Source organism: Delphinapterus leucas, chromosome 5 (genome assembly GCF_059928025.1).
Source record: "Delphinapterus leucas isolate spDelLeu-1000000601 "Yukka" chromosome 5, BTC_Dleu_Yukka2, whole genome shotgun sequence".
NCBI classification, from domain to species: Eukaryota; Metazoa; Chordata; class Mammalia; order Artiodactyla; family Monodontidae; genus Delphinapterus; species Delphinapterus leucas.
In genome coordinates, this window is record NC_143133.1 from 78,562,227 (window position 1) to 78,634,315 (window position 72,089).

At 34.7% G+C, this 72,089-nt stretch overlaps 1 pseudogene; it reads left to right on the top strand.

The window, feature by feature from the left end:
- Nucleotides 1–23,291: 23,291 nt before the first annotated feature.
- On the top strand, nucleotides 23,292–55,814 carry LOC111171585 (E3 ubiquitin-protein ligase ZFP91 pseudogene; annotated as a pseudogene).
- The last annotated feature ends 16,275 nt before the right edge of the window (nucleotides 55,815–72,089 follow it).

The following is a 72,089-nucleotide window of genomic DNA, read 5'->3' on the forward strand; positions in this document are numbered from 1 at the left end:
GTTCCCTGGTTAAAAGAGAGAGTCAAGTGTGATGTGGGGTGAAGAGAATGATTCTCCGGGGAAAAAGTGAGAAGTTAATTTCCCTCAAATATAACAGGCAGAGACAAAGCAAATGAGATCAATTGATACGGAAGCAAAATAAATTACTTCAAAAGAAAAAGTAAATCTAAAGATTGAGGAAGTAGCCCTTTATATGAAATATTTATTGAATACAAAGAGTTAGAGATAAAACTGTAGAATGACAGATTCTACTTTTATTTTACAATAGGTTTACTTTTGCTTGTATTTTGAAATCTGTTTTGTTTTATTTTTGTATTTTTATTTATTTTTTGCGGTACGTGGGCCTCTCACTGTTGCGGCCTCTCCCGTTGCGGAGCACAGGCTCCAGACGTGCAGGCTCAGCGGTCATGGCTCACGGGCCTAGCCGCTCCGCGGCATGTGGGATCTTCCCGGACCGGGGCATGAACCCGTGTCCCCTGCATCGGCAGGCGGACTCTCAACCACTGCACCACCAGGGAAGCCCTATTTTTGTATTTTTAATATTTAGGCACTCACATTGATATAAACCCTATACTTTTATAAGATGTAAAGTGGATAGTATGGAAATATACCTAACAAACTTCTTAGTATACAGGCATTTGGTTAAGATGAGGATTTGGCTAGATTCTTCTTTAGGGTGAATTAAAGCTGAATTTTTACCTTAAATACTTATAACTCACACCTCTTCTCTTGCGTACTTAATGTCATTTTAATAAATGTATTAATACTTTTGTCATTTTCTTTTTACTTATAAGGACTTCATATAATTTTAAATTTATTACTTGACACTATATGCTTATAATTTCTCAGAAGCTCCAGACTTACAAATATTTCTCTACAAAAATATCTATAATATGGAAATGAGACGAGCAAGAAATACATGAAAATACTTTTTGAATTTTTATTTCACCACCTGAGGACTCATAAAGATAATATTTTCTAACATTTCATACATGCATTCCTCTAATTTTCTTGACTTCATTGTCTGGTTCCAAAAAAAAAAAAAAGACTAGAGTATTACGTGATTACATAAAGACAGCACATACAAATCTGGATCAAAAGAACCAAATCAGTCATTTTTCACAAGACTGCTCTAACAATTGTTTGAGCAATTGTTGAAACTATTATAATTTTTTTAATATGATAGAAGTACGTTTCTACTTCACTATGACATTTTCATTTTGGCAGCTATCAAAAATTTATATGAAATGGATATATATTTTCAATGTAAGTATACAAATTACATTAACCTGACAAGTTTTAAAGATCTTAAGAAAAAATTCTGACATTAAATATGATTATAGATTTAAAGCCCAGAAGATGGAAGCATTCATATTTCAGGGAGTATATTTAAATTTAAGGTTCAAGTTGGAAAATACACTTATTCTTTTTTATTTTTTCCACAACTAAACATTGAATACTGGGAAATCATGTCAGCCAGGACTAAAATTTCATGTAATATATCTGAAAATAAAATAAAATCTATTTTCTCAATATATGAGGATGAATATATATGAAGTATGGATGAATATGAAGCCAACTATTAAATTTTTGCCTTTGCCTGTTTGACTCTATGGCACATGGAGCCAATTTAGCCTGTTTTTGTAAATAAAGTTTTATTGAAAGACAGCCATATTCGTTCATTGACATATTGTCAATGGCTTTTTTTCACTATCAACAGGAGAGTTTAGTAGTTACTCTATATAGTTACAGATTGTATGGCCTGCAAAGTCAAATTTACTATCTGTCTCTTAAGGGAAAGTATGTAGACTGAATAGGTCTTGAATTGTTTTGTCTTGTTTTAAACTAAGTAGTTGACTCCATGCTTAGTATTAGTATAATAATTAAATATAATAGTACAATACACTGGGGACCAAATGTGGATTAAAAAGCATAGGCGTTCATCAGAGATTTTTCAGATGAAGAAAACCCAACTGTTTTTATGAGTTCATGCTTAAGTGGTATTGCATTAAAAATAAGTATCTCACTGATTACGTTGGGTTGGCTATTTGAAAAGACTTACTAGGCTCCGTAGTATAAATCTACGTAAGTCTTTAATAAAGTTAAGAGTTACAGTAAGGGAAAGAAAGCCTCGGCAGCCATGGGAACCCACCAGATTTCTAGGTGAATTCCTTAAGATCTTTACTTGTTTACCAAGCACGTGCCTGTTGGAAAGAATTTGATAATTTAGAGAAGCAACTTAAAGCTTCCTTTCAGATGAACGAAGGATAAAGTGATAGCCTCTTCCAAACACCTAAAGAAAGTATATCTATAAGAAATTTTCATTATAAAAATCAGTTAAAGCTCCAGAGATCAGAAGTCACAGCTGCAAGTTCACTATGTGGCACAAGATACTTTCAATTCTTAAAAAAAAAAAAAAAAATTCAGGGCAATATAAGGCTCTGGGCTGCTTAATCTTGACAAAAATCCAGTAGCAGTTTAAGCAGTGATGGTAATACATAGAGTTGGAACCTAGAAGAATGAATTAATTTAAATCATCTAAGAATTTCATAATCTCTATGAAAGCCGTAAAGGCTCTTCTAGTTTTGGAAGTTAGTTTGATCATAAAAAAAAAAAAAAATAGAGTACTCATTTTTACATGTGTGAGTGTGTGTGTGTTTAAAGAAGCATTATTATTTTTTTTAAATGCCCATCTGTGAGGGTTATCTATTAATTGCCCCCTTGGTGCTTTATTATTTCTAGTCCTTGATGATGATTAAAATTTGAGTCTTTTCATGGAAACAAGCAATATCTACAATAGGTCTCTCAAAAACACATTACAGAAACATTATAGTACTGTTTTGGGACACTGTATTAGGTGTAAAAGATTATTGGCTTCATGCTCTTACCAGTAAGTGTTTCCCCCTATGAATGTTTTAAAAGTCTAGTATAGATCAATTCAGCAGAATCAGGGTAATCAAAAAACAAATCCAGGACTAATTTTTTTTTTCTCCTTCACTTTACTATTAACATCATTTTTGTTGGTATTATCTCATGGCAACAATCATTCCCAAATACATGGAGTGGCATGTTTGCTTTCCTTGAAACATGAATCAGAGATATCTGAGTTCCTTATTTTTGTTATGCTTTACCACATCCGTTCTCTAAATCCAAGTTAAATTCAAAAAGTACCTATGACAACTTACAGAGATGAAAGATTCACACATTTGTGAGAACTCTGTTTATTGAGCATATCCTATTCCTTGCTTTCTGATATTATGGGAAAAAGACAACACTATATTGCAAAAATACTCACTTTTTCTATGTTTATAGACATTATTTTAATTGATAATTCTCCAGGACAAATCAATTGTTTCATAATACCAGATATCTTTCCATTTAGTGGACACTTTCAAAATGATTACCTTGTTCCCATACCTTTGATTCAGGTAAAATTTACTATGTATTTGAGTATGACATATCTTTAATAGCCATTCTTTCGATCTCCATGGTTTGAAAAATAAATATCATTTGCTATATAAAGTGAATATAATTTTTAGAAGTCCCCCGCTCTCTTTGGAAATGATTGCGAAGTTCTATAGGGAAACAAACTAATTTCATATGTCATTCATAATTTAACATTTATTTTTTATATTGCCTAAGCAAAAGTTTTGACTTAGTAAATAGATACTATATGTTAAGGTAAGAATACAAGAATGATCATCAATATTTCTGCCTTGAGGAAAATTTCCTATTTTCATATGGGACAGCTTTTTTCTTTTTTAACACCTTTATTGGAGTATATTTGCTTTACAATGGTATTAGTTTCTGCTTTATAACAAAGTGAATCAGCTAAGCATATACATATATCCCCATATCTCCTCCCCCTTGCATCTCCCTACCACCCTCCCTATCCCACCCCTCTAGGTGGTCACAAAGCACCAAGCTGATCTCCCTGTGCTATGCGGCTGCTTTCCACTAGCTATCTATTTTACATTTGGTAGTGTATATATGTCCATGCCACTCTCTCACTTAGCCCCAGATTACCCTTCCCTCTCCCCGTGACCTCAATTCCATTTTCTATGTCTGTGTCTTTATTCCTGTCCTGCCCCTAGGTTCTTCAAAACCATTTTTTATTTCAGATTCAATATACATGTTTTAGTATACGGTATTTGTTTTTCTCTTTCAAACTTACTTCACTCAGCATGACAGACTCTAGGTCCATCCACCCAACTACAAATAACTCAATTTTGTTTCTTTTTTTGGCTGAGTAATATTCCATTTTATATATGTGCCACATCTTCTTTATCCATTCGTCTGTTGATGGATACTTAGGTTGCTTCCATGTCCTGGCTATCGTAAATAGAGCTGCAATGAACATTTTGGTACATGACTCTTTTTGAATTATGGTTTTCTCAGGGTATATGCCCAGTAGTGTGACTGCTGGGTCATATGGTAGTTCTATTTTTAGTTTTTTAAGGAACCTCTGTACTGTTCTCCATAGTGGCTGTATCAATTTATATTCCCACCAACAGTGCAAGATGGCTCCCTTTTCACTACACCCTCTCCAGCATATATTGCTTGCAGATTTTTTGATGATGGCCATTCTGACTGGTGTGAGGTGATACATCATTGTAGTTTTGATTTGCATTTCTCTAATAATTAGCGTTGTTGAGCATCCTTTCATGTTTGTTGGCAATCTGTGTATCTTCTTTGGAGAAATGTCTGTTTAGGTCTTCTGTCCATTTTTGGATTGGGTTGTTTGTGTTTTTGATATTGAGCTGCATGAGCTGCTTGTAAATTATGGAGATTAATCCTTTGTCAGTTGCTTCGTTTGCAAATATTTTCTCCCATTCTAAGGGTTGCCTTTTCGTCTGGTTTATGGTTTCCTTTGCTGTGCAAAAGTTTTAAGTTTCATTAGGTCCTATTTGTTTATTTTTGTTTTTATTTCCATTTCTCTAGGAGGTGGGTCAAAAAGGATCTTGCTGTGATTTATGTCAGAGTGTTCTGCCTATGTTTTCCTCTAAGAGTTTGATAGTGCCTGGCCTTACATTTAGGTCTTTAATCCATTTTGAGTTTATTTTTGTGTATGGTGTTAGGGAGTTTTCTAATTTCATTTTTTTACATGTAGCTGCCCAGTTTTCCCAGCACCACTTATTGAAGAGGCTGTCTTTTCTCCACTGTATATTCTAGCCTCCTTTATCAAAAATAACGTGACCATATGTGCGTGGGTTTATCTCTGGGCTTTCTATCCTGTTCCATTGATCTATATTTCTGTTTTTGTGCCAGTACCATACTGTCTTGATTACTGTATCTTTGTAGTATAATCTGAAGTCAGGGAGCCTGATTCCTCCAACTCCGTTTTTTTCCCTCAAGATTGCTTTGGCTATTCGGGCTCTTTGTGTTTCCATACAAATTGTGAAATTTTTTGTTCTAGTTCTGTGAAAAATGCCATTGGTAGTTTTATAGGGATTGCATTGAATCTGTAGATTGCTTTGGGTAGTATAGTCATTTTCACAATGTTGATACTTCCAATCCAAGAACATGGTATATTACTTCATCTCTTTGTATCATCTTTAATTTCTTTCATCAGTGTCTTATACTCTTCTGCATACTGGTCTTTTGTCTCCTTACGTAGGTTTATTCCTAGTATTTTATTCTTTTTGTTGCAATGGTAAATGAGGGTGTTTCCTTAATTTCTCCTTCAGATTTTTCATCATTAGTGTATAGGAATGAAAGAGATTTCTATGCATTAATTTTGTATCCTGTTACTTTTCCAAATTCACTAGCTCTAGTAGTTTTCTGGTAGCATCTTCAGGGTTCTCTATACATAGTATCATGTAATCTGCAAACAGTGACCATTTTACTTCTTCTTTTCCAATTTGTATTCCTTTTATTTCTTTTTCTTCTCTGATTGCTGTGGTTAAAACTTCCAAAAGTATGTTGAATAATGGTGAGAGTGAACAACCTTTTCTTCTTGCTGATCTTAGAGGAAATGGTTTCAGTTTTTCACCATTAAGAACAATGTTGTCTCTGGGCTTGTCATATATGGCCTTTATTATGTTGGGGTAAGTTCCCTCTATGCTTACTTTCTAGAGGGATTTTTCATAAATGGGTGTTGAACTTTTTCGAAAACTTTTTCTACTACTATTGAGATGATCATATAGTTTTTTTCCTTCAATTTGTTAATTTGGTGTATCACATTGATTGATTTGCATATATTGCAGAATCCTTGCATTCCTGGGATGAACCCCACTTGATCATGGTGTATGATCCTTTTAATGCGCTGTTGGATTCTGTTTGCTAGTGTTTTGTTGAGGATTTTTGCATCTATATTCATCAGTGATATTGGCCTGCAGTTTTCTTTCTTTGTGACCTCTTTTTCTGCTTTTAGCATCAGTGTGATGGTGGCCTCATAGAATGAGTTTAGGAGTGTACTTCCCTCTGTTATATTTTGAAGGAGTTTGAGAAGGATAGGTGTTAGCTCTTCCCTAAATGTTTGATAGAATTCACCTGTGAAGCCATCTGGTCCTGGGCTTTTGTTTGTTGGAAGATTTTTAATCACAGTCTCAATTTCAGTGCTTGTGATTTGTCTGTTTATATTTTCTATTTCTTCCTGGTTCAGTCTCAGAAGGTTGTGCTTTTCTAAGAATTTGTCGGTTTCTTTCAGGTTGCCCATTTTATTGGCATATAGTTGCTTGTAGTAATCTCTCATGATCCTCTGTATTTCTGCAGTGTCAGTTGTTACTTTTCTGTTTTCATTTCTAATTCTATTGGTTTGAGTTTTCGCCCTTTTTTTCTTGATGTGCTGGCTAATGGTTTATCAATTTTTTTATCTTCTCAAAGAACCAGCTTTTAGTTTTATTGATCTTTGCTATTGTTTCCTTCATTTCTTTTTCATTTATTTCTGATCTGATATTTATGATTTCTTTCCTTCTTCTAACTTTGGGGTTATTTTGTTCTTCTTTCTCTAATTGCTTTAGGTGTAAGGTTAGGTTGTTGTTTTGAGATGTTTCTTGTTTCTTGAGATAGGATTGTATTGCTATAAACTTCCTTCTTAGAACTGCTTTCTTCTGCATCCTGTAGTTTTTGGGTCGTCATGTTTTCATTGTCATTTGTTTCTAGGTATTTTTTTATTTCCTTTTTTGATTTCTTCAGTGATCTCTTGGTTATTTAGTAGTGTATTGTTTAGCCTCCATGTGTTTGTAATTTTTACAGATTTTTTTCCTGTAAATAATACCTAGTCTCATAGCATTATAGTAGGAAAGGATGCTTGATATGATTTCAATTTTCTTAAATTCATCGAGGCTTGATATGTGACCCAATATGTGATTTATCCTGGAGAATGTTCCATGCACACTTGAGAGAAAGTGTAATCTGCAGTTTTTGGATGGGATGTCCTATAAATATCAATTAAGTCCATTTTGTTTGATGTATCATTTAAAGCTTGTGTTTCCTTATTTTAATTTTGGATGGTCTGTACATTGGTGAAAGTGGGGTGTTAATGTCCCCTACTATGATTGTGTTACTGTCAATTTCCCCTTTTATGGCTGTTGGCATTTGCCTTAAGTATTGAAGTGCTCCTATGTTGGGTGCATAAATATTTATAATTGTTATATTTTCTTCTTGCATGGATCCCTTGATCATTATGTAGTGTCCTTCTTTTTCTCTTGTAATAGTCTCTATTTATAAAGTCTATTTTGTCTGATATAAGAATAACTACTCCAGCTTTCTTTTGATTTCCATTTGCATGTAGTATCTTTTTTCATCCTCTCTCTTTCAGTCTGTATGTGGGACAGTTTTTAAAATGATCTTGAGAGCTACTTTTTAATATGGCTCGTAGTTACAGAATCAAATTTACTATGTGAAAATATTTATAAAAGGTATTGCAATGCAAGTAGTAAGGCACATTATTATGCCTGAATATCATTTTGTTATTTCTTTGTCAACAATCATCTATGTAAATTCTTTAAGCAGTTTGTTTCTACATAACTCTCTTATTATCATTTTTATTATTATTTTTTCTCTGTAAGAGTTGTTATTTGAACTGCATTATCTGAAGTCTGATACTTAAAAATCAGGATTAAGATACTCTAAGACCCTGCTTACTTTAAGAAGACCATGAATTTAAGTTACTTTGCTTTTAAAACTCTGTAAAGAGATTCCTTTCATGTTCTTCCCTTATCAGTTTCAAAATTTTACTCTCAGTAATATGTCCTAGAAGCTCTAGCTAAAATTTATGCATTTCTGCCAGTTGAATGTTTGCTGAATAACCCTCTTCTTATAATGAATAGTTCATGGCATTTAAAAAAAAAGTGATGAATCAAATATAAGATTGAATTATCCCTTTGTACCTCTCTACCCTACCTTTTTGGAGAATTCTGAAGAACTTGTAAAGAAACATCTTTTAGGAAGAAGAAAAATGCAGAGCTTGATATCATAAGAGAAAAAGACAATATTAATTCAAATAAACAGGAAATGAATATTTACTTCCCACACACACATACTTCTACTTTATCAAAATTTCTAGTGATTTAGCTTATTTTGTCAGTAAATTGTGATAATTTCACATTAGTGTTTCCCTGATATCTTTGACTTTATTTACATTTTGCAATGATTTTAAGATTGACTCAAAATATAGCTTAGAAACAAATTATTTCATGTTATAACTGCCTTGGTAAATTTAATCTTATGATTTTTAACAGATGAACATGTGATCAATATGACTGTGCATCTGTTACTATGCTACTTGGTGGAATTGAAATGTTTTATTATATGTGTTATATATATATAGTTTATAGTTTATAACATATAAAATGAAATGTTTCAATTCTGCCAAGTAACGTAGTTATATATAATTTGTATATAACATATAGAATATACTTAGGAATAATATATATCCCTAAAATTACTTGTGCACTGATAGGATGTATCATATTTAAGATTGTTGTCATTGTCATTTCCTCCTAACTAGCATTCCTTCAATTGAAAATAACAAAAACCACATCAACAATAATTCTGACTCAAATTGACTCATGATGAAGGGCATACATTATTACATATATCTCACATGATTAGGACTTCTAAAGATAGGTCAGATTTGAGTGCTGGTTGATTTGGTGGTTCGATGATAATAACATCCACCTCAAGTTTTCTTGCATCTCTTCTGTCTGTTATCCTAAATGAGTTATATTGTCCTCAGCCTAGATCTTTTCAAGTCTCTTATTGTGGTTGAGGCAGAACTTTTTCACACACAAATATGTCAGAGGCAGAAAAAGAGTAGGGAATCATAAACATGTGCTCCCTCCACCTGCCAACAGTAAGCCAAATACCAACATATTTAATAAATCAGAGTTGGGTCAGCTCCTTTTTAACTAGTTATAAGCAAGGCAAATTAAAGCACATATAACTGGATTTTACCTAGTAAACCCAACTTGTTGAACTTGGGAGACGCTCTCATGATCTAAAGGTATATAGGACAGAGGTGGACATCACAATGAAATAAGCACTCTATGTCTAAACTAAGGAAGTAGACAAAAATGAATGTTGGGTAGAACACAATAAAATTTTCTTTAACAGTTCGTAATAATATTTCACATTAAAAGCATAAGCGTGCCTAAGATTTATCCAATGTAGATGATCTATGTATGAGTTGTCTACCAAATTAAAGGTACCACACATTTAGGAAAATTACTGTCTAAAGAAATCCGAAGTAAAGAATTGGGCAACAATCTCATTTTATTTCTTCTAATCTGATGTGATCCATGGTAACTCTAATCCCTTTTCTATAATTTAGCACTACAAAACCCTGTGAGGGCTTAACATATCTGTACCAATCTTGTCTATTTGGGGCCAAACATGTCTTCTTTGAAAATCTTCAGCTCACTGTATTTATAGATCCTCTTACCGTCCTGGTTATTATCTTACTATTACACTTAGAAACAGACACAGAGCTCCATTTTCCAGCTAAGTATATCCTGCAGTAGAAATATATTCTCCCTTAACCAAAAATGTAATTAATAACTGGCTTTACATTAGCTTTTTTTAGCACTAATGTAACATTCTCTTTCAAATCAAACTTGTACTAAATAAATTCTAATCATTTTGTACATACACAAAAATGAAATTAAGTAATTTTAGATTATTTTTCTTATAGCCTAGTTTTTTCATTTACTTTATTGACCTAAATAAAATTTCTTAGTAAATAATGCATTTTAGTAGGAAATTTAACCATTATTAATACTGCCCATGGGGGTACACTTTAAATAACCCTCTGAAGATTTATTTTTTATCTAATTCACAGAAGAGGAAAATAAGTTTCAGAGATATTAATTACCGTGCCCAAATTTACACAGCTAGCAAATGGTGTATCTAGACCTCCAAACCACAAGTATTTGACATCAAAGCCCATGCTGTTTCACATGTGTCTTTAATGGGAGGGGATATTAATAAAAGTCCAATAGCTAAAAAGTGGTGAAACAGCATAGATTAAAGCGTCTCATGGTGTATTCCTTGAGATATTAATAACTGCTAACATGATGATAAGATGGTTCAGTGATCAAATTATTTGGGAATGGTGGGCTAAAGCATGTTAAATTATGTTATGTCAGAATTTGTCAAAAAGTTTGATATATTTATGTGTATTATAGCTTTTGAACCTCCAAGACAAGAATATAGGATTACAGTTAGCAAGATGATTTCATCATAGAATTGTTGGATGTTCATTTCTTTTTGGTTCTTGTACATCTTAATCCCTTAAGAAATAGAATATATGTAATATTACCTGCCAAACTTTAAAAAACTGTGTATTATAGGAAATTTCAAACCTATATAATTGCTGATAAAATTGTTTCTTCAATCTGTGTCTATCCAGCATCAAAAATTATTGATTCATGATAGACCCCCAAATTCTCCCTCAACTTATTTTTGTAGAAAATACCAGAATTCTATTATTGCTTCCATAATTATTTCAGGATAAATTTTTTAAAAATGAAATATTTTATAGCAACTATAATATAATTATTAAATTAAATAACTAATCTCTGGCCATTAATATCTAGTCAGTATTTATTCAGTTTACAAATTTCTAATTTTCTCATAAATGTCATGTTTTAACCATATCAATTCTAAAACCTATGGAATAAACATTAAATGTAAGACTCTCCCAAAGTCCCAAAGTCTCATATATAGTACGTATGTATTAATATTAGTAGCATAAAACTAACAAGCATTTACTAGATGTATTAGCCATCTACTAGTTGCAGACAATAAAAGAAACCTGAAATTTGCCTTTGCCCTTAAGGAAGATTAGAGAGAGTATCAAATGTTTGGTAATGCAGTGTGCATTCAGAAGTTGAAATAAGAGCTGCAGTACCCAGCAACTCGTACCAGCTAGTGTACTTGGTGCACTTTCTTGGAGAAAGTAGACTTTATTTGGAGTATGTGACAAAAAATTATTCTCACTGATGTCTGTGTCCAAAGTATACTGCTTTTAACTCCAAAATATAATAAGCCAGTGCAATTTTATCTTGTCCGTGTTACTACCATTTTTCGCCTCAAATAGGAAATAATATCCTTTAATATCTGTCTGACAATGATCATATTAAAGTCAAATAAATATTTTTAAAAGGTGAATTTCATCAAGTCACAGTCCTACATAAATAGTCTATTATTATTTAAAGAACTTTAAATCATAATTTTTAAAAATTCTTCCCTTCTTCATTATTCAATGTAGGGCCAGATTTTTATACAGTATTATTTCCCTTCTGCCTGAAGAATTCTTCTGAAATTACTTGAATTAAAGGTCTGCTGGTGATGAATTCTTTCAGGTTTCATATGTCTGAAAAAGTCTTTCCTTCACCTTAGTTTTTTAGTCTTTTTTTTTTCTTCTGAATGTTTCATTTTGGATAGGTTCTATTGTTATACCTTCAAGCTCACTAATCTTCACTTCTACAATATCCAAACTTCTGTTAACCACATCCAGTGGATTTTTCATTTTAGATAGTTTGATGTATTTAGATGTTTAATCTGGCTATTTTTATTTCTTTCTTCCTCTTCTTTGCATGATCAATCTTTCCTCTAGCATCTTGAGCATATAAATATAGTTATGATAACTATTTTAGTATCATTTTCTAATAATTCTATTATCTAGGCCATCCCTGTGTCAATTTTGGTTGATTTTCTGCTCATGATGAGTTCTATTTTCCTCTATTTTCACATGCGTGGAAATTTTTTACTAACTGACAGACATTGTGAATTTTACCTTGTTGTAGACTGGATATTTTTGTTGTTGTTGTTTTTCCTATGAATATTCTTGAGCTTGTTTTGAAATGCACTTAAGTTACTTGGGAATTGTATGATACTTTTAGTTTTTACTTTTAAGCTTTGTTACGTAAGACCCAAGCTGTGTTTTGTCCAAAAATAATTTGTTCCTCATTATTCAGGCAGTACCCTTCTGGGTCCTATACTTCTCCATTAGTTATGAGTTTTTCCACTTGAATTGACAGGAAAAGACCTATTCCTTGCCCTCTGCAAACTCTTAAGTTTGTTCCTTCTGCTCTTTTGTGTGATTTTTTTCCTGGCCACTTGTGGTTTCCTGACAGGTATGCCCCCTGCTGAAGACTTGAGGGAAACCCTCTGCAGATCCCCCAGTTTCTCTTTCTGTGCAGCTCTCATCTCTCCCATCCTCTGTCTTCCTCTGGATCCCCAGCTCCATCCCTTCAATCAATGAGAAAACATGCTTTGCCTGAGTTTCTCTTCCCTGCCTGTTGACCAGAAGCTCTCTCTAGGAATTGAAATAGCAAAATCATAGGTCCTACCTTATTCATTGCATGTTCCCCAGCAATCACTAATCATCGTTCCTCGTTTCTTGATATCCAAGGTATTGAAAACATATGTCTTATATATTTTCTTTAGTTTTTAAATTATTTCAGGCAGGGCATTAAATTTAGTCCTGGTTATTGCATCTTTACTGAAAGAATAAATAGACACACCTTTCTTGTGCCCCCAAAGATAACTGAGGGCATTCTGAAAGTAGGTTAGCACGACCTTGAAGGTATTGATAACATTTGACACAATAATTCTTCTAATTACCTATTGTGAAGTCAAAGATAAAATTATTGATGAGTGAAAGGTGTAACTGAAGAATGTTCTTTAAAATAGTATTTATAAAATGAATATTATAATAATTTAATGTCACACAAATACTTCCATTTTAAAAATAATATGCAATCAGTTGCAAAGCATATTTTTAAAAATGTTAATTATTTGAGAATATTCAGAAAAATATGAATTTAAAAGAAAAATTTGAGGGCTTCCCTGGTGGCGCAGTGGTTGAGAGTCCGCCTGCTGATGCAGGGGACACGCCCCTGTCCGGGAAGATCCCCCATGCCGCGGAGCGGCTGGGCCCGTGAGCCATGGCCGCTGAGTCTGCGCGTCTGGAGCCTGTGCTCCGCAACGGGAGAGGCCACAACAGTGAGAGGCCCGCGTACCACAAAAAAAAAAAAAAGAAAAAAAAGAAAAAAAAAAGAAAAATTTGAAAAGTTACCAAAATAGAATATATATGTACATGCAGCTATCACTCTCTCTCCCATTTCTCTCCCTTCCTCCCTCCTTCTGTCTCTATGTCTTACTTACTCTGCAGTGGCCTCCCCTGCACCTCACCACACACATACACATATGCATACACACACACACACAATATGCACATTTTCATAGATTGGAATGAAGTGAAATATACCAAAACATTAACTGTTTTTATTTTCAGATAGTGAATAAAGGGAGATTTTTGTTTTCTGTATTAACAGCAAAATAATATTACTTGTAAAAAGACTCATTCTGTTGACATAAATTCACTACCTTATTTTTTTAAGTAAGGTAGAAACTTACTATGAGGGTAAAAGGAATTAGGTACTGGCTGGATTCATGCCCTTCTGGCTGAGACCTCATAGTTCATCACATCAAATACTCTCGCTGTGATGCCCTCAATCCCCTTGCCTCTTGTATCTCTGGCACACATGCTTCTGTAAAACTATCTCTAGATTCTTCAAACATCTCACTTATCTTTATCCCTTGACAACAGAGTAACTTTGGAGAAAGCCATAATCTTGAGCTATTTGTTGGCACTATACATTTTTTTCCACCAAACTTAGACCAGAATCAATATGCAGTAACCTTTTTCTACCTATGAATACTGATATCCCCAACCTTTGCTAGTCTCAGTAATCCTCTTTAGCCCACAACTTTTATTCTTAGTTTTAACAGATGTCTTTTGTTCTCAATTGACAAACCCCAAATTTTCTTCAGGAAAACTGTTGCTTACAGAATGGCAGGAAATCTCTCTAATGTCCTAAAAAATTAATTTTGCAACCATAGCAATAGCCATGAGTTTTCCTAAAATACCCTATGATTTTTAGACAATTTCAATATGAAGGCTGAACAAAAGTTTGATTATAATTTGCTCTCTAGGATTGGATTCTCTAACATAAAAGTAAACATGTTTCTATCAAATAAAAAAACAAATATATATAAAAAAACACATAAATCAAATACCCAGTTTATCTCTTAATTAAAGAATATAGGTGACTATATTTAATAATTCAAGTAAGCACCTGCAGCATTATTCACAATAGACAAAAAGTGGAAACAATGGAAACATTCATCAATTGATGAAAGGATAAACAAAATGTGGTATATCTGTGCAATGGAATATTTTCAACCAATAAAATGGATTGAAATGCTGTTATATGCTCTACCACGCACAGATGTGAAAATATGCTTAGTGAAAGAGGCCAGACACACAGGTCACATATTGTGTCTTTCCATTCACATGGAATGTCTAGCATAGGTAATTCTATAGTAGATTAGTGCTTGCCAGGAAATCAGGGAAGGGGGAAAAGTAAAATAACTGCTTATAGGTACCAATTTCTTTGGGGGATGATGAGAATGTTGTGCAATTAGTTAGTGGTGATGTTTGCACAACTTTGTAAATACTGAAAACCACTGAATTTTACACTTTGAAATGCTAAGTTTTCTGGTGTATGGACTATATCTCAAATCCTCAAATTGGAAAACAAAGAAAAGACCTATTTTTTATAAGCATGCATTTGCTTATATAGATCTTTTAAAAACTCTCTTAAAGTGTATGATATAGTTTTTCATGCATAATATCCTGAAATCAAATGTTAGCAAAGGAAATAAAAATTATAAACATAGAATGGTATCGTATCTCTCTATCATCTATCTAACTGTCCATCTGACTACCATCTAATCTATCAATATATCATCTATCTCTATCTATCTATCTATCATCTATCATGAATAAAATATGAGAAACCTCAATCACACTCAATAACTTTGAGAATCCATGATCTAGGTATTTTCACATTTATACTCCACTTGATTACTTGTAAATGTGCTTTAGCTTTCTGTTTTGTTCGTCTTTAGCTACTCCTTGTTCCCATATTTTAGAATTGTGCAGTCTGCAAAGATGTGATGTCCTATTATCTTGTCAGTAGAAAAATAAGATTTGTGCAGATGAAAGTTCATGGGATTTGTCTTTAGGGATCCATTCCTGAAAATTATATAAAATACAGACTTCAGGTAAAATGGCATTTAGAAATACGTGAATATCTGTTTCAACTAATAAGTCAAGTTTTACTTATGTAATGTATTCCAATCACATGGAAGTCGTAAAAGTAAGTGTGATCTCAGAAATGAGTGCTATTACAATAAAATATTCTGCAATAAAACAATACACAGTAAAAATATAAAAGCATAAAAAAGGATTGTGCTCTTGATGCCTTATTTACCAACATTTCAGGGCAGCAAAATTTTTGAAGATTCATTCTTCTTTTAAGTCTTCTTTTTACCAAATACTACTTAGAATACATTTGACCAAAATGATATACTATTCCCTGCATGGTCATAGATTGAGTCAAATAGAGGAAAGGATATAATGAAAAATGAAAAAAATGATCTTCAACACAGTTTAACAGGAACTTATATATGTGTTTTTACTGTAAACATACTGTAGCACCCATACCCATACTACCTTTCTCAGATAAGTAATCTTGTGGAATATTCTCTTCTATAAATTTTTTCTAATATGAAAATATAAAAGAGGAAAATAGAATTGAACTACCAATCCTGTGATCCATTTGTTCTCTGCACAGGGGGACATTCCAGGCAAAAAGAAAGAAGGCAAGTCATGAGATTTAATTTTCCTATCTGTGTGGTAAGTGGACATCTGACCAAATAGATTATTTTCGGCTAGAAAGAGAGTACTTATTAATTGAATATTCATAACAGGATTGTCCTTGCTAAGAATTGCTTTTAGAAAATAAACCCTGAAGCTAAGTATTTATAGGCATGGCTCTCTGGGAAATGTCATGTAAGTTGAAATATAAATAGGTTTCATAAGCTAAATGTTCCCTGATATCTGAGGTACTAACCCATGTGCCTCTCATAGAGACCTCTTTTATTCTGGGGCAGAGTTTATGTCTAAGGCAGGAAGGAAGGACATGGAAAGCTGCCCTAAATGTCCAGATCTCTCTCTGCTTTGTCTGTTCCACATAACTGACTGAATCCTTGAAGTTATTAATATATATTGATACCACCTGAGATCTCTGAGTTGTATAAGTCTGAACCGACAACCTAATCCTTAGTGTAAACTCAAAATGAAATATGTATAATTAGTGTTGAATGCAAACACTCCCCACTAGTTAGTCAGCTCCATAAGGACATGCTCAAGGTTAGACTTGTTCAAATATTATCATCCTTTATAAAAAACCAATAATAAAAACCCAGTAACTATTTAAACTAATGAATATAACGGACATACATAAAATGTATTAAAAGTGCAACAAAGTGTCATTACCAACTGTAAATATTTACTCTGCAACTGAGTAAATTAGCCAGAAAAAATGCTTACAAACATTTTGTAATTTTTTTCAATTGTCTTGTTTTGTTTTATCATTTTAAGCTTATAAAAAAGTAGAACACAATGGCTCTCCAATGTACAGTTTCCCTAAAGTTAGGCCTAATGTATGATAGACTTTTTAAATTAAAGTAGAGTTGATTCACAATACTATATTAGTTTCTGGTGTGCAGCAGAGAGATTCAGTAATTTTACAGATTATACTTACTCCATTTAAAATTACTATAAAATACTGACTATATTCCCTATGCTGCATAATATATCCTTCTGGTTTATTTATTTTATACGTAGTAGTTTGTACCCCTAACCCTCCTCCCTTCCTCTTCCCACTGGTAACAACTAGTTTGTTCTCTGTGAGACTGTTTCTGTTTTGTTATAGTCATTCCTTTGTTTTATTTTTTAGATTCCACATATAAATCATAACATAGAGCATTTGTCTTTCTCTGACATACCTTAAACATGCTCAGAACACTTATATTATGCTACAGTTGGGCAAAATCATTTAGCACAAAGTCTATTTTATAATAAAGTATTGAATATATCATGTAATTCATTGAATACTGTACTGAAAGTGAAAACCAAACTGGTTGTATGGTTATAGAATGGTTGTAGGTGTACCAGTTGTTTACCCTTGTGATCACATGACTGACTGGGAGCTGTGGCTGCCGCTGCCGAGCATCATGAGAGAGTATTGAACCACATATGGCTAACCCAGGAAAAGATCAAAATTCAAAATTTGAAGATTCATTTATACTGAATGAGTATTGTATCATACCATTGTAATGTGGAAAAATCTTAGGTCAAACCATCCTATTTCAGGGACCATCTATATGTCATTTACAAATATTTTGTTCCAGTCTGTGAGTTGTCTTTTCTCTTTCTTAAAGGTATCCTTTAAAGTACACAAGTTTTAATTTTGATGAAAAACAATTTTTTTTTCTTTTGTCAATTATACTTTTAGGTTCTATCTAAAAATCCATCCCCAATTTCAAGGTAATAAAGATTTGCTCTTATGATGGCTCATAAGAATTTTGTAGATTTAGCTCTTACATTTATGTCTATCATTCACTTTGAATTAATTTTTTTATGTATTGTGAGATAGGGATCCAAATTCATTCTTTTGTATGTGAATATCCAGTTGTCAATGACCATTTGTTGAAAAGACTGTTTTTCCCCATTATGTATATTGTCTGGTACCTTTGCCAAAAATCAATTGAACATAAATATAAAGGTTTTTGCTTCTGGATTTTAAATTTCATTCCACTGATTTATCTTTCTGTGCTTGTGCCAATACCATACATTCTTGATTACTGTAACTGTGCAATAATTTTGAAATAAAAAATATGTGAGCCCTCAAATTTTGTTCTTGTTCCAGATTCCTTTGGCTTACATTTTCATATGAATTTTAGTGTCAGCTTGTCTGTTTCTGGAAATAGGGTGCTGGAATTTTGATGGGGTTAGTGTTGATTCTCTAGGTAATTATGAGAAGGATTGCCATCTTAATTTTTATGTCTTCTGATGCATGAACATGAAATGTTATTGCATTGATTTAGGTCCTTAAATTATTTCAACGATGTTTTGTAGTGTTCAGTGTATGTTTTTCACCTCTTTTTAATCATTCTATTAACTGTATTGTAAATGGGGCTGTTTTCTGAATTTCATTTTCATACTGTTCACTGGAATTGTAAAGACATACAATTGATTTAGTTTATTAACGTTGTATCTTGCAAAACTGCTAACCTGGTTTGTAAGTTCTAATAGTGTTTTTGTAGATTCCTTAAAATGTTCTATATATAAAATAATGTTACCTGCAAATAGAAATATTTTACCTTTTCCTTTCTAATCTAGAATCATGCCTACTTGCTCTGCCTAGTATTTCCAGTACAGTGCTGAATTAAAGTGGCAAGAGAAACCACCTTTTTTTTTTTTTTTTATGATCATAGGGTATAAGCAATCAGTCTTTCACCATTAAGAATAATGGTAGCTGTGGGTTTTTCATAGATCTTTTTCATCAATTTAAATAAGTTCCCTTGTATTGCTAATTTGTCATGTGTTTTTGTTATAAAGGGCATTATACTTTGTAAAATGGTCTTTACACGTCTACTGAAATTGTTGTATGTTTTTTCTCAGATGTTAAACCAACCTTGCATTCCTGGGGTATATACCACTTAGTCATGGTGTATACTCCTTTTACATACATTGCTGGATTTGGTTTGCTGGTATTCAACTGAGGACATTTTGTATCTATATTCTTAAGATGTATTGGTATATGTTTTTCTCTTCTTTTGATGAATTTGTGTTATCAGGGTAATACTGGCTTCATAGAATCATTTAGGAAGTATTGATATTTCCTTCTTTTCTATATTTTGGGAAAATTTGTGAACAATTGGTATTAATTCCTCTTTAAACATTTGGTAGAATTTACCAGGGAAGTCATCTGGTCATGATTTTCCTTTGCGGTAAGGTTTTTTGATGGCTAACTCAATCACTTTACTTGTTATATGTCTATTTAATTTTTCTTTTTCTTCTGCAGTGAGTTCTTGTAATTTGTGTTTTTCTAGGAATTTATTCATTCAGTCTATCTAGTTGTTTGTGGTATTCCCTTATATGGTAAGCTGAATGATGACCCACAAAGATATCTATTTCCTAATTCCTGTAACCTGTGAATATTATGGTTTTATTAGTCTACTCTTTACCCCACCAGTGAGGGAGAGATTCCCACCCTAAGGTTATGGGGCTGGCAGAAAAAACAATACCTGGCACTGGTCAAATGAGACCAACAGCAGTTTATTTGTCATATTTACTCCCAGCCTGAGGGAGGAGGACACTGCTTCACACAGGGTCACAGAGGAGCTAGACTTGGAAACCAAGTGAACAAGCAGGAGCTGTGGGAAGCAGGCTTCATAGTAACAAGAGAATAAGGGAATTCCTGGTTCCCTCGGGAGAATATAATTGAATTGTTTGAATAATTCCACAGGCTGGCAGAAAACTGAGTACATATAGAGCTTGCCTATTGTGTCCAAGTTTTTTATTTCCTTGTTGATCTTCCTAGATATTCTATCCATTATTGAAAATGGTGTTTTGTATCTCTAAATATTATTGAATTATCTATTTCTCTCACTAATTGTGACCCTTTTTTCTTACTTCATATATTTTGGGGCTCTGTTATTAGATATATATATTTCATATATTACATAGTTATTATATCTTTCTGATGAATTAAAACATTTATCACTATAAAATGTCCTATTCTGTCTCCATAAACAATTTTTTAAATCCACTTTTTCATATATTTTCAAAGCCACTCCAATTATTTTTGGTTAATGGTTGCATTGCATGGTAAGCAGACTAATGCCCGCCCTGCCTCCCTCCAAGGTTGTAATCCCTGGAACTTGTAAATAATACATCACAAAGAAAAGGAGTCCTTGCAGATGTGGTTAAGGATCTTGAGATGGAGAGGTTATCCTGGATTATCTGGGTGAGCTGTAAGTGCATTCACAAGTGTCCTTAAAAGAGAAAGGCAGAGAAGACTTCTTATACACACAGAAGAGAAGGTAATATAAATAGGGAGCAGAAACACTTTTGAATATGCTTGTCTTGAAGATTGTAGTAATGCACCCACAAGCCAAGGAATATCAGCAGCCACCAGAAACTGGAAGAAAGGCAGTAACTAAATTTACCATTGGAGCATCTTGAGGGAGTGCAGCCCTTCAGACTCCTTGATTTCATCCACTAATAATGATTATAGACTTCTGGGCTCCAGAATGGTGAGAGTATGAATTCCTGCTCTTTTAAGTCACCAAGTTTGTGGTGGTTTCTTAGAGTAGATACAGGAAACTAATGCATGTGCTATATAGTTTTCATTGTTTTACTTTCAGCTTATTTTTGTCTTTGAATCTAAATTGTTTCTGTTGTGAACATTATGATTTGGATTATGATTTTATCCATCTTTTCAATCACTGCCTTTGATTGGAATTTTTAATACATTTACATTTAATGTAATTATTAGTAAGGCAGGACTTACATCTCCCATATTGCTTTTTTTTAAAAAAATGTCATATATTTTTTTCTCTCTATTCTTCAATTAATGACTTCTTTTGTGTTAAGTAGATATTTTATAGTATACCCTTTTAATTCCACTTCTTCCTGTATATTTTGGGGGTTATTTATTTTTGGTTACTGCTATGGAATGAATGTTTGCATCTCCCTTCCCTCTCCAATTCATGTGTTGAAACCTAATGTGATGGTATTTGGAGGTGGAGCTTTTGGAAAGTTCATGTGTCATGAAGGTGGAACACTCATCAATGAGATATAAAGAGCTCCTTATAAAAGAGGCCTCAGATACCCCTTACCCCTTAAACCATGTGAGGATACAGCAAGAAGACAGCCATCTATGAACATGGAAATAGGCTCTCACCAGACATTAAATCTGATGGAACCTTGATATTGGACTTCCCATCCTCAGAACTATAAGAAATAAATTTCTGTTGTTTGTGAGCCACATGATCTTTATAGTATTTTTGTTATAGAAGCTGAAGCAGACTAAGACAGTTACTCTAAAGATTATGATTAGCATACAAACTTGAATCAATCTAGCTTGTAATACTAACCTAATTTCAGTGATGTGCCAAGACTTTGTTCCAATATACCTTTGTTCTTTCCTACTCTCTTCTATTACTGTCATACAAATTATATCTTCTTACGTTACCAACATGATTTTATGATTATCGCTTTAAGTAGTTGCATTTCAAACCAGAGAGAACACCAGATTAACAAATAAAAACATGTGTATTCTGTCCATTATATTTACCTATGTAATTACCTTTACTGGTATTCTGATCTTTATTTCGTCACTTGGATTCTAGTTACTGTGGATGCTGTAATTTTGCCAGCAGATTGCTATCGTTTTTGGCAATGCCTTGGAATAGAGCTTTCTTTTTCACTGAACTGATTGCTGAGTCAATTCAAATAGCCACAACACCATGGGAATGGAGATTTTCCAGGTTGTTGCTAGTTTGGACAAAATATTCACTGTGATCCAGAGATGACGTTTTTAATGGAGCTCTGAAAGAGATGAATACTCTCTTTGGCTGTGAATCTACTGGTTTTCATGGCTACTGTGATAAAGAGCTAAAGAGGGAGGGTATGGAGAGTTGGCACACAAGTTGGAAGTCCACAGACACTGCTATCTTATCAAGGTTCAGTAGTTTCTCTTTGATGAACATCTATTAGTTTATTCCATGGAGTTTGTTAATTTCCAGAGTTCTGAAATTGTTGGTAGTATCTGTTTTGCCAGTATTTTTGTTGCTTTTTTGGGAGAGTAGTTCACCAAGAGCCTCATTTGGCCATTCTGGAAGCCAGCTTTGATGTATAGGTGTTTACATTTTTTATTCAAGAAACTGCTAATGTTGTCTCTTTTTTTGTAATTTTAAGAAATGTTGATCTGTTAATTTACTAGAGGTGGCAAAATGATACTATTTTAATTATCCCATTCCTTTATCAGTTATAATCTGGGACACAGAGCTAGAGATAGAAATAGAATATACAGTTGACCCTTAACCCTTAACACTCAAACCGTTGCTGTTCAAGGGTCAACTGTATATACATATCTATTGTTATTTGCCAGTTTCTAAAATAATGAGCTGTTTTCTTAGCACTCAACAAATATGATCAATGAGGGGTTTTATTTATTTTGTTTTGTTTGCTTCCTGTGTTTTTGTTTTTTAGTACATTATGGATTCTTGAATTAAACATATTTGTTATGTTTTAACCAAATATCCTTAAATGCTTACATTGTTTCATCATTAACAGTGGGGGAGGGGGACCATCAAGTTGGTTCCTGAGACATTTTGACATGATGACACTGTTTTTGTTAGCTACTTTTTTTTTTTTTGGTACTTGCCTTGGTATATGCTACTTCTCCAAGGGTCTCTTTGTTCATTTTTTAATGAAATTTATATTTAGAGATTACAATTTGCATATTAGGATTACTTACTGCTACTAAACTGGACATTGTTTCCAAGCATTTTAGAGACAGGAAATAAAAATTTTGAAATGAATTTGTGTGTGTGTTGCCAAATAAAAGTTGTAAAAGTTAAACAGGCAAGAAAGACTTTACTAAGAACTACTGCAATATGGGAAAGAGATTGAATACAACACCCTTGAAATAAAAGGCAACAGTGTTTATAATTGCTGGGGTGAGTTAGTGGAAAGGAGTGGAGGACATTCCCAAGGTTGGTCAATGTCACTAGGACATCTGTGTTTGCTCATTGGCGCTTATCAAAGTCATGCCCCTCCCCTCTCCAGAGACAGAGATAGAGGGGCTCTTTCTTGATGATTATATTTCAAATAGATGGCTCCCAGTTCCATGAGAAAGATGCCTCTGGGTTGTAAAACTGGCAAGACGCTGGCAGATTTACATCTCGAAGGGGCAGACAAAGAATTTACAACAAAGTTTTCTAAGGTAAACACTCTAAGAAAAGGGAGGTCTGGGCATATAGTCAGGAAGAAACCTGTTTAAGTACAGTCAAGCTGAGGGGGCATTAAGAACATCTTGATCAATATGCATATACATGCAAGTATATACATACATGATAATATATGTGTGTGATATAATACAAAAGACAAAATATGTCATGAGTACATCCTAATATTTTCAGGGCAAATTCAGGACTATAGAGATTTTACATAGTCTTACTGATCTTATAACTGTTATTTACTTTTTCCTTCAGTAAAAATCCTAGTTAGCAATAATATCACTATAACTAACAATTTATTTTTCTCAAATGCACATACAGCTGTCTCAGAATAATAACTACAGAATTATCACTAAATGAAATTAATTCTGAAGGCATATTAAGTTATATTTGCAATTCTTTTTGTCCTTAATTCAAATACAGTTAAATTATGGTATTTCAAAATCACTTGAAAGACTTTTTCTCTGCATTGTACCAATTCAATATAAAGTTGATTTGTTGTAGTTTACTTTTTATTTTTGAAATATCCTTCTTAATGCAAAGTCTTTCCTTGGTTCCAAAATCAAAACTATAAAAATAGTATATTCAGAAAAGTCTAGCTTCTATCCCTGCTCCTCTCCACATTATTCTCTCCCTTTTTATAGATATCCACCCCCTCCTATGTTACAATTTATTGTTCCATTGTTTCTTTTTTAATCATATAAGTAAATATGCATTACTATGTGTACTTACATATACATGTGTATGTACATAATATATATGTGTGTATATATATATATATATACACACACACACACACACACATTTTCTATTTGTAGTTCCCTCCCTGCTACAGACTGAATATTTGTATCTTCTCAGAATTCATATGTTAAAACCTAATCCCTAATATGATGATAATAGAAGGTAGACCTTTTGGGAGGTACTTAGCTCACTAGTGTGGAGCCTTCATGAATGCTTTCTTAAGAGACCTCACAGAGATCCCTCTTCCTTTTGCCATATGAGATTACAGGGAGAAAACAGCTATCAGTGAGGGAGCAAGCTCTCCCCAGACACCAAATCTGCAGGCATCATGATCTTAGATTTCCCAGTCTGCAGAACTGTGAGAAATAAATGTTTGTTGTTTATAAGCCACCTGGCCTATAGTATTTTTGTTATAGCAGACCTAATGAACTAAGACATGTCCCTTTTTTACATTATGTTAGCTGGTTTTTTGTTAGTTGAATACTATATACATAGTACTATGTGAATATAATAAAGTATATTCAGTCAATCCTCCTGATGATGAATATTTGGGCATTTTTATGTGAGACTGCATTGTTCAGGACCAGATGCACGCCAGAGAGGGAAAATTCCCTCCCCATTTTATGTGCTATTCTCAAATTGGCTTGTTGAGATTTCCACTGAGTAGCTTATGGCGTTTGGGATTTCTCTGGACCTTTGAATAGTCACTTTCCTTTCCTCTGAACTTGTTTTTTTTTAATAATTGTAAGACTTACAAAGTCAAATTTCCACTACATACATGTAATTTTTCTGTGACTATGATAATAACTTCATTGGTATAACATTTAGTATTATACGTAATAAGCATGCTCCACATCATCATGGCTAAATTTCTGGTAGGTTGGGGACAAAGTAGTCTGTCAATCTGATATAGTTTCCCTAAGTTTTAGAGACTTAGGAAAATAGCCCATGAATATCTTAAACCAGTAATATTCATTATCTCAAATTACAGCTCCAAGAAACTCAAAAGAGTATGTGAGTGACAAAGCAAGTCACTATCACAATTGAGAAGAGATGATGGACTAAGTCTCCTGTCTCCCAATCTATAACCCATACCCTAATTAAATGGAAAACATTCCCTGAAGGAAACACATGAGTTCTTTGCTGTTACACCTCACTTATTAAAACATTGCTTTTTTTAAAATGAAAAAGTCAGTTGCCTTTAGGAAAGACTGCCTTTCTGAATTTCAAAATACCCCTTCCTTCACCCTTTACTATCTGACATAATATATTGAGAATAAAAATATATGAAGCTCACTTGCTCATTCATTAGTTTGCAGCAATACTTAAGGAAAAGTAATTACACTACTCCTTGGCAGGTTCTGTGTAAGATGGTTATCCAAATTTTCTCACCATTAGAAAACCATGGATTTTTATGAGACCCTTTCATTATGCTGATGTTTTATCGTTTAACCTCTGATCCTAGATCACTGAATTGTGAGCCAGAAGGCAGCATGTTCAAATGTAAGAAAAATGATTGCACAGAAAATAAAAATAAAGTTATATAACTATAATTTGGTAAAATTTGGGGTTATGTGTGTATCAACGAACCAATTATACTGAAAGACCATGTGCTGGGTGACATGGCACAACTCCTAATATATATTCCCATAACAGTAGCAATTGCAACTGTAGCAGTCTTGGTCCAATCAAGAGATAGAAATCACAAAGGGGGTTAAATGGTAAACGTTTAAAATAAGAATTAGCTATAATAAAAGAATAAGTATGATATAAGGCAACTTTATATGGTACCTTAAGACTAAGGGACAGTACTCAAGGAAGGATGAGCTTAGGGGTACTGACCTTGTTGAGGAAGATGTAGTACATTTGGAGCTGACAAGTGAGAAATATAATTTGATCACTAATACAGTAACTATGTCAATTGCTAGGTCACATAAATAACAAATGACAAGATGATCAAGCCATAACGGGATGGAAAATCTTTTAAATAGGTTAACGACAATTATTGTGTCTTTGTGATCCTCTTATGTAATATGCAAATTGCTTAATACATTTTTCAAAGTTTTTCATATTCTAAATTATTTTCCACCATGGCCCAGCCATTTCCCCCAATACTAAATGTTATATGGATAATTAAATAATGAATAATTAATGACTAACTAAATTAAATTCAGATGAGGTATTAGCAGATATATACATGAGGACTCAGATATATGACATTGACTTAATTTAGTTTATCTGGGGTAAAAGAACATATTAGTTAAGAGTTAGGCTCTGGAACCATACTTTCTAAGTGAAATTCCTAAATTTCCACTAATAGCATTGTGTTTTGGTCAAGTTAACTAAGTTCTTTTTTCCTCAGTTTATTAACTTAAAATGAGGATGATGATAATAATATACATCTTACAGAGTGGGATGTAACCAATTCAATTGACTATAAGTACATAGAACAAAGCCAGGAAAATAATAAATACTCAACAAACATGTCTATGATCACAACTATCAGTATTATAGATTGATCAGGGAGAACTTTATGATCTTATAGCGTATTGATAAAAAGAGTGACTAGAATAGTCTTGTAACAGTAATATATAACCTTTAGATTTTTCTTAACATTAGATATTAAAATTTAGCTGTCCTGACAAGATAAAGTATTCTAATTAATAATGTTGAATCACATTTTATTTTCTGGATGACACTGAGGAGAAAGTAAATCTCTAGATAGAATCATGAGTAGGGAGCCAGTTCTGAGGACAAGAGGACACACTATACAGTAAAGCCCTGAGCCCTTGACATAGGGTGGGCCATTGTAGCATATATTCATCAACATCAGATGACACTTTAATAGTCGATTTGGTTATTAAGTTAAACAAAAGACACAGAGTAAACAAAAACAAATTCAAATAATATTCAATCTAATAATATATGTCACAATGAGATATCACTTCACATCTCTTAGGATAGTTATTATAAAAATGAAATGAAATAAAATGAACTGAAATGAAAAAAAGTGTCGGTGAGAATGTGGAGAAATTGGAACCTTAATGCATTGCTGGTAGGAGTATAAAATGGTATAACTACTGTTGAAAAGTGTATGCTGTTTCCTCAAAAATTAAGCATAGAATCATCATAAGGTCCAGCAATTCCATGTTTAGGTATATACACAAAAGAGTTGAAAGTAGGAGCTTGAAAAGTATGTATACACCAACATTCATAGTAGCATTATATACAATAGCCAAAAGGTGGAAACACCTCAAATGTCCATAGAAATATGGATGGATAAACAAAACACATTGTGTTTGCTCTCATTCAATTGATCTACAATTTACCTTGATCCTACTTTTGTCATTGCTGCCTATTGCAAAAGGAATAGGTTCTAGTCCAAATGTAAATGTTTGACATCTATATTAAGAGTAAGAAACAATCTATGAAACATAGAAAGAGAAAAGAGGAAAATAGAAGGCATTAATGACATCTTGATATTTCTATCTGGAAATTTTCCAAGCATACATAAGGAACAAGATTGTCAGCAACCAAAACAGCTGTGTATTAGTCTTTTAAATGAACAGGGTTTATTAGAATTCCATTATTTCTCATTATGGCTAATATTGTATTCCCCAGCTGGAATGTTCCCAAGAGGTTTGGAATTTACTAAAAATTAGTCATGAGAAAATTGTCAGAAGATCCATAATTGAAATATAAAGCACTTTTCTGGGTAAGTACACTTTGTCTTCTTAGAGAGACTTGGTACGTCATGGTACTTTAAGTTGGTCACAGGAGAAATGAGAAAGTTTCTCTGTACAAGTTGATACTGTGCATAAGAGAAAAGAAGTTGCTAAAGATTTTATGATGAGTATTAAACATATCAAATGGACTAGCTCTTCTAAAAAATAAAATAATCCTCTGTGGATAGAAATGGACAGAAAAGGAATAAGTGGTGGAGGCTAAAAAAGCAGACATACTAGATACCAAAACCTCAAACACATGATGGGATTTTGGATAAGGGGCCAATCACTCTATTCTTGTTAGAGAAATCAAGTCAAAATTGTCACGAAACACTGCACTAAATTTTCCTGCCCCCAACACCCATTATGTTTTTATTTTCTTTTATTGAAGTAGAGTTGACTTACAATAGTATATTAATTTCAGGTGTACAACACAGTGATTTGATATTTTTATAGATTGTACTCCATATAAAGTTATTATAAAATACTGGCTATATTCCCTGTGCTGTACATTACATCTGTGTAACTTATTTATTTTACACCTAGTAGCTTATACCTCTTAATCACCTTCACCTATCTTTCCCCACCCCCTCTGGTAGCCACTAGTTTGTTCTCTGTATCTGTGTCAGTTTCTGTTTATTTATATATTAAAAATTTTTTTTTAGATTCCACATATAAGTGAAAAAATACACTTATATTTGTCTTTCTCTGTCTGACTTATTTCACTTAGCATAACATCCTCCAGGTCCACCCATGTTGTCACAAATGGCACAATTTCATTCTTTTTTATGACAGTAATATTCCATTGCATATATATATCAATCATATCCACAAAGACAATCTTTTAAAAAAAGAGGGAAAGTAATGGCTAAAAATATCAATACTATTTGAGAAAGTAGTATAGTACCTACATGCTTTTTGAAGTAGCAATAGAGAAGGAGATAGCCCCCAGAAATGAGAAATATAGATCTTTGGAATAGAGTTATTGAGCAATAACTCTAATACTTGCACTGGAGACTCAAGTTAAGCTGATGAAGGTAAATCCACAGAATAGATAACCTCAGAAAAGGAAACACTGAACACCACACACACACGATTTACAAAGAAAACTAATATTTTAAAAGTTAGTTAACAAAGGATAGCATATACTGAATCATATTTAAGTCACGATCATTCCCCACTGAGCAATACTGACTCTTGCAAATGCTCTAGCTAAGCCAAATCAAGTCTGAAAATGGCAACTGCCTCCCAGCCTTACAGAATGGCAGAGGAAACATCTCTGACACACTGTTAAGAATCAGAAGTATGATAATATATGTGCTCTTTTCAACTGGGTGCCCACTTCACAAATCATTTAACTACTCAAATCTACTGTCACGCCTATATGTTAACTGTTATAGGATTTAGATCAGTGTTAATAGAAATACAATGCACACCTCAAATATGAGCCACTATGTAAGTTTCAGGTTTTTTCCAGCAACATTAAACAAATTAAAATTGATTATATATTGTGTTAAATCTATCTGAAATGTTATCACTTCAACATGTGATCACTATGAAACTTATTAATGAAATATTACATATTTCTTTGTTAGTATTAAGTCTTTGAAACTGAGTGTGTATCTTAAACTTTAGCACATCTCAAATTGGACAAGCCACCTGCCCAGTGCTCATAAGCCACAGGTGGTTACTGGCCATGGAAAGTGATGACTTAGATTTTATTTTTAATGCTGATATATTTGTGCCATTGTTTAGCTATGGGAAAAAAGAGACATTTATGAAAAATGGTTTTCTATTGCTCTTGAGATTAAATCTTCTATTGTTAATATGCTTGTCCAGACATTCATGACCTAGCTCCCTTACATATTCCTACTCACTCTCCATCTTTTTCCTTATCTTTCAGCCACACCTATCTTACAGGTTTTAAATTTCCAATTTAACCTACACATCCTCAGGAAAGCTCTCTGAACCCAAGATAATATTAAGGCTCTCATTTTATATTTTAAAACAACTTACAAGTTTTCTTTATAATATCCAGAAACACTAGTGATATTTTTAAATTTTACATGGTTATGCCACCCATAATCATTAACGCCTACAGTGACCTCCCATCATTCTCAGAATAAAATCCAAATGCCTTACCTTGTCTCCAAGATTTTATAATCTGTTATCTGTCTACCTCTCAAAACTCAATCTATTTGCACTTGCTTCCTTCGTTTCAGCTACCTTGATGTTTTTTCTTCTGTAGAAATATGATAGGCTTATTGCAGTAGCTTTGCATTGCTGTTCTCCATGCCCTAAAAGTTCTTGCTCTAGGCCTGGTTACACAGGTCACATTTCAGATGCTCAGTTGCCACATGTGGCTACATCTAACAGAACAGTGTGGAAAGCATTTCTCTCATTCTTGGTTCAATTGGACAGCACTGCTCCAGACTAGGATGGCCAGACTTTCCCCATAAAGGCAGATGGTAATATTTGGCAGTATGTGAGCCATATAGTCCCTGTCATAATTTTGCAGCTTTTCAATTGTAGAAGTAAAGCAGCTATATACAATGTAAACAAGTGGGCAAAACTGTGTTTCAGCAAAACTTTGTTTATGGAAAAAGGAGACAGGTTGGATCTGGCCCACGGCCTATAGTTTGCACTTCTCTGTTCTACACATTTCTGTGGCTAGCTCCTTAATGTTATACCCTTTAGAGTCAAAATTTACTTCACTACTGAAACCTTTACAGAGCACGCAGTCAAAATTATCCTTCCAACCTTCAACTTCCCCTCAGTTACTCTTTCCCATTTCATTCTATTTAACTTTCGCATAATACTTGTCATTACCTTAATTTACCTTAATCATTTAAAAAATGGTATTATTTGCTTCCTTTGCTAGATAAAAGCTCTATAAAAGGGGGTATAGTCTGTCTTTTTCATCATTTTGTCCCTAGGACTTAGAATACAACTTGGCATGTTGTGGGCAATCAATTTTTTGAAGAATGGATACTTAATACAATTATATTTAATTTTATGTTATTGTATTTAGATTGTTGCTTAATGGCTTTTTTCCCCTGTAAGAGTGTAAGTATAACAAAGACAGATTAAAATTTTGCATTTACCACTAAGGTCCAGATTTTAACAAAGGGCTTCATATGAATACTGTATTTCTTCAATTCTAAAACAATGAAATATTATTTATCATCAGTTAATTATACTTAATAAAACTAGGACACTAATATGTTAAATGTATACATAATTATAAGTTGCATTATCTTTCAGCAACATTAAATATGAAAAATATGAGTCTTAAAGTAGAATAAAAAAGTAAACCATGTATTGGCTATGTATGTATGTGGTAGGTAACTTTTTTTTTTTAATACTTTAATCTTTCTTTGGTTTTATTTTGTTCTTTTTTTTAAGATCTTTATTGGAGTATAATTGCTTTACAATGGTGTGTTAGTTTCTGCTTTATAACAAAGTGAATCAGTTATACATATACATATGTTCACATATCTCTTCCCTCTTGTGTCCATTAAGGATGCTTGTAGACAGAAAATGTTCAAATGTCTTAAATAAATGTAGTAGGTAACTTTATTTAAGACATTTGAACATTTTCTGTCTACAAGCACCCTTAATGGAGCCTGTTGTTTGCCTCTTTAATACCGTTACATGACATAGGTAAACTGTGTTTAATTTCACATAGTTGACCTTAATGAATATGCATGGAAACTCCTGGTTTCATTTAAGATTCCCTGCTGTTTATATCCATAAGCATAATAGAAAGCACAAAAGAAGACTGTCCCAGTCTTTATAGAAATTACATTCTTTTTTTTTTTGCAGTACACGGGACTCTCACTGTTGTGGCCTCTCCCGCTGCGGAGCACAGGCTCCGGACGCACAGGCTTTGGACGCGCAGGCTCCGGATGCGCAGGCTCCGCGGCATGTGGGATCTTTCGGACCGGAGCACGAACCCGTGTTCCCTGCATCGGCAGGCAAACTCTCAACCACTGCGCCACCAGGGAAGCCCTATAAATTACATTCTTTTAACATATTCTTCTTCTCCTAGTTTTTAATGGCAATTACAATGGCTTTTATGAAACATACTTTCCTTTTATTTAGACTATCAGCGACCAGATGAAATAAACAGAGGAAGAAAGAGATACCAATCTCTTCTATATCTACCTGATCAAATGGTCAAAAAAAATATCTTGCCATCACTTTGATAGATCAGATATCAGGTTATTCTTCTGCTTTCAAGCAGATGTTGGGGATCCCCTGTCTGATATAACACAGAGAAGATACTATCTTTGAGTGAAATAGAACTTGAGGGATATTTCAATTTTTTTGTTTTGTTTTTTAATAAATTTATTTATTATATTTACTTATTATTTTTGGCTGCATTGGATCTTTGTTGCTGTGCGTGGGTTTTCTCTAGTTGCAGTGAGTGGGGGTACTCTTTGTTGCAGTGTGTGGGCTTTTCATTGCGGTGGCTTCTCTTGTTGTGGAGCATGGGCTGTAGGCGCACAGGCTCAGTAGTTGTGGCTCACGGGCTCTAGAGCACAGGCTCAGTACTTATGGCACGTGGGCTTCAGTAGTTGTGGCACGCAGGCTCAGTAGTTGTGGCTCGTGGGCTCTAGAGCGTAGGCTCAGTAGTTGTGGTGTACAGGCTTAGCTGCTCCATGGCATGTGAGATCTTCCTGGACCAGGGTTCAAACCCGTGTCCCCTGCATTGACAGGCAGATTCTTAACCACTGTGCCACCAGGGAAGCCCGATATTTCAATTTTTCATGTGCTATTTCTCCACTCTTTCAAGCTTATGCCAAATAATCCTTCCTGTTCTGACAATTAATTATGCTTTGTGGGTTTTTTCCTTCTAACCTGTAGATAGGGTGTCACCAAGGATTCTCTTCTTACCATTTGGTTCGGTCACACTGTATCTTTTTAAATTTCTCAAAAGCATTTATAATACTCTTTTCTGTTCTTGACTCCTGGTTTATTTTAACTTAGTGTTTGGGCTCAATTTGCTTATCATATTCTCTGGAAATCTTCCCTGTCCCTCCTCTGCTTATTCTCTTCTTTCACTATTGTCTTTATGTTGACTAACTTATGTTGGGGAGAAACAATTTTCCTCTATTCTTCTATTTTCTTCTGGCTGTTCTAAGAATTAATTGACATGAGAAAGATTAACAGGAGAAAATCAAATTTAATTTCATAAGTAAAGGAACCCCACATACATGAGAGGTTCAAAGACTGAAAGGTAAAATGAGGTATATGTGACATCCTGAGCTAAGGAACGAGGTTGGGGTCTGGGACTTCCAAGGACAGGTGGGTTATTCACAGAACAATAAGAAGAAGAGCAGAAGTTTGCCCTGCCATACAGATGGAAACACTTAGATAAAATTTATCTTTGGTAATACCTCTTTTTCTGGGAAGTATTTCTAGGTAGTTAATTGAGGGGCAGTAGTTTCTCTTGAGCCTATAGGGTCTCCATTGCCTTCAGCTCAAAATAATCTACATGCCAAGATCACACATCTTAGGGATGTCTGTTCTGAACACCTACATTTACAATCAGACTTCTACAGGGAAAAAAGTATGTAAAAATCATGTCCTTTGGCTAAAACTATTGGCTGAAAAAAATTTGCACCGTGTGAGAAATGTGAGTTAAGTTTTATTTGGAGCCAAATGAGAACTATAGTCTGGAAGACAGTCTCTCAGCTCTGTGCAACTGCTCTAAAGAGGTAGTGGGGAAGGTCAGTATATATGTGATTTTAGTGAAGGGGGATACTTGCAATCAAGCACACATTTTGGCAAAAGACTGCTACTAGTCATGAGGCACAGATGTCTCCACTGATGATGTTAGTGCCTTTCTAGATATGAGAAGATGCAAGAAACTGGCCTCAGAAAATCTGAAGTAAATGCCCTAAGAAAAGGGAATTCAGGGGCCTACAGTCAGAAAGACACCTATCTAAAGTTTAACTAGGCTGAGCAGAATGTGAAGGCCTTGGTCACCCTTTTGTAACCAACCAGCCCCTTCACTCCAGGCCCTTGGAAATAACTCAGTTCTTTTCTGCCTTGACAGGTTTGCAGTTGCAAGAATGTCATACAATGAAATCACATAGTCTAGAGTCTTTTGAGTCTTGCTTATTAAGCTCTGTATATTGTGTTTTAAATTCATCCATGTTATTGGGTCTATCAGTAGTTCATTCCTTTTTATTCTTGGGTAGAATTTCATTGCTTGGATTTACTGCAGTGTGTTTTGCTATTCCCCATTTGAGGGATATTTGGGTTGTTTCCAGATGTAAGCAATTATAAATGAAGCTGCTTTAAGTAGTCACGTACATGTTTTTATAAGAACATAGATTTTCATTTTAATTGGGTAAATATCTATTGTGAGATTGCTAGATCATATGTTTAGTTTATATTTAACTTTAGATGATCAAACTGTTTTCCAAAATGTGTTTTGTATTCATACCATCAATCTCTCAGAGTTTGAGTTACTATACATACTTGCTAGAACACTGTATTGTCAGCTTTTTAGTTTATTTAATTAGTTAATTTATTTGTCAATTTAATAAGTGTATAGTGATAAATCATTGCGGTATAAATTTGCAATTCTCTAATGGTTAATGATGCTCAGTATGTTTTTACTTTTTAAAAAATTAATTAATTAATTAATTAATTTTTTTTTTTGGCTGTGTTGGGTCTTTGTTGCTGCGTGCGCACTTTCTCTAGCTACGGTGACTGGGGGCTACTCTTCATTGTGGTGCGCAGGCTTCTCATTGCAGTGGCTTCTTTTGTTGTGGAGCATGGGCTCTAGGCACGCAGGCTTAAGTAGCTGTGGCACACTGTGGCACATAGGCTCAGTAGTTTTGGCTCGTGGCTCTAGAGTGCAGGCTCAGTAGTTGTGGCGCACGGGCTTAGTTGCTCTGCGGCATGTGGGATTTTCCTGGACTAGGGCTCGAACCTGTGTCCCCTGCATTGGCAGGTGGATTCTTAACCACTGTGCCACCAGGGAAGTCCCCTTTTTTATTTGTTTAATAACCACCTGTGCATCTTCTTTTGTGAAGTATGTTGATATATGTTGTCGATTTATTGGTTTGTTTTCTTACTATTGATTTTTGAGAATTTTTTATGTAATACAGAAAAAATTCTTTAGCAGATATGTGATTTGAAAATACTTTCTCTCAGATTGTTACGTGTGTTTTCATTTTCTTAAGTATGTCTTTCAATGACTAGAGTCTTTCAATTAGCTGAACTCTTCTTACTGGTGTTTGATGTCATCTGCCATAATTGAACAAATGCTCACTTACTTGTATGTGCCTGTCTTTGTTTAGACTTATGTTAGTTGGTTGCTTTGCAATTATCTGATGGCTTAGAATGAATTTGTGTATTTTCAAATTTCTCCGGGATTTTTTGTTGTTACTGGTGTAAATGTGAGAGTGATGATCTGTTCAGGCTTGGACACTGTTAGCAGAATCCGGAGTCTCATGATCACAGGTTTTTGAGTCAAACACCTCAAGAAGATTTCATTATATTATTAGCTATTTTTGGGGGGGCAACCTATTTAATTTTCTGTGCCTCGATTTCTTCAGTGAGCAGAGAAAACAACAAGTACTATGTTCAAATATTATATTTATATGGCACTTGGTATAAAGATGGAACCAGGGACATGAGATCAGATCAGAGTTTTAGTTTGGATCTGCCACTCTCTTTTCCCACTATGTTCTCTAAGAATCCATTCCCTTATCTGCAGAATGAGAACATTCAACTAAATTGTATTCATGGTGCTTCTCTATCATGATCTGAAACTATTATAAATCGTAGTTTCATCTTAGAACATACAATATTTTTATTCAGTAAATCGTACTTATCTACCTCCTGCAGATACCGTGCTTATTTGTGCATCAATATGATTGTGTGAACTACTGCTGATGTTTGAATGTTAATATTTGGAGCATTTAATAACATAGTTATACAGTTTATGAACTAGGTTTCTTCTTTTAATGATATGTCATGACATCTTATTCTGAAAAATGCTATGTTGTTATCTAGAATTAAAATGAGAGTGTGAAGTCTGAACAGTTTTTTGAAAGATAACAAATTTATGTCTATTAACAAAATTATATATTATAACAAATTTATATTTATTGGGGCACCATTAAACTTATTTAATGCAAAGTATATTTCTTAAAATAAGTTAATTCATCTCAGCAATAGTTAGTCAAGAAATTTGTATAGTCTGCTGTTTGTTCTTTCTATACAGTATGCATACATGTGTTGTGTGTCCAATGGGCATGGTTTCATACTCACCAAGAAGACAAAGTTTCTGAAATTCCTATTATTTTACAAAGGACTAATAGAGATTAACTTTTAAGGAAGCATTTACATTAAGTGGGACAATTTTTAAGATATTATCTTTCTCACTAGATAATAATGTAAAAAGGAAATTAAGAATCCATTATTGAGTTTCAGAAACAGAAGGAAAAAACAACTTGAAATGAAAACAATACAAACTATTAACTCATGACATTTCTTCTATCTGCTAAAATGTCACTGCACACTTCAAAACTCAATCTGTCTTTGTCTTGTGGATCACTCAGATATCTCATTATAAAGCCTTATCCCATTTTTATGATCAGTAAGAAATTATTTAGAGAAACACTAAAAATATTTAAAAGTAGAATAGTTGGTGTGAGGGTGTTCCATTGGCAGTGCTTTTCTGTCCTTCTGAGCTATATTTTGCAGTAATTTAAAAACTGAAGATATTTATAAAATTAAAATACTGCTGACTCCAGCAGGTTTGAGAACTGAAGGCTTAATATATTTGTTAAAAGCAGTGCATCATTTGACATTGCAGAAAATCCCATAGATAGTCCCCAATTCCTCTCTCCAGTGAAGCAGGAGGCATAATCTAGACATGAAAAAGAATAAAGATAGCTACTGCTGATCAGCCCAGTCTTATAATACAGGAAAATTCACTTTCTCCAAGATTAAACATCCACTGGTATGGCCCAGTGATTATATTTCCGCAAGAATATATTTCCTTTTGGGAGAACATATAAAGTTGCTGAGTAGAGATACTTAAATGATCTGCAATTTCAAGAATCAGCAGTGACTAGGGTATGCTACATCAAACAAATGCAAGAGTAAAAAATTTAACGTTTTAAAACCAACACTTTATTCGTTGATCAGCAATTAGAATTCCTTATGAAGTGATAAATTACTTAGGCTATGTTTAACATATGACAATTTGAGTCAATTTTCCAGTCACTCCTTAATAACAAAATCTTAATTGTTTATTTCTTGCTGGTTTCATGAGATCATTTGAATTATTGATTCTTCCCTTTAATATTGAACTGCCATGTGCTTAAGGTATTTAAAAGATATGGGAAAATATGGGATAAGTGCCAAAAAATATTAATTTAAAATATAAATTATCTTTTGATTTTCACATTAGCCATCTAATTACAATTTTGGATGCAGGGCTGAAGAGGAGGAGGAAAGCATGCTTGCTACTTACTACCTTAAGCAAAGTCCTGTCTTATATGTTTATATGTCTTCACATAAACTGATCATGGTGATGATAATCTTCAAGTAAATAATTCCAGATCATATACTAGAGAACATGGAGCATCAGCTCTAGATAACTGTGGTGGACTATTCTGAATAATTTTTAAAAATCTGATTATTTTCAAAAGGCTTTAGGCAAATGTCTAAAGACATTCTAGATAATGCCTAAGCTAAGCAATATTAATTAATAAATTAATTCAGAAACCTATGATTACATTTGCCATGGCAATGCTAATGACTTACTTCACATTTGTGACTATTAGTAAGAGATAATGCACTGGAATTTTACAGACATATGAATTATTTCATACTAAAATTCTAAGCATTTAAATTCTTTTACATATTGATATTTAAACATATACACATATATATACCAATCACTACTTAAATCTATAAATGGTTATTTTTCACTATAAATAGGATACAGTCATTTAAACTATCAAGTATTCTTCTTAAGTGTAAAGTTCACCTGTTTGTGATCATAGAACGGAAAAAAAGACCAGTATTAAATTATAAATGTACAGCAACAGCTACATTTATTAAAGAACACTTCTGAGCAGGGCCTCAGCCCAATATGACTCCTAAAACTGAGCTATAAAATCCTGCATAACAGTGCTTTACTTATATTAACTTTAAAAGAAGAAATAGTAGAATATTTTTCCCATTTAAAAGACACGTTAATGAAGGCCATTCCCTCCAGGCTCTTTCTTTATCCAGTGTGAGAGAGAAGAAAGGAATGGCCACCAATCCAGTTAGTTTGGTCATTCAAAAATTAGATTTGCACCTCCTCTTTATAATCCCCACAGGATCTGTTATAAACGTGGTTTAGATGCCCAAAAGCTTAACTGAATTTGAGTTAGCATTGTGGTGTCTTCATTTGTCAAATTAACGGACCACCAACTCAGCAATCAGGAGATGGCCTGAGGGAAAGAGAACCCAGAAGAAACAGGTTTTCCTTAGTGGGAAGGAATGGAAATTCTGAAACAAGGAGACAGTTCTGGTTTTGGAAGAACACTGGAGTAATGGTGCCTGAGAAGTCCGTAGTAAGTTGACTTTTCTACATGGGAGGAAAGCACCATGGCGGAAATAGACTCCATGATGAGTACATTTTACCTTGGGCCATGTCTAATACCTAATTTTGCGGGGGGGGGGGTTGGTACGTGGGCCTCTCACTGCCGTGGCCTCTCCCGCTGCGGAGCACAGGCTCCAGACGCCCAGGCCCAGAGGCCATGGCTCACGGGCCCAGCCGCTCCGCAGCATGTGGGATCTTCCCGGACCGTGGCACGAACCCGTGTCCCCTGCATCAGCAGGCAGACTCGCAACCACTGCGCCACCAGGAAAGCCCCTAATACCTAATTTTATAGGAACTATTTATTCTGCTTCTCCCAGACATCTTCAATAACCTCTACCACTCGCCTAATCCACACTCATCTAAATCCCTATAGAACCAATTACATGGTTGCATCACAGAATGAGCTAAAAAATTACACTCAGTCTTACTCTCAGGAAGCTTGAAAATGCATATGTGATGACAACATTTTCCTGGTCTAAGTATCCCCTTCATGCTCTAGAGTGCTAGACTTTGGAATTTTAATCTTGAGCAGTAACAGAATCATTTTCCTTTGGAAAATCCTGATCTTGCCTTCAGAATTTCTGCTCTCTGCTTTGTATAGTAAGGAAACCTAGCTCCCAATTATGGCAAGAATATTAGTCATACCCTGTAAATGATTTGCAAATTTAATTTTTAATCAAAACACAGTCTAGTATGGGACAGTAACATCTAAAACAGTTGAAAAGTGATTAACTTTAAATGTATATATGTTAGTGATAATTTTTTAAATGAGTAAATTAAAAGTAAACTTCTGGCAGAAGTTTCAGGCTGAACTCAGGGTTCTTTCCATTCAGTTTTTCCCAACCACAGCCCCACACATTTCAGTGACTAATGATATCTGTAGATTATAGGTCTTCTCTCAAATGGTGACCTGGAAACAATAATCTTGAATCTTCACTTATTTAACTTCAGCCAAACAACTTAGTTGAAACATTTGTTATTTCAAAGGGTTACCTAAGGTATTGGTCAACCTTTCACTATTTCATATACTCAGGATAAATTGGGCAGTTAGCCTTCTTCATAGCGTCACCCAACTATCTGAGTGTGCTCTAGGACAGACCTATCAACCAGTACACATGACACACTGAGGGAGCTCCATGGGTTTAAGGTAGGATAAGCAAAAATTTATAGTTCAATCTGGGACCTATTCAAGAATGAAAAGAATACTAAAATTATTGAAATTTATCACTGTTGAAATATAGATTGATACAATGTTTTATTTTATTGGATATAGATTTTCAAAATAAAAATGTTTTTGAAAATAAAAATATGTTGCTATGCATATTAAAGCAAGAAAATATTTTTGTATTGATTATTGGAACAATAAAAATAATGATTCATGTATTTTAGTCAATTTCCAGGTCATATATTTTTAATAACATTTTTATAATATTTTTTAAAATTTATTTTTCCATATGTTATCAGTTTTTTATTTACCTGTAATATCTATTAGAGTTGCATTTTCTGGTTTATATATATATATATGTGTATATACACACACACACACATATATATATACACACATATATATATATAAATGACCACTTGCACAATTTTTTTTCACTAGTATACAATATTTTAATTTGAAAAACAAAACACTAAATATTCCTTTTACTAGTTCTGATATATCTTGTAAGCTTAGATAAAAATATGTTGAATGGAGGGCATTTTCATTTATAATTGTTTTCATGTGTGAAAGTTTTAGCCCAAATATCTTTCCTCATTCCTGAAGTTTTTGAGAATTCTTTGGTACAATTTGTGTTGTTTCTCCATTCTCCTCATTAGTAGCTTAAAAGGCTCTCTCAGGTCTATTTCATCTATCTACCTGTCAGATAACAAAATCCTGTAATCAGTATCTCTTGCTCTGTTCTCTCCAAACTTGCTGGTCTAAGTCCTTTTGTTTTTAAAATAATCCCATTACTAAAATTTTAATGGGGTTTTGGAAGGAACAAAAATCTTAGTGCCAGCAATACATGGAGAGGCTTAAATTAGTATAAGCATGCTCACAAATTTCAGTTTTTTTAAAAAAATAAAGTTATGCATACTAGTTAAAGACAGTTATGTGATATTATTTCCATCAAGGAAATAGAAAGAGTTAAATATGTTCACTTTCTCTCATCCCTAAAAAAATCCTAGGTTGTGTTCCGATCCAACATATGGGTGATAGAAAAAAAAGTAGTATTTAACAAAGAGAAATGTGAGACTTTTCTATGATACAGTTCTTAAGTGTGGTATTTTTAAAAGTCACTCACTAGATCTGTCCAGTTAGAAATTCTCTGCATCGCCAATCCTGTATGCTAGCCACATGGAGCACTTGAATTTGCCTAGTGTGTCTGAGCAAATAAATTTTAATGGAATTTAATTTATTATTTTTAGTTTAAATGCACATAACCACATAACTCATGGTTAACATTTTGAGCAGTGCAGCTCTATTTAAAGAATCATGTCATATTTACTTCTTATAATATATTTTAAAAATTATATATGTTTATAGAACTTTAGTCTAAGTATTTATCTTTCCTTAATTGAAGGCTGAGATATACTTTTCTTTTATTTCATAAAAATTGAAATCACATTGAAAATCACAAGAGAAAAATAAAATAGTGCCAACTTCATCAAGCCTATTATCTTTTCCTGCATTTTTTCTTTCTGAAATTTTTACTTTTTTAAGCTAATTTAAGCATTTTCTTAAGGAAATGAGAAATAAGCCTAGTGGCAATAAAACTGGCACAAATGTCTCAGCATTGAAAACAAAGCAGAACAAAACAGAGATTTTTATCTCGTAAATAAGCCTCACAAGCATAAATGTCTCACCACAAAGCCGTGTTTTTGAGATTTGTTGTGGATTTCATGATATAAGTTCATAAAAATGTAAAAATAGTCCTTTTCTTTTCTTGAAACCACTGGTAAGTCTTGAACTACTGGTAAATTTTGTTGTTCTCATCACAGTGAACATAAGAGTACATCTTGAATTATTTTAATATAAGATTGTCTTTGTTTTTACACATTTTATTTTCTCAAGATTGTCCTTTAGCATTCAACTTTAATAGTCCAGCTTTTCTTTAACCAGATTTCAGTTTTTAGGCTCCATTCCCATCTCAATGTAAAATAAACTAACCAAACAATCAACCAATAAAAATGACAAAAACTCTGTTTTAAAATAAGGTTGTTAATGCCTCCGGTGTATATTCCCCTAGGGCATGGCAATTTATTTTAATTAATCACCAATTAAATAGTCAGTGTCAGATATATATTGAATAGCTATGAACTGATATACCCTGTCAAATAAGTCCCCCAAGAGATAGTAAAATAAACCACCTTTTTCATTTTGAGTTGATGGCCAACTCAGTAGTCACACAATTAAATTTATGTGTAGAGGCAGAATCTGATCTTATTATCTGATTTTTTTCATTTCTGTCATGGCTAAAACTATAGGTATTGGCATCATGTAAAGGCAATTATAGGCAAATATCAAGCATCAATCATATGCCTCAGTCTTCCAAATTTTAATTTAGGTAAAGTTATGTAAGTTTAATTTTAACTGGTTTAATTCTTAATATTAAAAATGAATTCTAATGAACTTTTTATTTCAATTGTTCCCCAAATTAATAGTGGATACAAACATATAAGTAATTATGCAAAAAGATAGTTGAACCTAAAAATCTTATATCATTTTTAGCCTAAAATTTAGCAATAAGTGTAAGCCATTATAAAGTTAACATCACTACGTAGTAATATGGAGATAAATCCTAAAATGCCTTGAAAAGAATCACATGCATTTAGGATTGCAGAATGGTTCAGTCGTCTAACACATACCGTCTCATTCATAAATGAGTGTTCCTCAGATTGGTGGTTGCCAAGGGAGAAGGGATGGAGTGGGAGGTTGGGGTTAGCAGATGTAAGCTTTTATATACAGAATGGATAAACAATAAGGTCCTACTATACAGCACAGAGAACTGTATTCAATATCCTGTGATAAACCATAATGGAAAAGAATATTAAAAAAAAGAATGTGTGTATATATATGTATAACTGAATCACTTTGCTGTACAGCAATAATTAACACAACATTGTAAATCAACTATACTTCAATTAAAAAAATATTCTATGGCAAGAGAAGCCATTGCAAAAGCAAAATAAATAAATAAATAAATGAGTGTTCTGTTTCTGGTCTAAAGCTAGTGAGGGATTATCGTTTTTAAAAATAACTGTGAGATTTTAAAAAATTAATATACCTACATTCTCTTTCACAGTTACTCTTTTGGTCAATCATATGACTACTGAATTGATTGTCCATAAAGTTAAGGTATTTGCTATTCAATTCCTGATTCTAATGATTTTCCAAGTAGCTTTTAGAACTGCTTACCAAATTATATTATCCAAAAAAGATGCTAACAATTTTAATCCACATCCAGTAGTTTCCTTTCTATTGCATATTCAGTGAGCAACACAGATCTAGCTGATCAGAAATGGGTTTGATAGCTCAGTGAAGTGTATTTAATTGTCACAATTTTTTACAGCAATTTTACCCCAAATCCAAGCCTGTTTGTTAGACTAATAACAACATACCAACTGACTGAGTTAAGTAGTCCAGACAAGAAGAATATTCTGGCCAATGTCAACAGATGAGTATATGAATGTTATGAGTGTTTGTGTACCCCCAAAACTCATGTGTTGAATCCTAACCCTTAAGGTGATGGTAGTAGAAGGTGGGGCCTTTGGGAGCTGGGTAGGTCATGAGGAAGGAGCCTTCATGAATGAAATTAGTGCCCTTATAAAACAGGCTTGGGCTTCCCTGGTGGCGCAGTGGTTGAGGGTCCGCCTGCCGATGCAGGGGACGCGGGTTCGTGCCGCGGTCCGGGAGGATCCCACATGCCGCGGAGCAGCTGGGCCCGTGAGCCATGGCCGCTGGGCCTGCGCGTCCGGAGCCTGTGCTCCACAAGGGGAGAGGCCACAGCAGTGAGAGGCCTGTGTACCGCAAAAAAAAAAACAGGCTTAAGAGAGATCTCACAATTCCTTCCACCACTTAAAGACACAGTGAGAAGTTGGCAGTTTGCCACCCAGAAAAGGTCTTCAGTAAGACCCAATCATGTTGGCACCCTGTTCTTAAACTTCTAGACTAACTTTGAGAAATACATTTTTAGTGTGTATAAGCCACCTAGTCTATGGAATTTTGTTATAGCAGCCTGAATGGGCTAAGAAAGTACATAAATAAATAAATTCAATAACATTGTTTATTTTTAATATAAAATTTGTGAAAATAAACTGAGATATACAATAGAAGACTGTAAAATAAATATTGAGATAAATATTATAATGATGATTTGAGAAAAAAGGGAGATTTATAAATGACAGAAATTAATCCAAAATGGTTCAAGTCATTCTTTAGTGATTTTTCATCTACTATGCATGATTGCTAGTTTTTTGTTTTCACTTGTATATATATATGTGTATATTTTAATTGGGGTATACTTGCTTCACAATGTTGTTCTAGTTTCTGCTATACAGCAAAGTGAATCAGACATATACATACACATATCCCCTCCCTTCTGGATTTCCCTCCCATCTAGGTCACCACAGAGCATCAAGTAGAATTCCCCATGCTATACAGCAGGCTCTCACTAGTTATCTATTACATACATAGCAGTGTATACATGTCAATCCCAATCTCCCAATTCATCCCACCCATCCTTTCCCCTCTTGGTGTCCACACATTTGTTCTCTATGTCTGTGTCTATTTCTGCTTTGCAAACAGGTTCATCTGTACCATTTTTCTAGATTCCACATATATGTGTTAATATACGATATTTTTCTCTTTCTGACTTACTTTGGTCTGTATGACAGTCTCCAAGTCCATCCACATCTCTACAAATGACCCAATTTCTTTCCTTTTAATGGATGAGTAATATTCCATTGTGTATATGTACCACATCTTCTTTATCCACTTGTATATTTTCTTAAAAGTAATTTGGTGTTTACTGAAAATTTAAGTACCTGGGGATAACCTGCTTTTATGAAGAAATGCTCGTTTTGTATCCTGGCATTTTATACCACCTAGTTAAAGAGTAGGACAGATAAAAATGTTTGTGCTTATATCAGACATATCAATGATATTAGATTCTTAATTACCAACTGCTAACATCTAGTTAAATTTCTTTGTCCCACTACTGGGCATATATCTGTAGAAAAACATGGTCCAAAGGGATACATGCACCCCAATGTTCACTGAAGCATTGTTTACAATATCCAAGACATGGAAGCAACCTAGATGTCCATTGACAGTGCAATGGATAAAGAAGTTGTGATACATATATACAATGGAATATTACTCAGTCATCAAAGAGAATGAAATAATGCCATTTTCATCAACATGGATGGACCTAGAGAATGTCATACTGAGTGAAATAAGTCAGAGAGAGAGAGAGAGAGAAATATCGTATGGTATCACTTATATGAAGAATCTAAAAAGAAATGATACAAATGAACTTATTTACAAAACAGAAACAGGTTCACAGACTAAGAGAACAAACTTATGGTTACCAGGGGGGAAGCATGGGAGGAAGGGATAGTTAGGAAGTTTGAGACTGACATGTACACACTGCCATATTTAAATGGATAACCAAGGACCTACTATATAGCACAGGGGCTCAATGTTATGTGGTAGCCTGGATGGAAGGGGAGTTTGAAGGGAGAATGGATACATGTATATGTATGGCTGAGTCACTTTTCTGTGCACCTGAAACTATCATAACATTGTTAATCAGCTATATTCCAATATAAAATAAAAAGTGTGATTAAAAAAATTCCCTTGTTCACTATAAATATTGGCAAGTTAGTATCAGAGTTATCCAGTGTTGTATTTTCACTAGTGATTTTTCTATCACCTTGAAATCTCTTCCAGCTTTCAGGCTTGAAAAATCTACTCATCTATATCTACCTAAACTTATTTTCTACTATTCTTTGAGATATATACTATATTTAATAAGCAAACATAAATTGTTTGGTTGATCTAAATTCCAACACAGCCACTTTACTGAGACAAATATTTCCCAGTCTTACAGCTCCTCCCCTGCTCAGATTAACTTAGTGTTAATGGATCTTGCTTTCTTCCACATCACTATGGTATGAGGGAATATTTCATTTATGCATGTGTGTATCTCCTTAGATACACTCATTTATGCATGTGTGTATCTCTTAGCAACTGCTCCACAAATAAATGTGCTAAAACAAGGGTGTATTTCCTTATTTATGCATGTGTATATCTCCTTAGCAACTGCTCCACAAATAAGTGTGCTCCAAAAATAAGGGTGTATACAGACACACTCACACACAAACACACTTTATAAATTATATCAAATAGAACTGATTGTTATAAGTTATATGGTTTCTATGCATAATAACAATAAAGTTAGCATTTTCTGTATAGCAGCAATGTAAAATAATTTTACATAAACTTTCAGTTCAATTGATTTTTTAAAATATACTGAAGGGGAATATTTTTGACTAAACAAATAGAAGTACTCTTCATATTTTTTCTAAATCTGTCATAGTCTATCTGAGGAAGTCTTCAGGAAGTTTATGTTCAGAGTGTGCTCAGCAGAAAGATTATTGTGAAAATTATTTTTATTTAATATAAGGATAAAATACTCACACACATATGGTTAGTCTGTTATAGGTGAAATGCCTGGCAGTGACAAGTATTAAAATTGAAAATGTGAATTCTAGTAACAACAAAAATTGTGCCAACTAGAAAATAAGTATGCTTAATGGAAAAGTAAAAGTGCAAAAAATCAGATTAAATACTCGTCCCCATGTCTCAAAAAGGAAAAAAATAAAGTGACTGGGATATATAGCTTTTTTAAAAATGGGTGCTGAAATTATTGACAGACCTTAAATTAGTAGCTGTAGTGCAATATATGTTTTTTCATTCCTTTGATTTTGGTTTTCTGCTAAAATTTTAAATCCCAGACAAATAATTTAATTAATATATTCTTTCTAATAAGTAAGAATAGTGAAAACATTTGCCCTTTATTTATGAAACTTCTTGACACAAATTATTTAATAATTAGGTGCATTTATTTTTAAACTTAGTAACAGTGCTTAGGGGAAATAAATAAATATCTTTTGAAATTTGGGGTTAGCTAATCTTAGTTCCTTTACCAACATACTGGTGATAATTTCAGCATTAATAGCTTCTAATTGCTGATTGGTCTTCTTTCTCCTTAATATTTTTCTTAGTTTTTGGTGAGGCTTTTAATATACACAACCAGGAGGTATTTCATCATAATGATTGCAGGCCCAATTGTGACAATTTCAGAAATTACAATACTTTCAATAAAATGAATGAGCAAGTCAGTGGAAGAAAATAATTTGATGGTACGTGACAAATTCACATGAAAAGTCAACCAGCTGTCATTTGGTTACTCTGATTTTCCAAAACAGAAACTCATATTCTGATAGAAAGCCCATGTTGAGGATTATTATGAAGATTATGTAAAATCTAGATGAAATGGACTCTTCTTTTTTTTTTGTTTGTGGTGAGAAAAATACAGTTGTAACCGAATCTTAAACATAAAGGTGTTAAAATTTTATTTTATTTTCTAACTTATTTCCCAAAGCCTGCTTTAGAAAATGCATGGCTAGTATTTTCCTGCATAGAGAATATTACATCGGTTATTTTGAGTTAATAAAAAAAAGAGTCTAACAAAACACAATACAGATGATGGAGCCATCACAATCGTAATTTAAATTATTTGTAAGTAAATTGCCTTTAAAATAAACAACTCCTTTTAATCTATTTAAACAGCTGAGAGGAGCTTCAAGATTACAGAAGAGCAAGACGCGGAGATCACCTTCCTCCCCACGAATATATCAGAAATACATCTACATAAGGAACAGCTCCTATAAAACCCCTACTGAACGCTGGCAGAAGACCTCAGACCTCCCAAAAGGCAAGAAACTCCCCACGTACCTGGGTAGGGCAAAAGAAAAAACAGAGACAAAAGAATACAGACGGGACCTACCCCACTGGGAGGGAGCTGTGAAGGAGGAAAGGTTTCCACACACTAGGAGGCCCCTTTGCAGGCGGAGACTGCAGGTGGCACAGGGGGGAAGATTCGGGGTCATGGAGGAGAGCACAGCAACAGGGATGTGGAGGGCAAAGTGGAGAGATTCCCGCACAGAGGATCGGTGCCGACCAGCGCTCACCAGCCCAAGAGGCTTGTCTGCTCACCTGCCGAGGAGGGCGGGGCTGGGAGCTGAGGCTCGGGCTTTGGTTGGAGCGCAGGGAGAGGACTGGGGTTGGCGGCGTGAACACAGCCTGAACGGGGCTAATGCGCCGCAGCTAGCCAGGAGGGAGTCCAGGAAAAGGTATGGAGCTGCCAAAGAGACAAGAGACTTTTTCTTACTTCTTTGTTTCCTGGTGCGTGAGAAAAGGGGATTAAGAGCACAGATTAGGGGAGCTCCAGAGGTGGGCAGAAGCCACAGCTATCAGTGCAGACCCCAGAGACGGGCATGAGACGCTAAGGCTGCTGCTGCCACCACCAAAAAGCCTGTGTGCAAGCACAGGTCACTGTCCACACCTCCCCTCCCGGGAGCCTGTGCAGCCTGCCACTATCAGGGTCCCGTGATCCAGGTACAACTTCCCCGGGAGAACGCACGGCGCACCTCAGGCTGTTGCAACATCATGCTGTCCTCTGCAGCCGCAGGCTCACCCCGCATCCTTACCCCTCCCTCCCCCCGACCTAAGTGAGCCAGAGCCCCTGAATCAGCTGCTCCTTTAACCCCGTCCTGTCTGAGCGAAGAACAGACGCCCTCAGGCGACCTACATGCAGAGGCAGGTCCAAATCCAAAACTGAGCACCAGGAGGTGTGCAAACAAAGAAGAGAAAGGGAAATTTCTCCCAGCATCCTCAGGAGCATAGGATTAAATCTCCACAATCAACCTGATGTACCCTACATCTGTGGAATGCCTGAATAGACAACGAATCATCTCAAATTGAGAAGGTGGACTTTGGGAGCAAATATATATATATATTTTTTTTCCCTTTTTCTCTTTCTGTGAGTGTGTATGTGTATGCTTCTGTGTGTGATTTTGTCTGTATAGCTTTGCTTTTACCATTTGTCCTAGGGTTCTGTCCATCAGATTCTTTTTCTTTTTAAAATTTATTTCTTAATAATTATTTTCTATTTTAATAATTTTATTTTATTTTATCTTCTTTCTTTTTTCTTTCTTTCTTTCTTTCTCTTTCTTTCTTTCTTTCTCCCTCCCTCCCTCCCTCTCTCTTTCTCTCTTTCTCTCTTTCTTTCTTTCTTTCTTTCTTTCTTTCTATTTTTTCTCCCTTTTATTCTGAGCTGCGTGGATGAAAGGCTCTTGTTTCTCCAGCCAGGCATCAGGGCTGTGCCTCTGAGGTGGGAGAGCCAACTTCAGGACACTGGTCCACAAGAGACCTCTCAGCTCCACGTAATATCAAATGGCGAAAATCTCCCAAAGATCTCCATCTCAACGCCAAAACCCAGCTTCACTCAATGACCAGCCAACTACAGTGCTGGACACCCTATGCCAAAAAACTAGCAACACAGGAACACAACCCCACCCATTAGCAGAGAGGCTGCCTAAAATCATAATAAGGCCACAGACACCCCAAAACACACCACCAGACGTGGACCTGCCCACCAGAAAGACAAGATCCAGCCTCATCCACCAGAAAACAGGCACTAGTCCCCTCCACCAGGAAGCCTACACAACCCACTGAACAAACTTCAGCCACTGGGGACAGACACCAAAAACAACAGGAACTAAGAACCTTCAGCCTGTGTAAAGGAGACTCCAAACACAGTAAGTTAAGCAAAATGAGAAGACACAGAAACACACAGCAGATGAAGGAGCAAAGCAAAAACCCATCACAACTAATAAATGCAGAGGAAATAGGCAACCTACCTGAAAAAGAATTCAGTAAAATGATAGTAAAGATGACCCAAAATCTTGGATATAGAATGGAGAAAATACAAGGATGTTTAACAAGGACCTAGAAGAACTAAAGAGCAAACAAACAATGATGAACAACACAATAAATGAAATTAAAAATTCTCTAGAAGGGATCAATAGCAGAATAACTGAGGCAGAAGAATGGATAAGTGACCTGGAAGATAAAATAGTGGAAATAATTACTGCAGAGCAGAATAAAGAGAAAAGAATGAAAAGAACTGAGGACAGTCTCAGAGACCTCTGGGAAAACATTAAACACACCAACATTCGAATTATAGGGGTCCCAGAAGAAGAAGAGAAAAAGAAAGGGGCTGAGAAAATATTTGAAGAGATTATAGTTGAAAATTTCCCTAATATGGGAAAGGAAATACTTAATCAAATCCAGGAAGCACAGAGAGTCCCATACAGGATAAATCCAAAGAGAAACATGCCAAGACACATATTAATCAAACTATCAAAAATTAAATATAAAGAAAAAATATTAAAAGCAGCAAGGGAAAAAGAAAACAAATAACATACATGGGAATCCCCATAAGGTTAACAGCTGAACTTTCAGCAGAAACTCTGCAAGCTAGAAAGCAGTAGTAGGACATATTTAAAGTGATGAAGAAGAAAAACCTACAACCAAGATTACTCGACCCAGCAAGGATCTCATTCAGATTGGATAGAAAAATTAAAACCTTTACAGACAAGCAAAAGCTGAGAGAATTCAGCACCACCAAACCAGCTTTACAACAAATGCCAAAGGAACTTCTCTAGGTAGGAAACACAAGAGAAGGAAAAGACCTACAAAAACAAACCCAAAACAATTAAGAAAATGGTAATAGGAACATGCATATTGATAATTACCTTAAATGTAAATGGATTAAATACTCCAAACAAAAGGCATAGACTGGTTGAATGGACACAAAAACAAGACCCGTATATATGCTGTTTACAAGGGAACCACTTCAGACCTAGGGACACATACAGACTGAAAGTGAGGGGATGGAAAAAGATAGACATTCCATGCAAATGGAAATCAAAAGAAAGCTGGAGTGGCAATTCGTATATCACACAAATAGACTTTGAAATAAAGACTATTACAAGAGACAAAGAAGGATACTACATAATGATCAAGGGATCGATCCAAGAAGAAGGTATAAGAATTGTAAACATTGATGCACCCAACATAGGAGAACCTCAATGCATAAGGCAAATACTAACAGCCATAAAAGGGGAAATTGACAGTAACACAATCATAGTAAGGGACTTTAACACACCACTTTAACCAATGGACAGATCATCCAAAATGAAAATAAAAAAGGATACACAAGCTTTAAATGACACATTAAACATGAGGGACTTAATTGATATTTATAGGACATTCCATCCAAAAACAACAGAATACACATTCTTCTCAAGTGCTCAGGGAACACTCTCCAGGATAGATCATATCTTGTGTCACAAATCAAGCCTTGGTAAATTTAAGAAAATTGAAATCGCATCAAGTATCTTTTCTGACCACAATGCTTTGAGACCAAATATCAATTCCAGGAAAAAATCTATAAAAAATACAAACACATGGAGGCTAAACAATACACTACTTAATAACCAAGAGATCACTGAAGAAATCAAAGAGGAAATAAAAAAATACCTAGAAAAAAACGACAGTGAAAACACGATGACCCAAAACCTATGAGGTGCGGCAAAAACAGTTCTGAGAGGGAAGTTTTCAGCAATAAAATCGTACCTTAGGAAACAAGAAACATCTCAAATAAACAACCTCACCTTACACCTAAAGCAAGTAGAGAAAGAAGAATAAAATAACCCCAAAGTTAGCAGAAGGAAAGAAATCATAAACATCAGATAAGAAATAAATCAAAAAGAATGAAGGAAACAATAGCAAACAACAATAAAACTAAAAGCTGGTCCTTTGACAAGATAAACAAAATTGATAAACCATTAGCCAGACTCATCAAAAAGAAAAAGGGAGAAGACTCAAATCAATAGAATTAGAAATGAAAAAGGAGTAGTAACAACTAAAACTGCAGAAATACAAAGGATCATGATAGATTACTACAAGCAACTATATGCCAATAAAATGGACAACCTGGAAGAAATGGACAAATTCTTAGAAATGCACAACCTTCCGAGACTGAACTAGGAAGAAATAGAAAATATGAACAGACCAATCACAAGCACTGAAATTGAAACTGTGATTAAAAGGCTTCCAACAAACAATAGCCCAGGACCAGATGGCTTCACAGGCGAATTCTACCAAACATTTAGAAAAGAGCTCACACCTATCCTTCTCAAACTCCTGCAAAATACAGCAGAGGGAGGAACATTCCCAAACTCATTCTACAAGGCCACCATCACCCTGATATGAAAACCAGACAAAGATGTCACAAAGAAAGAAAACTACAGGCCAATATCACTGATGAACATAGATGCAAAAATCCTCAACAAAACAATAGCAAACAGAATCCAACAGCACATTACAAGGATCATAAACCATGATCAAGTGGGGTTTATCCCAGGAATGCAAGGATTCTTCAATATATGCAAATCAATCAATGTGATACACCATATTAACAAATTGAAGGAGAAAAACCATACGATCATCTCAATGGATGCAGAGAAAGATTCTGACAAAATTCAACACACATTTATGATAAAAACCCTCCAGAAAGTAGGCATAGAGGAAACTTTCCTCAACATAATAAAGGCCATATATGACAAACCCACAGCCAACAATATCCTCTATGGTGAAAAACTGAAACCATTTCCACTAAGATCAGGAACAAGACAAGGTTGTGCACTCTGACCACTATGATGCAACATAGTTTTTGAAGTTTTAGCCACAGTGATCAGAGAAGAAAAAGAAATAAAAGGAATCCAAATCGGAAAAGAAGAAGTAAAGCTGTCACTGTTTGCAGATGACACGATGCTATACATAGAGAATTCTAAAGATGCTACCAGAAAACTACTAGACCTAATCAATGAATTTGGTAAAGTTGCAGGATACAAAATTAATGCACAGAAATCTCTTGCATACCTATACACTAATGATGAAAACTCTGAAAGTGAAATTAAGAAAACACTCCCATTTACCACTGCAACAAAAAGAATAAAATATCTAGGAATAAACCTATCTAAGGAGACAAAAGACCTGTATGCAGAAAATTATGACATTGATGGGAGAAATGAAAGATGATACAAATAGATGGAGTGATATACCATGTTCTTGAATTGGAAGAATCAATATTGTGAAAATGACTCTACTACCCAAAGCAATCTATATATTCAACACAATCCCTATCAAATACCACTGGCATTTTTCACAGAACTAGAACAAAAAATTTCACAATTTGTATAGAAACGCAAAAGACCCAGAATTGCCAAAGCAATCTTGAGAAAGAAAAATGGAGCTGGAGGAATCAGGCTCCCTGACTTCAGACTATACTACAAAGCTACAGTAATCAAGACAGTATGGTACTGGCACAAAAACAGAAATAGAGATCAATGGAACAGGATAGAAAGCCCAGAGATAAACCCACACACCTATGGTCAACTAATCTATGACAAAGGAGACAAGGCTATGCAATGGAGAAAAGACAGCCTCTTCAATAATTTGTGCTAGGAAAACTGGGCAGCTACATGTAAATGAATGAATTTAGAAGACTCCCTAACACCATACACTGAAATAAACTCAAAATGAATTAAAGACTTAAATGTAAGGCCAGACACCATCAAACTCTTAGAGGAAAACATAGGCCGAACACTCTATGACAGAAATCACAGCAAGATCCTTTTTGACCCACCCCCTAGAGAAATGGAAATAAAAACAAAAATAAACAAATGGGACCTAATGAAACTTAAAAGCTTTTGCAGAGCAAAGGAAACCATAAATAAGACGAAAAGACCACCCTCAGAATGGGAGAAAATATTTGCAAATGAAGCAACTGACAAAGGATTAGTCTCCAAAATTTACAAGCAGCTCACGCAGCTCAATATCAAAAAAACAAACAACCCAATCCAAAAATGGGCAAAAGACCTAAATAGACATTTCTCCAAAGAAGATATACAGACTGCCAACAAACACATGAAAGAATGCTCAACATCAGGATTCATTAGAGAAATGCAAATCAAAACTACAATGAGATATCATCTCACACCGGTCAGAATGGCCATCATCAAAAAATCTAGAAACAATAAATGCTGGAGAGGGTGTGGAGAAAAGGGAACCCTCTTGCACTGTTGGTGGGAATGTAAATTGATACAGTCACTATGGGGAACAGTATGGAGGTTCCTTAAAAAACTAAAAATGGAACTACCACATGACCCAGCAATCCCACTGCTGGGCATATACCCAGAGAAAACCATAATTCAAAAAGACACATGTGCCTCAATGTTCATTGCAGCACTATTTACAATAGCCATGTCATGGAAGCAACCTACATGCCCAATGACAGACAAATGGATAAAGAAGATGTGGTACCTATATACAATGGAATATTACTCAGCCATAAACAGGAACGAAATTGAGTTATTTGTAATTATTTGTACAAATTGAGTTATTTGTAGTGAAGCTGTGAGAAAGTGAGAGAGTGGCATGGACATATATACAGTACCAAATGTAAAATAGATAGCTAGTGGGAAACAGCCGCATAGCACAGGGAGATCAGCTCAGTGCTATGTGACCACCTAGACGGGTGGGATAGGGAGGGTTGGAGGGAAGGAGATGCAAGAGGGAAGAGATATGGGGACATATGTATATGTATAACTGATTCACTTTGTTATAAAGCAGAAACTGACACGCCATTTTAAAGCCACTATACTCTAATAAAGATGTTAAAAAATAATAATAATTAAGCTGTAGGCTTCTGCACATTTAAAACTGGAGGTGATTAGCATGATCTTAGGGTGGAATTTTGGGCCTTCTTGCTCACCCTAGCTATTTGCAGCACCACATTAAATATCAGTGTTTGCTGAAGAAGGAACACTTATGTCCCCATGCCTCCTGTGGGCTACTTTTCAGCCTCCAGAAGCAACTTCTGTGACATGCCAAACATCATACAGATCAAAGAGATTGTATCTGTGAATACTGTGCTTGGGCCTTCAAGAGTTCCCACAATCTGGCAGTGCACCGGATGATTCACACTGGCGAGGAGCCATTACAATGCGAGATCTGTGGATTTACTTGTCGGCAAAAGGCATCCCTTAATTGGCACATGAAGAATCATGATGCAGAGTCCTTCTACCAGTTTTCTTGCAATATCTGTGGCAAAAAAAAATGAGAGGGGCAGCATAGTGGCTCACAAAGCAAAAACCCACTCTGAGGTGCTGATTGCTGAAGCTCTGGCTGCCAATGCCGGCGCCCTCATCACCAGCACAGATATCTTGGACACTAATCCAGAGTCCCTGACACAACCTGCAGATGGTCAGGGTCTTCCTCTTCTTCCTGAGCCCTTGGGAAACTCCATCTCTGGAGAGCGCCTCCTGCTAGTAGCTAGCTGAAGGGCTGTCAAGGTCATACTGTAGGGGAAAGGAACCTGTGAGCCTGATGGATGATGGGAAGATCTTTGTGCGAAGTGGCAGCAGTGGAGGTGCTGAAGGACTGGTCATGAACTCGGATATACTCGCTGCTACCACAGAGGTTCTGATTGAAGATTCAGACTCTACTGGACATTAGTGGAAGGGAAGATTTTGGGCACTGGGACAGCTAAGACTTTGTATTTAAAAGACAAAAAGGACCAAAAAAAAAAAAAATTAGAGCATTTAAGATCCAGTAAAATAAAAAAAAATTAGAGAATTTTCAAAAATTCCCTAATATACCATTTTAAAGAGAAATAATTATTTTTCTTTCAGCATAATTGTTTGTGATGACTATTTCAGGAACTTTGAAATATAAAATAAGAAAAAGAATTTTAGCATGAAACAATAATTACATGGAAAGGTTTTATACTTTTTATGGAAAATTTATCTATTATTTATAAATTTCACTTTAGAAATATTATGCATTTATTAAATTTATGTTTTGTGCCAAACACTGCATGAGTTGTTTTATTTCAGTTGTTTTACTTAATATTTCTTGCAAAGAAACTAAATTGTATGATTTGTTTTTCACAGATATCTATAAGGTATTAAATTTTCACCAGGAATTGTAAATTGTAAAGAAAAACAGGTGGAACAGATTTTTCAATACTCTAATTTGAGGGGAAAATTTAACATGTTTTAAATTTGTTATAAAGCAGGCAAATTTGATGAAAATGGAATAGGTCAAAATGCAGAGTTCACTAATATGAAGACGTGATATATTCTAAAAGTTACTATTAAAAAATGTTTGTAAGGTCTTTTAATATTCAAATATTAAAATTGCCTCTTTTTCTCTTTTTTTGAAACAGATGAGGGATATTTATAACATCTAGATAAAACATAGGTTACATTGTCTCCAGTTTCGGTTTGAATGAAAGTATTTTTTCCTACTAATAAAACTGTTGCCAGTGTTTGTGATTTTTTTTTTTTTATCTAAGATCTTGTACTCAGCTATTTATTTATTTATTTATTTATTAACATCTTTATTGGAGTATAATTGCTTTACAATGGTGTGTTAGTTTCTGCTTTATAACAAAGTGAATCAGTTATACATATACATATGTTCCCATATCTCTTCCCTCTTGCGTCTCCCTCCCTCCCACCCTCCCTATCCCACCCCTCTAGGTGGTCACAAAGCACCAAGCTGATCTCCCTGTGCTATGTGGCTGCTTCCCACTAGCTACCTATTTTAAGTTTGGTAGTGTATATATGTCCATGCCACTTTGTCACAGCTTACCATTCCCCCTCCCCATATCCTCAAGTCCATTCTCTCGTAGGTCTGTGTCTTTATTCCTTTCTTGCCCCTAGGTTCTTGATGACCTTTTTTTTTTCTTTCTTAGATTCCATATATATGTGTTATATATAAAATTTGTCCATTTCTTCCAGGTTGTCCATTTTATTGGCATATAGTTGCTTGTAGTAATCTCTCATGATCCTGCAGTGTCAGTTGTTACTTCTCCTTTTTCATTTCTAATTCTATTGATTTGAGTCTTCTCCCTTTTTTTCTTGATGAATCTGGCTCATTGTTTATCAGTTTTGTTTATCTTGTCAAAGAACCAGCTTTTAGTTTTATTGCTCTCCTGTAGCTTAATTATGCCTGTGAAGATTACTGCACCTTTTTCCAATCACCTTTCCCCACCCTCCCTAAGCTCCCCATACCTCAGAACGCCCTGCTTCTTTATTCTTTATCCTGCAAACCTCCCAAGGTTCTCACCCTCGAGGTGGAGGTTCGGAGAATTGTTCTCCCTTCTCGTTTGATTGCCCTGGAAATAAATAGTCTGCTGCACACCTCAGCTTCTCAGCGGTTTGGCTTGCTGTGTGTCAGGTCTTCTAATATATACGACTTGAAGAACAAGTTTATGGCTAAACTGGAGTTTGAAAACTTAGACCAATGTGGGGCATTGGTCTTCTCCTGCCCTTGGACTCAGACTCATATTGGAACTTACACCATTGGCATCTGCTCTAGACTTAGACTGGAAAAGCCATCTGTTCTTCTGGGTCTTCACCTTGCAAACTCCATATCTTGGGACATCTCAGTTTCTCAGCCTCCATAACCACTTGAGCCAATTCATTACATTAAAAAAAAAAAAGTATATTAAAAAAAACAAGGTTCCTGAGTGATCCCTTTTCCTTCTGTAAGCAGATAGTAAATCAGTATTCAAAATTTTTCCTGGGGCTGTTTTTCTTTACTAAATAGTAAACTTTAGGTAACTAAAGTTTGTGTCTTCAAAAAAAGTGTACTTCCTAAGGTAACATACACTCTTTTGGAAAAGTTTTTAACAATGCAGCATTACTAATTTTAATTACCTGCAATCTATACTTTCAGAATGTACTTTCTTGAGGTATATATGTCTTATTTTGCTGTTATGTAATCCATCTGGGTAGTTGATAGTCTGATTTAAAATCAACGAATTGATCTTATTTCCTATGTGCAGAATTAAGAGATAGAGGTCACTGGGGAAATCTTTTGTATTAGGAAGGGTTTTTCCTTGAGTTTGTTTCTAACTTATAGCTTAATTTTCCACTCCAAACACAATCATGCTTTTAATCATGGTTTTGCCAGTCTCCTACTAGAAAAATTATATATACATATATCTGAGTATATATATAATATATTTAAACTTGTAAATGTATTTTTTTAAAAATCTATTTTTTACATAATAAAAAGCATGCTTCTGAGTTGTTTCCTATGATGATCTATGCTATGGTTGAGTTTGATCATGTTACAGAGTTAACTTTGGGGTGAATAGTCATTTTTTTCCCTAGAAGTATTTAAGTATCAGAACACAAAATGTAAAGGGATTGCCATGTCAGAAATTTTTAGGAAAGCACATGGTACAAGAGGTATAGGCCTTGGGTGAATGAGTGAATATCAAAATAAATGAGGATAATATATTTGCTGTTAAAAAATAAGTAAAAGTCCAAACATAATTCCATGTAATTCTATGTGTTCTTCTCATTTTGCAAGTATCAACATCTGAAAACATAATATGAAACAAAAATTAAATGTTTGTTATATTACATTGTCATTATGTATGTGTATATGTGTGTGTGGTGGGGAGAGAGAGAGGGAGAGAGAGAGAGAGAAAGAGGCTATAATATGATATCATATGAGTGTCATAACCTAAGTTTCAAGGTCTGCTTAGTAGAGGTCTAGAAAAGTCTGAAGTAAAAGGAATAACAGAACAGGACAAATACTGGAACAGCAGGGAGCAATTCTTTCAGACAAGCAAAATATGTACCAAACTGTGATGGTCAAAATAATTATGGGTTCACTGATCTCAGGAAACAAAAGAATGTAGAAATGGGGATTTGGGATAGTAGCAAGGCTGAAATACATGTAAATATGTGATCTTACTAGGAAATCGCTTTCAATACAAAAAAAGGAGTCTGATATTGAGTCCTTCTACCACGAATCTGGTGACAGGCTCGAGGCAAAATGATTAGATCCCTTAACAGACATGTTATTGCTGGATGTGAGGAAAGGCAAAAGCAAGAATACTGGTCCAAGTCAGGTCTTCATCTGATAGATAAAACTATTCTCATAGTGTTAGGGCTTGTGTGTTTGTGTGGGTGTGCATGTGTGCACATATTTGTAAAGATGAGATTATTTACATATGTTAATACAAGTCATTTGCAACACTCTTCCATCAATAAAAGCTTCTGTGATGTATATAGGAAAGGCATAAACACTTAAAAGAGAAAATCCCTGAGCAGCTCTCTATAGGAGTGAAGCTGAGTGAGCTGACCTGACTTATCTGAAAAAATAACACTGTCAAATATTTCTGCCTTTTTTTAAAAAAAAGATATGTCCTCATTCTCAGGAAAGTTTTTGCCTTTTTCTTACTAAGGAATTTAGTGTATCAACCATGATTAAATAAACAAAACACTCCAGTAGTTTTCCTGGGGCTCATCAAAAAATGACAAGCCTACATTACCAATATTCCTGATTTAAAAGTATTGTTTTATTAGAGTGACTTTTTCAAAGTGAAGAAGAATTTACAAATTCTTCTTTTAACAACAATTTAAGTGAAAAAATATGTTGAATACAGTAAAATCAATATTGGAATATTCTCATAATTAAATGATTTAAACTCAGAATTGATATCTATGACCCAAAACTGCTTAGAACAGGGTAAAATAAGCAGAGCCAATCTATTAGTGTAGTGCTTATCTTGTGGTAAACATACATATTATCTAATTATTTTCAACAAAGTGTTGTGAGGTAGGCATCGTTTTTATTCTCATTTTACACAGGAAAAAAAATTTGGCCCTTAGATGGGTGGGATGGGGGTGAAGGAGGTCCAAGAGGGAAGGGATATATGTGTATACACATAGCTGATTCACTTCACTGTACAGCAGAAAGTAACAAAACATTGTAAAGCAAATATATCCTGATTAAAAAAAAAATAGAAGTATTAAGCAAGAAACTCTGAAAAGTAAGAAATATATTCCAGATTTTGATGCAAATATGTTCTATATAAACAGAAAGGATGTTCTGTCTAACAAACATTTATCAACAATATTATGTGCTTGGAAGATTTTAGATGAAACAGATTTGATATCTTTTTTGATAGAGCCTATGGTCTAATGGCTTGCTTCAATTTCAGTGAAAACAGAATTCAATATATAAGGACTACAGTAGAGAGAACATGTACTTAATTTTATCTCATGGAAATGGAATGTACTTTGGAGGATGGGGATCCTACATTTGGTTTTAGAATAATGAGTAGAAATAACCAGTTGAAAATGTTTAACAGCATAAATCTGAAACCAGACTCTCTAGATTTATATTCCAGCTCCCAGTTCACTAGCTAAGTATGTTAATTAGGATAAATGTGTCTCAGTTCCCTTACATATAAAATGAGATAATAATAGTACATAGATCTTTTGTTAGATTTAAGTGCATTTATATATGCATATTGCTTACAACAGGGCTTGTTTTAGAGAAAAACTATGGAAGTGATTACTATTATTATTATTATCACTATCACTATTATTACTCCAAACATGACATGCACTAAACACACAGTGTACACACACCTGTAGACATTTAAGTGAAGTCAAGGAGGCAAAAAACAGCATGGTATGTTTATGGAGCCACAAGAAATTTGGTGAATGAGGCATGAAGTAGTAAGAGGGGTTAAGGAGAGGTAGCATAGGGCCAAATCATAGAATGACTTAAATGTTATATTAAAAGACTTCAACTTCATAATAGGGAACAATTGAAAGATCTCAAGCTCTGACATTGGCAGATGTGTTTTTATGTACCGCTCCGGGGGGAAACAGTTGATTTGAGTGCAGCAGAAACAGGGGTACCTAGGGGGCTACTGTTATGGTTGAGATGAGAAGTGATGAGGACTTAAATTGATACAATAATATTAGATACGAATAAAAAGGGGCAAGCACATTTTAGAAACATAAACAGAAGTGTTTGAGTGATTTGATGAGGGTAAAGAAAAGAATTGAAAATTCCTTTTAAGATTTTGGTAACACTGAAGTCAATCGTGTTAAAAAAAAAAAATACAAAGGTACAAAATAAGCAAATTCAGTTTAACACATGATGCGTGGGCAGGCTTGAGATGCCTGCCTGGCAAGAATGAGGATGCCCAGTATAAAGTAATATACACTACCCTGGAGCTATATTTGTATTTAACCATCCATAGGACTCTAGATATTTGTTTCACAGTTGCTTAAATTTATAAATGTAGAATATGGCCTGCCACAAGAGAAATTTCTCAGGCAGTACAAGTTCTATTGTTATTTTTTTTTGTTATTGTCAATGTGATTGTTGTCAAACTCTATATTATGAAAACTCTTGATTTTTAATGAAAATAAATTGAAAATATGCAAATGCTGTTTCAGAATAAACATTTTTGTTAGATGTTTCAGTGAACTTTTAGGAAATGTGTGTTTACTCACTTTGGGGACAGATGAAACAGAGAAACAAAGAAATTATCTGAGCTTGCTCCTAGAAGAATTCTTTCTCCAACTGAAAATTCCTCTAACTCCCCATTGCAATTTAGTAAAATATACATCCACCTCTTCTGGTACTAAGCATTTTTTAATCTTTTTAAATTTTTTCCACTACTAATCAAAATGGAAACTTTAGGTCTTACACTTTGGTTACTAATTACCTGCTGCACTTTATATTATGTGACCATTTTATGATTCAAATTGAATTCAAATAATGAATATAAAATGAGTAGGGCCAGCTTTTCTACAATAGCTCTTTGTATTTTTATTGCCTTTATATTATTTTTTCTCCTTTGCAATCAAATTTCACTTACAGAATTGGCAAGAGCTAAAAGCTCTGTACTGTGTTCTTTTGACCTTTTATTTATTAAAATGCTTTGGGTACAGATTAATTTACTTTGCAAATATTTATTGTTGTTTCACCTGACTTGAAAAGGGAGCTGTAGGCACTTTGATAAATGAATTGAGAGGTTGTCTGGCTTCTCCATACCTTCTGGAATTACTTTTATCCTTTACTGAAATGATATCTTGCAATTTTCTGCTAGTGTGTCCCTAGGGAAACCGCAGCTGATATTTCTATGAATTCTATTGCTGCAGCAATAGCTCTATTTTCCTTTGCTCTCTGTTAGTGGAGATACATTGTTATAAAAAAAAAATGTAACCCTCTGAAGCATTGGGTTTTTGTATGTCAAGCCTTTTAGTTATGCATTACAGATAGAAATAAATGAGGTTGAGTTGTAAATAGTCAGGAGAATGGGTCTTTAATCAGTGGGATATTGTCACAGGATAATTCTTGGTATGCATTACGGTTCTAGCAACTTCTTATCAGACACTCCATTTATCATAGCACTTCCTTAGTTGTGTATGACTCTGACAGTTACCTGGTCCTCTTTTTCTGTAAAGATGCTGGTCTTAGATATAAAGCTCTCTCTTTTATCAGTATAAAAATAAAAGATTTAGTTCAGCTTCAAATTGTACTTGAAAAAAATACAAATGCAATGGATTCCACATGTCACTGTTAAGTCAGGTGAACAAATAATAGGTGGACTCTTCTATGGGATAACACAGAAACAAGTTAAAGGTGAAATTTCTAGTTGACTGGGTAAAGTCATGAATTTTTCTCACAAACCCACCCCAATCCACTGGTTGCCTTCAATATCAAGGGAGGCTGTGTCCAACAACTTCCTGCTTCTTTCCATTAGAAATTCTATGACACTATTTTATTCATTTATTCAACAGATTTGTATTGAAGCCCCACAAATCATTAGATACTGTTCTAAGCTATGAAGATCAGCAGTGAATGTGAACATAGAAAGTCACTGCCCTCATGGGGATTACCCTTTAATGGAACAGAAGACAATGATGAACAATGAATTAAATGCATGAGTGCTAAGAAGGAAATAAATAAATCAGCCTAAGTGGGCAGAAAGTGACTGAAAAGTTTTATTTTAAACATACTAGTCAGGGAATGTCTCTCTGACTGGGTGACATTTTGGGCAGAAACATAATGAAGTAAGGGAACAAGCCCTATAAGATATCTGGGAGAAGAATATTCCAGGCAGAGGTAAAAACCATGGCAAAGGCTTGAAGGCAGAATTTCAGGAATAGTTGGTGTGTTCCAGAAATAGCAAGAAGCACAAATGGCTGTAGTTAATGAAGCTAGGAGGAGAGACTAAGTCAGAAAAGGAGAAAAAAGCATGCAATGCTTGAAGGCCAAGAGGAAGACTCTGGCTTTCACTGAAGGAAGTTGGAATCTATTGGCTTTCAGCAAAGTGACATGATAAGACTTTAGTTTTTAAAAGATCACTCTAGCTACTGTAACAAGTAGTGAGACCACATGTTTTGATTTCTACCTGGAGTATTGACAGGCACAGCAAAATACCAACATATCACCAGGTCCACCATGCTGAGGCTGATGGATTTTTTTTTTCATTTATTTTGTCCATTAGAATTTTAATTTTCAGAGTTAGGTTTTTAGTTTAAGATCTTAAATGGGAGTGATTACATGAGAGATATTAATTAGATCTTCATGGACTAAAATATCTGTGTATTTACATAGCAGATCATTTCTCAGGTCGGGATGCCTACCTTTCCTGGTCTGGGGTATCGGAGACCCTTGGTAAATCTACAACATGGTTCCATAGCCTCTTGACAATCACATGTATTACACTTCCCTTTAGTTCATTGATTATATTAAAACTGTTATTTTTGATTCTTATATGTAAACAATTGGTACAATAAAATCAATGAACACCAGAGGGGGAGAACAGAAGTTATTTGAAAAGTCCCTTAAAATTTTTCTATAATTCTAAGTCATCTTTATGTGTTACATTCCTTAAAAATAACAGAAGAAAACAGAGTCCAAAATGAGTTTTAAAGTTTATGCACATGTTACTATGGCTCAGAATCTCTGTCCCTGAGATAGATTATAGAAAAGGATCAAAGTCACAGCCCCTCCTCTCCAACTCAAACAGCACCATTTCCCCTCAGCTGAAATGAACAGTAAATATTTCCACAATGGCTTGGTTCTGAGCTGTTGGCAAAACCTCAAGGTGTCATCTAATTATCCAGTAAAACAGGCCAGCTCCTGAGTGTCAGAGACTTTGAACTATCAAGGAAAACCACCTTCAAAACAATGTGAAAATTGTCATGGTAGAAACTGCTAGGTTTTACACAATATATGTCTCCCCATTTTTCTGTAGAGAATAGAAATTGTAGCTTGGCACAAGGCAGCTAGAAGACTACATTGTTCGGCCTGCCTTGCAACTAAGTCTGGTCACATTAAGTGTTGACCCATGGAATATGAGAAGTATGGATGAGTAGAAATTTCAGGTCTTATTCCTAAGAGAAGAGTTCCACCATCATTTCCCTTCCTCCTGCATCTTTCTAATAAGAGTACAAGTATGGCAACAAGTAACCTTGGACCTTGTACGTGAGGGTTATGCCACAGAGATGGCAGAACCACAAAATACATGGGTCTGTGTCTATGACACCATGATGCTGATCCATTATCTTGGATTAATTACTCTCCCATCATTACTTTTGAGAAAAATCAACTTGCTTCTTATTTGAGTCACCTTACTTTGGGTCTTTGTTATAGCACCATATGTGTAATCTCTTAAAAATAAAAATTAGTGGGGTTTCTAATAACTACATCCATCCTTTCAATAAAAACACGACCACCATAGACAAGCCAACTCTATGTCTCTGAAGCTGAGAACACTATTCTAACTTTAAAATCCAGATTAAGAAAACTTTACTACCTTCTTAGTTATATAAGATCACCTTCACAAGGTGAAAGGCCTTTTCTGTTTTCTAAGGTGTAGCTATATTCTGTACTTTAAAAAAATTTTTAAATGAATATACTGCCATTATGTATAAACTGATTCCAACAAATCATATATTTTTCCTCACTGATCTGTATTTAGAACTTGTAATTGTGTCAGAGACCTGATTTTGGTTTGATACAAAAGTGTTTCTAAAAAGTTTGTCTGGGGGCTTCACTGGTTGTGCAGTGGTTGAGAATCTGCCTGTTAATGAAGGGGACACAGGTTCGAGCCCTGGTCTGGGAGGATCCCACGTGCCACAGAGCAACTAGGCCCGTGAGCCACGACTACTGAGCCTGCGTGTCTGGAGCCTGTGCTCCGCAACAAGAGAGGCCACGATAGTGAGAGGCCTGTGCACCACGATGAAGAGTGGCCCCCGCTTGCCACAACTAGAGAAAGCCCTGGCACAGAAATGAAGACCCAACACAGCAAAAATAAATAAATTAATTAAGAAAAAAGTTTGTCTGATCAAAAGTCTTTGATCAAGGAAGAGTTTATTTTTGCTGTTTTTTTCTCCCCCTTTAATCTTTTAAGTATGGTTCTAAGTTTTAGCAGGGTTAGAAGAACTTAAAAAATATTTTTAGAGATTAGTTCAAGATGGCAGAGTAGAAGGACCCACTCCCTCTTGCAAGAGTAGTGCGCTCACTCCCTCTTGCCAGAGCACCAGAATCACAACTAACTGCTGAACAATCAATGACAGGAAGACACTGCAACTCACCAGATAAGATACTTCACATTCAAAGACAAAGGAGAAGCCACAATGAGATGGTAGGAGGGGCACAATCACAATAAAATCAAATTCCATAACCGCTGGATGGGCGACTCACAAACTGGAGAACACTTATACCACAGAAGTCCACCCACTGGACTGAAGGTTCTGAGCCCCATATCAGGCTTCCCAACCTGGGGGTCCGGCAATGGGAGGAGGAATTCCCAGAGAATCAGACTTTGAAGCCTGGCAGGATTTGATTGCAGGACTTTGACAGGACTGGGGAAAACAGAGACCCCACTCTTGGAGGGCACACACAAAATAGTGTGCACATCGGGACCTAAGGGGAAGGAGCAGTGATGCCATAGAGACTGAACCAGACCTACCTGCTAGTGTTGGAGGGTCTCCTACAGAGGCAGGGTTGGGAGGTGGCTGTGGCTCATTGTGGGGACAAGGGCACTGGCAGCAGAAGTTCTGGGAAGTATTCCTTGGCATGAGTCATCTGGTCCGCCATTAGCCCCACCAAAGAGCCTGTAGCCTCCAGTGCTGGGTCACATTCAGCTAAACAACTGACAGGGAGGGAACTCAACCCTACCCATCAGCAAACAAGTGGATTAAAGTTTTACTAAGCTCTTCCCAACAGAGCAACGCCCAGCTCTACACACCACCAGTCCCTCCCATCAGAAAGTTTGCACAAGCTGCTTAGATAGCTTCATCTACCAGAAAGCAGACAGCAGAAGCAAGAAGAACTACAATCCTGCAGCCTGTGGAACGAAAACCACAGTCACAGAAAGATAGACAAAACGAAAAGGCAGAGGACTATGTACCAGATGAAGGAACAAGATAAAACCCCAGAAAAACAACTAAATGAAGTGGAGAAAGGCAACTTCACTCCACTATTCAAAAGAATTCAGAATAATGATAGTGAAGATGATCCAGGACCTCGGAAAAGAATGGAGGCAAAGATTGAGAAGATACAAGAAATGTTTAACAAAGACCTAGAAGAATTAAAGAACAAACAAACAGTGATGAATAATACAACCAAGATCACTCTACACAGCAAGGATCTCATTCAGATTTGACAGAGAAATTAAAACTTTACAGACAAGCAAAAGCTAAGAGAGTTCAGCAACACCAAACCAGCTCTACAACAAATGCTAAAGGAAGTTCTCTAAGTGGGAAACACAGAGTAGAAAAGGACCTACAAAACAAACCCAAAACAATTAAGAAAATGGTAATAGGAACATACAGGTTGATAATTACCTTAAATGTGAATGGATTAAATGCACCAACCAAAAGACACAGGTTCGCTGAATGAATACAAAACAAGACCTGAATATATGCTGTCTAAAAGAGACACACTTCAGACCTAGGAACACATACACTGAAAGAGAGGGAATGGAAAAAGATATTCCGTGCAAAAGGAAATCAAAGAAAGATGGAGTAGCAATGCTCATATCAGAAAAAATAGACTTTAAAATAAAGAATGTTACAAGAGACAAAGAAGGACACTACATAATGATCAAGGGATCAATCCAAGAAGAAGACATAATAATTATAAATATATATGCACCCAACATAGGAGCACCTCAATACGTAAGGCAAATGCTAACAACTATAAAAGTGGAAATCAACAGTAACACAATCATAGTGGGGGACTTTAACACCTCACTTACAACAAAGGACAGATCAAGCAGACAGAAAATTAATAAGGAAACACAAGCTTTAAATGATACAATAGACAAGATAGTTTTAATTGATATTTATTGGACTTTCCATCCAAAAACAGCAGATTACACTTTCTTCTCAAGTGTACACAGAATATTCTCCAGGATACATCACAGCTTGAGTCACAAATCAAGCCTTGGTAAATTTAAGAAAATTGAGGTCATATCAAGCATCTTTTCTGACCACAATGCTATGAGACTAGAAATAAATTACAGGGGAAAAAACACAAACACATGGAAGCTAAACAATATGTTACTAAATAACCAATAGATCACTGACGAAATCAAACAGGAAATCAAAAAATTCCTAGAGACAAATGACAACAAAAACACAGCGATCCAAAACCAATGGGAAGCAGCAAAAGCAGTTCTAAGAGGGAAGTTTATAGCAATATGATCCTACCTCAAGAAACAAGAAAAATCTCAAATAAACAATCTAACCTTACATGTAAAGGAACTAGAGAAAGAAGAACAAACAAAACCCAAAGTTAGTAGAAGCAAAGAAATCATAAAGATCAGAGCAGAAATAAATGAAGTAGAAACAAAGAAAACAATAGCAAAAATCAATAAAACTAGAATCTTTAGCCAGACTCATCAAGAAAAAGAGGGAGAGGACTCAAATCAATAAAATCAGAAATGAAAAAGGAGAAGTTTAAATGGACACCGCAGAAATAGAAAGACTCATAAGAGATTACTACAAGCAACTCTATGCCAATAAAATGAACAGCTTGGAATGAATGGACAAATTCTTACAAAGGTATAACCTTCCAAGACTAAACCAGGAAAAAACAGAAAATATGAACAGACTAATCACAAGTAATGAAATTGAAAATGTGATTAAAAATCTTCCAAAAAACAAAAGTCCAGGACCAGATGGATTCACAGGTGAATCCTATCAGTCATTTAGAGACGAGTTAACGCCCATCCTTCTCAAACTCTTCCAAAAATTGCAGAGGAAGGAACACTCCCAAACTCATTCTACCAATCACCCTGATACCAAAACCAGACAAAGATACTACAAAAAAAAGAAAATTAGAGACCACTATTGCTGATGAATATAGATACAAAAATCTGCAACAAATACTAGCAAACAGAATCCAACAACATGTTAAAAGGATCATACACTATGATCAAGTGGCATTTATCCCCGTGATAAAAGGATTCTTCAATATATGCAAATCAATCACTGTGATACACCATATTAACAGATTGAAGAATAAAAAAACATATGATCAACTCAGTAGAGGCAGGAAAATCTTCTGACAAAATTCAACACCGATTTATGATAAAAACTCTCCAGAAAGTGGGCACAGAGGGAACCTACCTCAACATACTAAAAGCCATATATGACAAACTCACAACAAATATCATTCTCAATAGTAAAAAACTGAAAACACTTCCTCTAAGATCAGGAATAAGACAAGGATGTCCACTCTGTCCATGATTATTCAACATAGATTTGGAAGTATTAGCCACAGCAATCAGAGAAGAAAAAGAAATAAAAGGAATACAAATTGCAAAAGAATAAGTAAATCTGTCACTGTTTGCAGATGACAGAATACTATATATAGATAATCCTAAAGGTGCCACCAGAATATTATTAGAGCTAATCAATGAATTTGGTAAATTTGAAGGTACAAAATTAATGCACAGAAATCTCTTGCATTCCTATACACTAACAATGAAAAATCAGAAAGGGAAATTAAGGAAACAATCCCATTCACCATTGCAACAAAAAAGAATAAAATACCTAGGAATAAACCTACAAGGAGGTTAGAGACCTGTACTCAGAAAAGTATAAGAAGACACTGATGAAAGAAATCAAAGATGATACAAACAGATGGAGAGATATACCATGTTCTTGGATTGGAAGAACCAAAGTTGTGAAAATGACTATACTACCCAGATAAATCTACAGATTCAGTGCCATCCCTATCAAATTACCAGTGGCATTTTTTATGGAACTAGAACAAAAAAAATCTTAAAATTTTTATGGAGGCACAAAAGACCCTGAAGAGCCAAAGCAATCTTGAGGGCAAAAAAAACAGAACTGGAGGAATAAGTCTCCCTGAATTCGGAGTATACTACAAAGCTACAGTAATCAAGACAGTATGGTACTGTCACAAAAACAGAAATATAGATCAATGGAACAGGATAGAAAGCCCAGAGATAAACCCATGCACCTGTGGTGAACTAATATATGACAAAGGAGGCAAGTATATACAATGGAGAAAAGACAGCCTCTTCAGTAAGTGGTGCTGGGAAAACTGGACAGCTACATGTAAAAGAATGAAATTAGAACTCTCCCTAACACCATACACAAAAATAAACTCAAAATGGATTAAAGACCTAAATATAAGACGAGACACCATAAAACTGTTAGAGGAAAACATAGGAAGAACACTCTGATATAAGTCACAGCAAGATCTTTTTTTGACCCACCTCCTAGAGAAATGGAAATAAAAACAAAAATAAACAAATGGGTCCTAATGAAACTTAAAACCTTTTGTGCAGCAAAGGAAACTATAAACAATATGTAAAGACAACCCTCGGAATGGGAGAATATATTTGCAGACGAATCAATGGACAAAGGATTAATCTCCAACATATATAAACAGCTCATGCAGCTCAATATTAAAAAGACAAACAACCCAATCAAAAAATGGGCAGAAGACCTAGATAAACACTTCTCCAAAGAAGACATACGGATAGCCAAGAGATACATGAAAAGCTGCTTAACATCACTAATTATTAGAGAAATGCAAATCAAAACTACAACAAGGTATCACCTCACACTGGTTAGAATGTGCATCATCAGAAAATCTACAAACAACAAATGCTGGAGAGGATGTGGAGAAAAGGGAACCCTTGTATGCTGTTGGTGGGAATGTAAATTGATACAGCCACTATGGGGAACAGTACGGAGTTTCCTTAACAAAGTAAAAACAGAATTACCATATGAACCAGCAATCCCACTGCTGGGCATATACCCAGAGAAAACCATAATTCAAAAAGACACATGTGCCTCAATGTTCATTGCAGCACTATTTACAATAGCCATGTCATGGAAGCAACCTACATGCCCAATGACAGACGAATGGATAAAGAAGATGTGGTACCTATATACAATGGAATATTACTCAGCCATAAACAGGAATGAAATTGGGCCATTTTCAGAGATGTGGATGGATCTAGAGATTGTCATACAGAATGAAGTAATTGAGAAAGAGGAAAACAAGTATCATATATTAACACATATATGTGGAATCTAGAAAAATGGTACAGCTGAACCGGTTTGCAAGGCAGAATAGAGACACAGATGTAGAGAACAAATGCATGGACACCAAGGGGGGAAAGCGGGGTGGGGGTTGTGGGTTGAATTGGGAGATTGGGATTGACATATATACACTACTATGTATAAAATAGATAACTAATAATTTTAAAAAAGTGTTTTTAAACTTTCTAATGCTATTATTACAGTTTACTGGATATGATTCTACTCCCCTGTGGTTGTTGTCAGTGAAAATCTTATGTAGTGTGCCTCATTGATTTCTATTTCGTCTTCAGTTATTTGGCCCTGTCAGCAATTTATAACCTCAAGTTTTCTTTGTTTTCTTAATCAACACCTCCAAACACACAGACACACACACACACACACACACACACACACACTTATCCTACTCTGCTTTGTCTAGTATGTGTATGTGGGTATGCAATTGCAACTGTGAGTACCTGGAGAATAGGTACTGTGTTTTGGTCTTATTTATTTATTTCCTGCATAGTTTCTACAGTACTTGACAGAGTAAATTTCAATAAATATTTATTAAATTTAATTAGAATGGGAAGAATTCACTAAAAAAAAAATCACCAAACTATTGTGACTGAATTTTGAAGTGATGCTCAAGGAGATGAAATTCATTTATGTATCAAACTTCTCTCTTTTGGAAACTAACTAAAGGTCAAGTTATTCATATATGAACACGCTATCATCTAGAATCATTTTCTTGAATTAATTATCTTACAAAACATGGGTTTCTCAGGTGCAAACAAATACTAAGTGTGCCAAAGTATACTCTAAGTAAAGTGAAACTTACTCTTAACTCTACTGTAATTATTTTGAGTTTCACTGCTGATTTACAAGTATTCACCATAGAAAATGCATATTATATATATTATATATTACATAATCTGATATAGAGTAAGGAGAATTTTCATAACTTAATTTATTGAAAAAAATTAAAATTACTTTTTTTGCTCATCATTACATAAACATAATATAATGGCATCATCATAGAATTTGTGATTTAGGGGGAAGCAATGAAATTCATACTTTCAATCATATAATGAGGATATTAGGACTTAGAAAGGAGTATTGATTGTCCAAAAGCAAGTATACATGCAGGGTGAGAGTCAAGAGTTTTAAAAAACTAGCTATTATTTATTGAGTAGATAGTATATTCCAACATATTAGATATGTTCTAGGGAGACAGATTATTGTTGTGGTATCATGTTATTGATTATTAAAGGAAGCCTCTGGAGCAAAATTGTTTAATTCTTAATCCTGGCTCTTCAATCTAGTAACAGTGTTATCTTAGGCAAGTTCCCTACCCTCTTTATGTCTTATTTTCCTCCTCTGTAAAATAGGGTGTATATTAGTACCTTACTGAGTTACTGTGGGGATTAAGGAAGTGAATACATGTGATACACATAGTTTTACATAGTGTCATTCATATAATAAGTTTTAGATGATTATTAGCTATTTTTATATAGATCATATTTAATGTTCAAAACAATTGAACTTATCTCCATATTTTATATAAGACTACTGAGGCTCTGAAAAGGTAACTTACTTAAAATCACAAAATGTGTATGTGCTTCACTTGGAATTCAAATAGTCTTTTGACACAAAAGCTCTTTTTTTAAAAAAATATATTAAAGTTATGATTTCCTGTACTCTAAAAATTTTCACTGAAAGTATCATTTGACCTGCATTATGCAGTTAATAGCTTTTGTTTTATGGCAATAGTTTAAATACAATAGTCAAACATGGAGTAAAATGGGATGCTAGACACCTGACGGTTTCAAATTGCTGAAAATAATCTTACCCATCAGATATTTTTTTTTCCTTGATTAGAGCAAAATATCACACAAAAGATTTTGGTTTTGTTTATAAACTCTGGGGTTTTCTTTATGTTGTTATTGCTAATACAGAGAAATTTTGCTGTTAGAATTAATATAATGTTAACTGGAATGTTTTTGTGG